Source organism: Squalius cephalus (genome assembly GCF_949319135.1).
Source record: "Squalius cephalus genome assembly, chromosome: 3".
Lineage (NCBI taxonomy): Eukaryota > Metazoa > Chordata > Actinopteri > Cypriniformes > Leuciscidae > Squalius > Squalius cephalus.
The window spans coordinates 10,634,934-10,707,022 of NC_137124.1; the positions used below are offsets into that span (position 1 = coordinate 10,634,934).

A 72,089-nucleotide genomic window follows, 5' to 3' on the forward strand; every position below is an offset into this window, starting at 1 on the left:
TTGGTTAAATCGTGGTCACGTTGAACTAATTGGTTCCCTCGTTTTAAATTAAGTAAAACAAAAAAATGAATTATTTCAACATGGCCATAATTTAGTAAAACAAGCTGATGTATTAGTAAATATAAAAAAAATGTCCCCACGTCATGTTCATAATAATAAACTAAAAAATACTAAAAAAATACTTTAAAAACAAAACAAACAAAACAACAACAACAACAAAAAACAGCTATTTGCCAAGGCAACATCTCTTGACGTAACTTGATGTCCTAAAATATCTGAAACTAAAACTAAAATAAAAATGAACTATATAGACATATTAAAAAAAACTATTGAAAACGACAAAATTACTAAAACTTTAACTAAAATTGAAAATATAAAAATAAATACAGATTCAAAACATTTAAAAAAAAAAAAACTATATTAGTATCTCAATGATACTAAAATAACATTGGCTGTAAGAAGGAAGAATAAGAGGAATCAGTCTGTGATTTATATAAAATGTTTTATTTCATTGCATTATATTTATTAGTACAGTCCCTAGTATTTTAGTTGGTAATGTGACATATTTGCGCTATAGCTGCTAACACAAACATGTCTGAAATCCACAGACCAGCCAAAGATAAATACTGGCAGGTGTTGCCAAACAGCAGCGATGGCATAGAAAGAAGTTTGACTTGTTAGCACATAGTTTGTATTTAATATACATCGCGTATTTTCCAAGCAATATTGTCCATAGTTTGTGACTGATACAGCAGCCTATATCACTAGATCATGAGTCTTGGTGACATCTGAGCTCAGTTCTCCAGCAAGGCAACTCTCTTGGCCTTTCCACTCACGCTCTTCGCTCTCTTCATTTGGTAGACCACATTGGCCGCCGCGTCTGAGATGCTCTGGAGGAGAAAACAATTCTTCTGAGTGACCGTTTGTGCATGCGTATACACATGTAACCATATGAGTGATGTTATCGAAGCATGTCTTCTTGTTCATTTTATGTATAACAGTTTCCACTTGCATCCAGCTTTAAATCATATTTTGAATATAAAAAGCGTGAGAGATCTTTACTCACTGCAGTGGAAGATGTTCGAGGTGCTGGTTGAGGGCCGGTTTCTGTTTTGTTCTGTTTAGAGTAAAAGTGTCATGTTTTAACACAAGGACTTTGTATCATTTAGTCACAATGATTCACTTATAATGCTGAAGTTGTGAGGGCCCTTTTGTGACTGAGCTAATTTCAGAACATAACGTTCAGACAGTACAATCACTGACACATATCTAGAAGCATGTGAGAGTGTGTCTACATGAGTGTGTGCCCTGACTTTCAGTAAACAATGACAATGCTAGATAATGACAATGAGGGGTGTAACGGTACATGTATTCGTTATAGTCAGAGGATGAATACAGTCAGTCACAGGCGATCCACACTCCAGTCCAGAAGGGGGCGTGTGTGGCAATGCAACGCTGTTTGCTAACCGCCATAACAGGAAAAAGAGCGGAAGAAGAAGAGATGATCTACGGGACAACCAGAGAATATCTAATAAGGAGAGAAGTTCCACTCTCAGTAAACTTCCGGCTTCTGAACTGGATGCAGTTCCACTCTGATTCCATATGAGGGCGCTCACAGGCCGAGTGCAGAATGAATGGCGGTCTATGGCGCTATAGACATCAAAATCCACTTTTCTCAGGATATAATTTTTTGTCTAGTAATTTGAATGTTGTATGCGAAAGGAGATGCAAAGAAATTACACATTGCTGGGTGTTAGCTTTTTTAGAGTCACTTATTTGCTTTAAAAAGTCTTTTAAAATGTCAATGACGTCATACACATCGTACGACCAGAGATACTGCTTTACGGCAATCCTTCAGTCACTTTCGTACTCTGTACTTTCTTTTCTCTCGAGCCATCGACAACACAGCTGACACCTGTAAATACACGTGCTAGGAGAGTTTTTGTTTTATTTGTTTCTGGTGCTGCTTCGGATGCCACGATGCCATCAAGCGGTATCTCTGGTCGTAATCAGTCCTTCACTGACCAATCAGCGTTCATTAGCAGAATGCTAGCGTGTTATGGGCAACAACAACTCAACCTGTAAGAAATCGAAAGGACATAAGTACTCGTTCATTCAACTTTCGACCTATAACCCATGTTGAACTTGCAAAACCCACAATCAAATCTGAGATTTCTCAATGGCAATCGGGTGAAAGAGACAAATTTAGCCGTCTAGCTCCATAGACTCCCATTCATTTTGCACTCCTGGGCGATCGCCCCCAGTGGAACTCTGGTGGAACTACAACCAAAATTCGGTACAATAGGACTTAATAGGGAGTGGGCAGGCTCTGCGTAGACGGGCTCTGGACTAACCCAAAACTAGAGTTCAGATGTCACGCAAGAGCTTGCTAGTAGCCTATACCCTGAGTTTCGATTCATTTTTGTGACGTGCTCCACAAACTTCACGGAAAGGAAACCGGGACGGCAGAAAGCAACATCCTGTTTGTTTGTTTTTTATTTTACAAAAGCCAAATGTTTTGCTTTTATTGTGAGTGTACACAAATAAAAATAGCCATCTTACTCTTATCTGTGTGACCATTAATAATGGAGTATTTTAAGTTATTTCCACTGTTATAATGAGACAAAATCATTTGGCATTGTGCTGATTTGGGTCACTACTACAGTCCAGTGATGAAATATGCATGAAAATGACAGCGTAGGCCACGCACAACACGTTACTCAAACAACATCATCCAGATGTGGCAATCACCGGAGCTAGGCAGAAACTAAATCTCTGCACAAGTCTTATTTTTCATTATTCTATTTATTCTGTACCTTTATAACACAAGTGATGCTTTTCAGTTTTGTAGCTGATTGTGACCAAATACATTTTTTTAATCAGCCCTACAAAAACAAAATGAGCTATGCAAGAGTGCTTTCTGTTAACTTCACTACAGGAGGCTGTACTGGACCAACTACCTCAGGGACTAAACGCCGCTAGTTGGAACAAGCTGTAATTTGCACAACTGTCTGTTCAAAATAAATGAAAAGAAACCTAGCATTGGGGACTTGTTGCCTTTTCCTGTTGTACCGAACTCGTATCGAACCGTGACCCCAAAGCCAAGGGACACCCAAAATAATGAACTAATTACTGATTGAGGGTGTATTCAGACCTGTTTGACAGTGTTGATGTCTTCACAGATCATACTCATGGTACTGATCCAGTTCCCATAGATGCTCTCTTCTTTAGGGCTTGGCTTCTGTTGACTGTGAGATGAACAGAGAAAGACACACATGTCATTTCCCACACGTATGATGCACCAGAGAGCGATCTGGAGAGGTTTGCTGTACCTGATGTCTTTGAGAAGGTCCTGCTGAGCTCGGAGTTGTCTCTGTGCTTCCTGGACTCGGCCCTCCATCGTCAGCCTGGCACACAGCTGGGCGCAGTGAACGCCCAACACTGACATATTTAAACTGCCCGCCCAAACCCAACTACACACACAGAAAAAGAGACAGAGGTGGAGAAAGGGAGGTTGAGATATATTTATATACACTACTATATACTCAAAAGTTTGGAATAATGAGACTTAGTTTTGTTTATAATAAGATGTTCATGTTTATAAAAGAAGTCTCTTCTGCTCACCAAGGCGGCATTTATCTGATAAAAATACAGTAATAATATTGTGAAATATTATTACAACTTAAACTTTTATTTTATTTTATAGATTTCTATTTTAATATAATCTAAAATTGAATCTTCCTTAAAATAGCCACAAACTTCACGGAAAGGAAACCGGGACGGCAGAAAGCAACATCCAGTTTGTTTGTTTTTTATTTTACAAAAGCACAATGTTTTACTTTTATTGTGTGTGTACACAAATAAAAATAGCCATCTTACTTTTATCTGTGTGACCATTAATAATGGAGTATTTTAAGTTGTTTCCACTGAAACCATTCAAATATTTTTCAGAAATCATTCTAATATGCTGATTTGCTGCTCAGTTATTATCAATTATTATTGGTGCTAAATTATTAATTATGTTTCTTATTATTATCAACGTTGAAAAGTTTTTGTGGATTCATTTTTTTTGGTTTTCAGGATTCTCTGATGAATATAATTTTGAAATAGAAATCTTTTGTAAAACTATAAATGTCTTTACTGAATTTAAAATCGTACTTACCCCGAAATCTTTGAATGGTAATGTATCATCGTTTCCACAAAAATATTAAGCAGCAAAAACTGTCTTCAACATTATATTAAAAAAAAACATATTTTTAAAATATTATTATAACAGAACAGTTATTTTAAATTGTAACAATATTTCACAATATTACTGTTTTTATTGTATTTTTCAACCAATAAACGCAACCTTGGCGAGCAGAAGAGACTTCTTTCAACTGTCTTTCTATGTCCAATGCAGATATTTTGCATGCGAAACAACTGATTAAAAATCCCCATGTAGTTTATGTCAAGACTATAAAGTGAGTGTGTCATGAGCTGTGGATCTGGAGTGTGTTTGCTGTTATTGTGCATTATTTTGAGTGCTTTACCTGCTGGTGGTGACCCGTTTCTGTTGAGTGATGACTCTCATCACTTTCTGCAATTCCCGAGTCTTGAAGCTCAGCTGCAGCTGAAAAGGGACCCGGTCCCGTTGCTGGAAAACTAAAAGACAAGAGATAGTTCACAATTTATTTACTTTTGTGTTTCACTGAAAAAATACCAGTAAACAGATCTGGAACGACATGTGGTTGAGTACAAAAGTAAAAAAAAAGAAAGAAGCTTTTCTTAAAAGTTTTCTTTTGATTGCACTGCATATTTTGTTCTTACTTTCAACTTTTTCCGGTCTGACCGCAAACTGGAAGGTGATCTCAACACCGTCTGTCACGTTGCCGATCTCTCTTACTAACCGATGATTATCCTCCTCATAGGGGAAGTACCTGCATCAATCAAAGGAGAAAAATAGAGACAGAGGTACAATGTATGTGTGTGTGTGTTTGCATGTGTTTGTGAGTGTGTGAAGATTACTACCGGATACTTACATGCCATCCGGTGCCAGCAGTGTTGCCATGACGCTAGTTGCTAGGACATTGTCAGCTATAGCGCTCTGAATCTCTGTGGCGACTGTACCAATATTTACAATATTAATCTGGGAAGTGGGTAAAAATAAACATAATGTCATTTTTCTGACTGATCTTTAATTGCTTGGTATGTCACATTGCAGATATTCTTTCAAAGAGACACAAAACTTTGAGGTGTGATTTAAAAAAAAAAAGTTTTTAATACAAGTCTCTTCTGCTCACCAATGCTGCGTTTATTTGATCAAAAACACAGTACAATCAGTAAAATTGTGAAATATTATTGCAATTTAAAATAACGGTTTTCTATATGAATATATTGTAAAATTTAATTGATTCCTGTGATATCAAAGCTGAATTTTCAGCAGCATTACTTCAGTCTTCAACGTCACATGATCCTTCAGAAATTATTCTAATAAGATGATTTGATGTGCCCAAGAATCATTTCTGATTATCATAATACGTATTATGTTGAAAATAGTCGTGCTGCTTAATTTGAAGAAATTTTGAGAAACTTATACATTCAATGAATACATTCATTGATGAATAGAAAGTTCTTCACTTTCACTTTTGATCAATTTACTGCATCCTTGCTGAAAAAAAATGACTGATCACAAACTTTTGAACATACGTATGTTTATTATTCAAACTAAGCACAAACTAATATTAAATGGTTGTGACCTTTAAGTAGTGCACAGTATAGAGATGGATGTCACTAAGGTGACTTCAATTTTGCAAATGTATGCACCAGTTTCCTATTAGCACAAAACTCATTTTCACATTTAAATAGAGCTGAAGGGGAAATACTGAGCCCAAAATCGTTCTCCTTTGCGCGTGTGGGCGTCTGGTGATAAGTATCAGTTTCTCTGAAAAAGGCTTTAAAAACAGGTGAAGCCTTTACAGAGGGGTTTTATAGACAAGGTTCAGGTAGTAACAGGTTTAGTGCTGTTAGCAGAAGATTTTGAGCGAAGGGGTCAAACAGACAAAATGAGTATTTCTCGCATAGTTTACAATGAGCAACAAGTATGTGAAATGTAACAAAATTTGTGAAAGACTTTCCCTGAGGGGAAATGAATTGTTGCTGGAATCCTTGTGTACCTCTAAGGTCCTGTTTACACCTGGTATTAAGATGTGTTTTGGTCGTTCGGATCACAATTGGATGAGAGACACATTCCCTTCTCTTTTGTCCACTTTCAACCACTTCTGTCCTGATTTCTTCAAGAGGAGGGTCTATGGGTGGGTAAATGTTTGGGCTTTTTCAGATCTTTCATTCCAGTGGACAAAATAAGCTCACTTTTTTACATATTAAATATTTACGCGACTGGAGGCGACGGAAAAACACACGGAGAGCATCAGCTTTTTGTTTCACGCCGAACGCAGCGAGTGAGTGTTAGAAATCAGGAATGATGAGAGAATATTGTGCTTGGTACGTTTTTCTTCTTCAGATCAAACTTGGGTCTCCAGCCGACAAAGTTTAAATCCCGTCTGGCCAGCACATCCTATAATGTTTACGCACTAGGCCAGTAGGCGGAGAGAAGACGGTCTTTTGTGGCTGTTCGAACACATTCGACCACATGAGCGTTTACACTATGAAAGCAATCCGGTGTAATATGTTTTCGACTACTTCTGGAAGTGGTCGAAAGTGGAAAAACTCAAAACTATGTAGACCCCGTTTACACCTATATTTAATGTCGTCCACTTGTGATCTGATCTTAATACCAGGTGTAAACTATGTTACTCCAAATCAGTCTTCTTTCTTTAGCATCTAATCTGATATCTGCAACATGACCCAGACTGCTCAACAGAATGAAGGTGGACTGCAGATGAGCAGCATCAGTAACTCACTCTGCCTCCTGTGTGGTCAGCCAGCCTCCCAACCTCTGCCAAGCGACAGTCCTCTCCTTCAAAGGTCATCACGGACACTATCACACTATAAATACCCACAACAACAGACATGCATGACTTAAAGGAGAACTCCGGTCAATTTTAACATTGAGCTCATTTTTTTGTAAACTTGGAGTGCTGTCAGTACAGAGAACAATGACAAAAATCGGTGTTGCCTACACCGTGTTATCCTCTTTTTTAAATTTGCACCCTGTTGGCTTCAATGGGTTCAGATTGTTCAATTCCTTCAGAGTGAACACGGGTGAATCTGACTGCAGTAGATGTGAAAGATATGAATAAAAATGATGTTATTTCAGCCAGCGCACATACCTGTATTTACATCCTGTTTTCGGTCGAAGTCCGTAGTAATCGATTGTCGAGTTCATGCGCGTGATCATAGGTAACTAAACCTATGCGTGTGAACTCGACAATCGATTACTACGGACTTCGACCGAAAACAGGAAGAAAATACAGGTATGTGCGCTGGCTGAAATAACATCATTTTTATTCATATCTTTCACATCTACTGCAGTCAGATTCACCCGTGTTCACTCTGAAGGAATCACTCACATGACCTGTGCACTTGTAATGACACATCAAGGATGTTAAGAGGCTAAAAGCAGGTTTAAAACTTGCCCCATTGAAGTCAACAGGGTGCAAATTTTAAAAAGAGGGTAACACGGTGTAGGCAACACCGATTTTTGTCGTTGTTCTCTGTATTGACAGCACTCCAAATTGAATTAAAATGAGCTCAATGTTAAAATTGACCGGAGTTCTCCTTTAATAGCCATCATAACACTTGACATGATGTTAGTTCTTTCATTGTGTATTTTCGTCTACAGTCATTATATGTAAAAACTAACATGATCTTCAGAAAGAGATTTGTGCTTTGGAGTCGCTCACCCCTTTTCAGCAGCATAATGGGCTAACTGGTTGTAGAAATAAGGTGAGGGGTCGGAGCAACGGGAAGACTCTTGTTCTAAGTGGCCTAGTCCTATGTTGGCCTGCCCGTCCGTGCAAATTATAACCTGAAAAAGAAATAGCACCTTATAAAACATATGTGAAACTACAAGAGAAGAGCAGTGTTGTTTTATGCTGTGTACAAAAGCACGTACGGTCCTAGTAGGGACGATTGAATTTGAATTGACTTCTCGAGTAAAGTAGAGTAAAGTACACTATTTATCAGTGGTATTTAAATGGCGGACCGTGGTCTGCTTGTTACATCCGGTTCAATACAGATTGAAGTGCAAGCGGTGAGGGTGGTTAACGGTGATGATCTTTCGGCGCAAACTCAATGAATAGTAGTTTTAGCATTACATATTTATCATAACAAAGCAGGTTGTCATAGCATGCAATTATGAATACAGACCTTTGATCCTGTGAACTGGGATGCCATTGCAACAGAGATGAGGGCAGCAGGTCCCAGTGCTGTGGCTCCATGTTCTCTGAGTCTGGGGAGAAGAAGAAGAAAGCTAAATGAATCAAACGCTGACAACTATTAGACAGTTATTTCATATTCATAACTGACCAGACAGTCTGTTTATAAAAGCGACCGCAAACCATATATGGGTCTCTCGATTTAATTAAAAATCCACATATTACATATTTAAAAATATACTACATAATTCACCAATGCCTGTTTGTACCAATCATGATATGGCACAAATCTCAAATCTCACTGGACAATGTGAAGTGGAGTGGTAATTTCCTGGTCTTATTCATGAATCAGTTGAAAACTATATTAGCCACTGTTTGTTTTCAGTTTTTTAACAAAGGTGAAAAAGCTAAAAGAATGAATGTCTGTGATGTCTTTTACCAGTATTGATTTTACAGTTTGAATGTGATACGCAGGGAAGGAGACCAGAGGCCGTTTTTTAATGGATGTCAATGGAGATGTTGCTTCACTACACTGAATAAACCGCTTTTGGGGGAAAACGGCTTATCATTAAAAAAAAATGTTTTTTTTGTGTTAAATATTGCTATTTAGGTTTGATTTGAAAATGGCTTATCATTCAATAAATCGACAGCCCATCGGCTAATCTTCAACATGTTTGCTCTTAAAAAGTAGTTTTGGATCCGAAAAAAATGCTGTTTTATAAGAGAAATCATTGACAATTGCACGACAGGCATGATTCAGTTTACAACACTTCTCATTCATTTCTATGGTATCCACAAACAGTTGACTGTCGCAAAACGAAATTAAATGACATGAAGGCTGTAATGTTATCGGTTGGCCTTTTCGGTTTCTCCAATGTTAGAGTCACGGACCCTTATATCTCCCAATAGTAAGACCATCTCTGGCATAAGGGACACAAAATGAGAAACACTTCAGGAGTTTAGAAGTCGTCATCTTATTGGTTGAATTCTACAGGATTTTCGGGAGTTGCGTTCTGTAATAAATATTGGAGAACAATTGATTATGAATTTTTCTGAAAAACCTTCTTCTGAAAACTCCCCAGAAATTGAATACATTAAAGACTGGTTGAATGCATTGATTGTAACGGATGAAGATGAAACAGAAAAAAGAAATGTTAATGTCACAGGCAAAGTTGAGATTTCTATGGACGATCTTATAGTTGAACACCTCCAGAGGGACCACGCAAAAAGAGCTTGCAAGACGGAGAAGAAAGAGATAAAGAAGGAGACGAACCGATTCATCGTGCACAGCAGTTAATAAAAACTATCAGACAAGTCGAACGATTAAATAAGAAGATAATACACATTGCAAACAGTTTTATGGTTGAAAATGAAATAAAATGTATAAATGAGGATGTGTTGAATTTACAGGGCAAGCTCAAATTTACTTAAAGCTTTGTGTCGAGTGGTTTTTTACTTTCACGTTGTGCATTAAAAATGATCCCTAACATTTAAAACATTTTTATAGTTATTTCATAAAACTGTGGAACTTTGTACAATTCCGTGGGTGTAAAATCATATCTGACAGAATGATCTGACAAGCACAAAACACAAAATCAGATAGACCAGCAGAAATACTGAAAGAAACTCTGTGACAAACATATTAAACAACCGCCCAAACACATACAGATACACAGAGGCTCCTTCTGCAGACAAGGTGGCGTGACCTTTGACAGACATACAAACAATAACATGCCGGAGAAGCCCTTACGAAAAAAAAGTATACTTCAAGTTCATTTTATGAAGTATACTTGAGTAATGTTCAAGTATATTTTTAATTATACTTTATGTAGTAAGTATACTAATGTCAATATGTACTAGTAGTAAACTTGTAAGTGTACTATTTTAATACCGCTTGGGACTAAATTGACCCACTTGAAGTATATAAAAGTATATGTTTAAGTGTACTATAAGTGTAACAGTAGTAAACTTTAAGTGCACAACTAGTTCATAATTATGTTTCTCATTTGTACTGCAAGTGAACTTATGGGTATACTAGTAGTTTACTATTTTAATACTTGTAGCAACTTTGAAGTATACTCTCAGTAAACTACTAGTTTAGTAGTTTTATACTACTAGTTTAGTAGTTTTATTCTACAAGTTTTCTTTAAGTGAACTTAACATTATACTTATAGTTTACTATTTCTATACAATTTTTTGCAGTTGCAGTAGGCCTACAGTATACTACTATGTTCAAATGTTATTTTTTATACTTGAAAAATACCTTTAACTCTACTTTAATTTTAAAAACATTTTATTAGCTTCATGCATCCTTTTTTATCAACACTCGAATGTCAGTAAGTTTCATAAAGAAAGGCAACATTTTGTTAAAATGTTGAGAAAATAGTTGAGAAAATCACATTTTTGTCAAAGACTACGCCTTGATCAGATCCAGAATGGTGATCAAAACACAGGTGGAGTAGATCGAGTCCAACACCCCCAAAGCTTCAGTCGTTTTCTCTTCATGGGTTAGGCCTATACGCTTAATTTCATTTGGAAACATTAAGCAGTTTTGATTTACAAGCTGTTTAATGTTTGATGATCACATTATTTTACATTTGAGTGAGCAATCTTCTATCACATGGTTCAGCTTCTTCTTCTCCTGTGTTTTGATCCAGAGATTCTGTACTAGAAGATGTGTCATAGCGCCCCCTAACATATACCAGTGAAAACATGGATAGCTGGAAAATTCAGTCAATGGTGGGGAAAAGTTTAAAGTAAATATGTACACTACCAGTGAACTAGCCTACACAAAAATTCAGATATGCAGAATTAGAAACATATCTGTTTTATATCAACATTTTAATCAATATTTTCAAACAAAGTTTCATAAGACTGTATATGAAAAACAATGTAAAAAAAAGTATATTTAATAGGCTACTCGATCAAAAGAGTTAACACAACTACAAGCCAAGTATACTTTGAATAATAAAATTTTTAAGTATATCTCGATCAAAAGATTAAGTACAAGTATAGGCCAAATATACTTGGACTTTTCTCTCAGTATAAGTCAAGTACACTTAAGTGTAATTAAGTATATTTTTGAGAAGTATATAAAATGTAGACTGAAAGTATGCTTTCTTCTTTTTAGTTAAAAAGAAGTATACTAATAGAACACTTGAATAAACTTATTTTCCATGTTTATTTTATTTACTCTATAAGCTATTCCACCCGAAAGTTTGTTACTATATAAAGCTGAACATGTTAGTTTATAAGACGGTATGTAATATTATGTTTTAAAAAAAGTATTTAATAAGCTACTCAATCAAAATATTAAACACAAGTACAAGCCAAGAATACTTAGAATACTTAATTATACTTTCAAGTATATCTCGATCAACAAGTATAGGCCAAATATACTTAGACGTTTCTGTCAGTATAAGTCAAGTATACTTAAGTGCAATTTGAAGTATATTTCTGAGAAGTACATGAAGTATATTTCTGAGAAGTACATAAAAAGTAGACTGAAAGTATACTTTCTTATTTTTAGTTTAAAAGAAGTATACTAATAGAACACTTGAATAAACTTCTTTTTCGTAAGGGACGTTCCACTCACTCTTTGATTTTCTGGGTGAGAGGCTGGATAGTCTCTGCAATGCAGTGAGGCGTGCTGTAGTTCTCTCCCTCCTTCTTCAGATAGTCATAGTCCACCAGCGCCCAGTCTCTCAGAGTGAGAGGAACCCCTGTCCCGTCACCATACACCGTTACCTGAAAACCACATGCACATCTGTTCACATGACAGTAAATAAAGCACAATGAGAGCTATTTCGGTACTATGCTTTCCAGCTAATTTTCTAAAAATGTCTTTTCAGTTTTAATATTAGTTGTTTCTCTTGCTTCTTAATGGTGAATTCTGGTGCCCACAACCAGAAGCCACAAGCTCGTCAAAACTAAAACAAGAAGAGGAAGTGCACAGTCATCACATCTTGGATGAATCTCAGTTGCTTTAAAGGCATGTTGAGTTTTGGCTTCAGAAGTAGAGTGTGTAGTTCTTCCTCATGTCTATGATTGTTACCCAGGGTGTTACATTCAGCCTGGTCAGCATGTGTTGCCAAAATTGTGTCTACTGGCATAAACTCTGGACCACACAGCTGCTTATTCTGACAAAGAATAGCCCACTTAGACAGGAAGATACCATGTGACGAACATGCAGAATAAACAAACACAGTTTTTTTGTGTGTTGTTTAGTCACAAACTCATCCTAAATACAATATATATAGGATTTTTTTTTTTTAATATAACTCAGATTGTATTCGTCTGAAAGAAGAATGTCATGTACACCTAGGATGAGTAAACCATGGGCTAATTTTTTATTTTTGGGTGAACTATCCCTTTAAAGAGTGCTAAAATGATATTTATTCTTTGCATTTCATAATAAAATGGACAGAATTTAAAATCTGAGACTTTGTTTCCTATCAAAAGTAAAATTGGACATGATATTGCAAAAAATTCAAATAATGATGTGGCGGTTTTTGTAAACGAGTGAACAGAAAAAATAAAGGTCAGGTCAGAACTTGGAATAATAATCTGTGAAAATGTAGTTTTAAAAAAGCCTTTCAAAGTTCTTGATGACATTAATCTGGAAAACCTGGCACATCTAATGACTAGTTCCTCCTCAAAAGCACTCGCACTTTAGTGACATGTCTCCTCTTATAAGTGTCTTTACCTCATTGTTAAAAGTCACCAGTGCCAGTCTTCGGTGAGGTGAGGTTTTCTGCAGGGTGGACAGCACCATCTGAAGAGCTTCTTGGACTCCCTGGACCCAAAAAATGGGAGTAACTTCACATGTTTTGTGCCTGTTTATGTAAGCAAATCTTCAGAAGTCATCTCTCACCTGCAGTCGTGAAATGTATGTGGGTGATCGCATGCTGTTACCTGGAGAGATCTAAGAGAAAAATACATTTAATGTAAGCATAATAATAATTAAAAAAAGGGTGTTAAGCCCTGGCCGTCTGTAATGAAAGAAGACAGGCACCTCAGAAGTGACACTCATACTTCCGGAAATGTCCACGCACAGCACAATGAGCATGTCGTCTAGATTCTCATACTCCACGTCCTCGTTGTCCTCCATGTAAAGTATATCCCTGCCTGGAGGAGAGCGCAAGGGAAACCGTCCCGCCTTTAGTGCCGCCAGCGAATAAACGTTCTCCTTCCCGCAAAACTCACAGCTCCACATCTAGAAAAAAAGACACAGGAATCACTTTTAACAAAAGAAAATGTTATTTCAACATTAATATCAGATGCTCAAATGGGTTTTGCACCCCTTGGTATAACTTACTATTGTTGTTTGGTGTGTCTCTGGGCTGCTTGCAGAGGACATGATGGAATTGCATTTCCCACAATGCAGTGGTTTCTGGCTGCTCTGTATAGCAGAAGCTACGGAGACAGAAAGTGAGCTGGTTTGAATTGAACATTTTGGATTTTTATACTTTCAAAAAAGAAGTTTAGCAGAGTAGCACACCTTTAGTAATGTCCACAAGGCTTCCTACTTTTAGTGACACTACGTTTACATTAGCTTTAAGTTGAGTCTCTTCATTATTCTCCAGACCTGAGAGAAAAGAGAGAGAGAGAGAGAGAGAGAAAGTGAGAGAGAGAGAGAGAGAGAGAGAGAGAGAGAGAGAGAGAGAGACAGAGAGAGAGAGAGAGAGAGAGAGAGGAAAACTCACTGACCCTGTTTATTTATACATAGCTGAACATTTTCTGTGCATGTTTGTGGAATAAAGGGAGTGTGAATGTGTTCTCACCTCTTGGTGGTAACGGTGGTGGAAGAGAGCTAGATAGACTCTTTCTCTGCTGCATGTTACGGGGCGGTACAGGAGGTGGAACCAACGATGGAGCTTAAAAAAAGTTTATTATAAAAAATAATATTGTTTCGTAGACAAATAAAAGCTGTTCAAATGTTTGGGTGTTTGTCAAAATGTCAAATTCAGTCATTAAATGACAGAACGTTTTTTTTTCAATTCATCAAAGACTTTTTTTTTAATCACAGAGCAGCACGACTGTTTTCAACATTGATAATAATCAGAAATGTTTCTTGAGCAGCAAATCATCATATTAGAATGATTTCTGAAGGATCATGTGACACTGAAGACTGGAGTAATGATGCTGAAAATTCAGCTTTGATCACAGGAATAAATTAATTAAGTTAATTTTGTAATTTTGTTCTGTTTTTACTGTATGTATGAATATATATATATATATATATATATATATATATATATATATATATATATATATATATATATATATATATATAACAGCAGGGATTTGTTTAGCACGCACTCATCAACATGTACTTGAGAATGTTCCTATCATCAGTTTTTAACACCCACAAAAAGGATGTGACGTTTTTTTTTTTCCAATGAACAATTTCTTTGCACGATAACTTTCACCTTCTTTTGAACTGAAAGAGTGGTGTCTATTAAGAGCTGCATTACAGTAGAATCGAATTCTGTTTGCATTATTGAATCATTATTTTCATGTTTAACACTGTAAAGCTGCTTTGAAACATTCTGCATTGTATAAAGCACTATATAAATAAAGGTGACTTGACTTAAAGTAAACCAAATAAAGTTAAATGAAAAAAAATAAGTAAATTCTGCTGTTCTTTATCAGAACTAGTAACATTAAAACATTAAGGGTAGGGTAGGCAATTTTTTTTTATCATTTTTTTTTATTATTATACTGGTTGAAACTCTTCACAGCCTGATAGCAATCATTAATATTAGTGGTCTAAATATTAAAACATGAACATGTATCTTCTGCAAAAGTCTAAGTACCAAAAAATGTTCGTCCATTCATTGCATTCGGTTCTCCCTGCCTGTCAACATATGCATTTCCATACCTTCGCGCAGACATCACACATCATCTGTGTGTTTCTATGCAGAATTGTAGACAGAGGGCCACAAACAAACAGTAGCTGCCTTTTACAGTTCCACCTGAACCAAAACAAAAAGCTTATGCTTATGTGGTAACTGAAATTAAGAGATAACAACCCGTGACGTTCTAGCCGGAGCTTTGTGCATTTCTATGTCAACACTATCAACGCCGAAATGAAACAACCGAAGTTGTTTAAGTTCATTATTATTATAATGTTGCATGCTTTGAGACATGAGGTAGTTTAACGGCGTCTCTCGTGGCGCTTTGCAGACTCTGCTGTGCGCGTTCATGTGTTTTGAAGGAGGCGTGGCTTCGGAGACGCTCTGAAGGGAGGGTGGGATCTCATACTTTCAAACCTAACTTGCTATTGCTAGCCTCTCCAAAATTGCTTACCCTACCTTTAAAAAAAAGAAAACTCATTCCTCATTTCAAGAAGGCTCACAAATACAGAGATAATACAAGCCTCTTCTTCACTCATTAGGAACAGTCTTCATAAAGCAATGCTAAAGTGAAAAACAATGTGTCATTTACTCACCTGGCTTCGGAATGAAGGTTACACGGTTGTCGTAAGGATGATCTGAGACAGAATGCGCTCTGGACAGACCACAGGGAAGAGTGGACGTAGACCCTACAAAACATGAGCAATCATGTGGGACAGATTACTGACTGACTATGTGTGCAATAAAATATAATAGTACCTCAATACACTAGCCTATATGGGGCAAGTTGTCACAATTGGACATGCCTATTATTAGACACTATTTAATGCTGCTTCAGTAAAACAATTATCAAGCACAAAACAACTGACAAAATATCAATATTTAAAAGTATTGCAACATGCAATAATATTAAACCAACAAATACATAAGCACATGTGACAACCTGCCCTAACCTGACATTGAATGCAACATAAAAAAACATAGCTTGAGAGAGCAAGACAACTCCCCCTTGATACATTTTTTCTTTCAGTAATTCTCTATATATGTCTCCTCAGATTATCTGAGCTCTAATAATAAATGTTTACATCACATACACAGCATACGACTAACCTTGATTTGAGATTTTAGCTTCATCTTCTGTTAAACTCTCAGACCTCCAGTTACACACAACATGACTGCAAGCGAACTCCATCTCTGTGGGTGACAGAAAAGGAATTGCCACCCAATTGCAATTGCTGCCAAGAAGAAATTATACTTACGTCAAGTTATATTCTTCACAGTCAAGTTAAAATAGAATCCATTACGCCAACACACCTTAAAACAACAACTTCAGCATTCCCTTGGTCATGTTGTGCACACAGAAAATGTCAGATAATGTGTTTCTATGTAGTTTAAAGGCAAGACTCTAGTTATTTTCGAAGACTTTCATTTCCTGCTAAAATGGTTCACTCTCAGTTGCTGAAGACAGTTACACCTGTGCTAAACACTGTGGCACAGTTTGCCTCCCTTGTAAAATGATCTAGAAAATGACACAATTTATCATTTAAAGGGATAGTTCACCCAAAAATGAAAATTCTGTCATCATTTACTCACCCTCAAGTTCTTCTAAAACTGTATGAATTTCTTTCTTCTTATGAACACAAAATAATATATTTTGAAGAATGTCGGTAACCAAACAGTTGATGGAGCCCATTGACTTCCATAGTAATTTTTTTCTCTCCATATATGGAAGTTAATTGGGTCCATGACATAATTTTTTTATTTTTGGATGAACTATCCCTTTAAGGAAAGCGAGTATGTGGTGATACTTTTATCTATCACAGTCTCCTTTCTTTTGTCTGTTCTTTCCTTGTCGTTTCTAGCAAGAGTTTACAGAAACCAACCCATGTCTCATATTATAGCCCTATAAGATGAACAAAAATGTCCAAAAGAGTGAGTTATTGAAAATAACAGGTCATATACTCTGACACTTACACCCATGGTAATATACAGCATGATAGATATAGCCTCATCATCTACTAATCGCGAGGGCTTCAATCTCAGATAAACTATACTAGGTACAGTGTTTAAAAAGTATCTACCTGGTTTCGGCAATTCAAAGTGAAGTGTCTGACTGTCATTCAGCTTGCATAGAAAGCCAGCAACATTACGGTCCTGCTCTTCACATACCTACTGTGTGTGCACGTTTGACTATGCGTGAAGATACAGGAAGACAGGAAACTGTGGGTTCAAGACTAGAAAAAAAATAAACGAAACGAAAGAAAGAAGACGCCCAACTAACCTCCTTCACCTAACATGGACTTTGGCTCGGATGTCAGACTTACATTAGGCTATAAAGAAAATTCAGTCATTAAACATTAACAGCAGTGCTGTGTGATTCTCTGCTTTCATAATTCACTCTGTTCATAGAACAACATCACACTTACGTCACACCATAAATATAGCCTGTCACTCAAGGCTCAATACAGGATTGTCAAGTTCCTTCCGTTGACGTGTATATTATTAACCTTTTTTTATTAGAGAAGAGAAAGAGTCATACAGATTTGAAATGACATGAGGGTGAATAAATGATGAAAGATTTTTTTTTTTTTTTTGTTGAGTAAACTACCTTTAACATCTGATTATTCAAAATGATGCAATCACAGATTAAAATACAGCTGTTTTTTTTATTCGTTAAATGAATTCATTTCACAAATTCACAATTAATACTGCATTTAAAATTACTTTGTTAAAACATTTGCTGTTAAATGAACCTTTAATAATGCTCATTTTGCATTAAAAGCTTAATCCCTTAAAAAAGATTATATATCTGCATTAAATTACCATAACTGTTTACAACAGTAAAAAAAAGAAAAAAAGGAAAAAAAGATCCACTACAAGCCCTCTCACTTTTACAATGTTTGGTCTTAGTCACTATTATTGTTTCATTAATGGTAGTGTATTGATGGATTAGTTATATTTCCACCATTTTCATTAAAGCAGAAGAGTGTAAATTCTGCCGAGTTAGTGGCACCAAACGGCAATACAAAAAAGAATGAACGTTTTAAACAGGTTTGTGTTAAACAATTATTGAGCCAATATTTCTATGTTGGTAAAAAAATAGTTGAATGTTGAAAATGCACCAGAGCCAGTTTTACACTCTTCAGTGGTGTCAACCTATATCACATTTAACTGGGATCAGAGAAAGTATTTCAAATCATTCACATCTTTGAAGATCTGCACAAATCAATGTTAGTAAAACTTTGGGTTTTTTTTTTTTTGACAACTGCGAATCCACTTTGATGCACTTCAAATGCATCACAACAAACAGGGCCGTCTGAACGAGCAGAGTAGACCAATCACAACAGACTGGGCCATCTGACCAATCAGAGCAGAGTAGGCTCGGTTTTAGAGAGACTGAATCTTAAATTCGAAGGAACCGGTTACAGACTCTTTGAAAAATTAGGAGATGTGAAATGTATATTATGTTCATTTTTTTTTCCATGCATGCATGTAAACCTATTGTAGGAGACCTCCAAAATGAAATTAGGAACCTTTAAAATGGCATAATAGGGGCACTTTAAGAATCTGCATATTGATGGTGAGCTTCTTTAACTATCCGCCTTCAAAGAATGGAGTATGGCCCTCAGGATGGCGGCTACCGCCACGGCACCAGGGTCAGGCTGGGTCAAATGTTCAGACGCAACGTAACTGGCACGTCCAGCCCTTGCAGTGAGACTGCGTGTAGATTCGGCTCCCAAATCTGCTTTCTGTAACAGATAGGCAAGAGGCCAAAATTATAGATGCAAGAAATTATGAGAAAACATCAAAATTGCTAAAGTGATTGTCCACACCTCCACTGCTGCTTGTAGTATAGCCATGTGACCATCAGGAGGTGCTGTGGAAAGTTTCATCAACTCCTCCACAGCGGGGCATAGGGCATCAAGCTAAAAGATAGCACAGAGGGTCAGTTTCATCAATGATTTGCAGGTATCAAAAGATTTGATTCAATAAAAGGTCCAAGGATAAGACTTGCAGGTTAATTATTTTAAAAACACTGCCCAATCAGATAAATCATTGATACATGGATATAAACGGTCAGTAGTGTTTGCCAATAGCCTACACACATTTATCCAAAATACTGATCATGTACATTCAGTAAACTATTCAGGCAAAAAGGGAACTACACTACTTTTCAAAAGTAAGATTATTTTTTGAAAGAAATTAATACTTTTATTCAGCAAGGATGTATTCAATTGGTCAAATGTAACAGTAAAGACATTTTTAATGTTGCAAAAGATTTCTATTCCGAATAACTATCAGTTTCCACAAACATATTATTATCAATGTTGGAAACAGTGTTGGACTTTTTTTCAAATGTAAAAAATCTTCAGAAAAAAAAAAAAGATTCTAAGTGTAATTCATGAGTGTAATTCATGCATATGTTAACTAATACGCTTTTACTATTTGCTAATTAAAGAATGGAGATTACCAATTTGTGTGCAACAATTACTAAAACTAGAATTTGACTCTTAATTCCTGTCTCAATCATACCATGGTCCGATCTCCTGGTTCAGCACCTCCATATCTGTCGGAAAAAATTAGAAATAAATTTGCAATAAAATGACACACATCTTTATGATTTGTGCCAAACTGTAAACTTGGCAACGTGTATATTCTAATATACTGAAAATACTAAAGTATGAAGGAAAACAACTGAGAATGAGTTCATTTAATACTGGTGTCCCTGACGTACAACATTTTCCTAAATCAACATCTTTGTTGATCCTGGAACATCATTCCAATCAACCGATCAGATTTAAGGGACAAGTTTACAGTTCATGTCACGTTTAGGGTTACAGCCAGTGTTAGGTGCTTCTACATCAGTGTTATTCACCATCATTTCCCTCTGATTTCAGGGATAACTTATGTGTAGGGTCAGGACTACATTTTCAGACAGAACCTGACTTGGCAAAAAAAAAAAAAAAAAAAAAAAAAAAAAAAAAAAATAATCACAATGACCCGCCACTGACCTTTTCATGGCCTCGGTCCCAGCATGCAATGCCTTGGCCCAAGCAGCACCATCACTGTTTTCTTTGAGATAAGGGGCAGCCGCACACAAAAACAAGCAATATAACTGGGGAGAAAAAGATAACGGATCATTTGATCATTTCATGAGAAAGACATAATTTCCCCCCAGATATTTAGGGTGTGTTCACACTTGGCATGTTTGGTCAGATTAAAACAAACCCTGGTGCGATTTCTCTGTTAGTGCAGTTCATTCGAAAAAATGGACCCTGGTGCCACCAAACAAGCGGACCGAGACGCTGAAAAAATGAAAATATGGGTCTCGGTCCACTTCAAATCAAACTCTGATGCGGTTTGATTGAAATATGAACGCAACACGGAACAAAAACATAAACGAACCAAAAACAGGACATGATGTCACAAGATGCGACCCTAAAAGAACAGAATGCTCGAGTATACCTGGTTCTTATCCGTTACAGTTCGGTGTATGTGTCGGAAATGCCGTCTCCTTGCAGTAGATCTTCATTTAATGCAATAGAAGAATTCCTGCTGTTAATTTTGACTCATTTACACATTTCACAAGCTCTTCGCGAGTTCTCAGCTGGTCAAAATACCATCATATTCAGGCTTCGCACATACAATGACCATGTTTAGCCCAGCGCACAGCTTTGTTTTGGATGTTTGGTAAGTTCAGTTGCAAAATATACGCCATAAAGTTTTGTATGTTTAGGTTCAGTGTTAACAATTTACAGTGTGAACGCTAAGTAAACCAGGACTAAATGTATACATTTTTTATTGGTACAGAGCAGACCAAACAAACCAAGAGAACCAAACTACAAGTGTAAACACACCCTCAAGCCCCGATCACACCAAGGACGATAACTATAATGATAAAGATATAGTTCTAAAATCATTCTAAATATAAAAATAATAGCAGAGTTCACACCACAACTATATTGATAACGGCATAAAGGAACGATATCATTGGAATCACTTTAATAAAAAAAAAGTCCAGCTGATGAACGATAAAAATATTGACAGCCAATCAGAATCCACCAGACTTGTAAGAGCTCGAGCATTTAAAGCAGCAGACGACTGCAGTGCGCTTAGAATAAACAGAACAATATCAACCACTGGTGTGGATGCTTATACAGTTTTTGTTCTTGGTGTGAACAGCCATTAGAGTAATTTATCAGCTCAAGCACTGGTTTAGCGCGTTGAGTGTCTGAACACATTCACATACCGCCCCTGATGATCCTCCCATCCTTTCCTGGACCAACAGACCCAGATCTGCTAGAAGCTGGCCAAGGTTTCCAGGGATTCGGCTGGTCTGGAGCCACTCCTGAATGGCTGAAGTAGACCATATTGTGAAGGCAAGTGAAACCTTTTAATAATTTTATATATGAACACAAAATTAAGCAATATGTTGGTTTAAATAATGTGTATTGTTTGAATGTTGAAAAAGTTTTACCATTAGCTAAAAGAGCATGTGTGCTCCCACAATCTCCATCCCCTGCTGCGCGGTCCAACGCATTGAGTTCCTCTTGGCGCTGCAGGAGGATCTTGCACACGGACTCCAAAACCAGGTGAATGACGGGAGAAAGCGAGCCTGTGAAGCAGCACCAATGTGTCGATGAAGTGCTTCAGGTATTTCAGTAAATATACAATACTGTTCAGTATACTTTAATACCAAAAGATACATTAAATTGACAGTAAAGACATTTATAATGTTACAAAAGATTTCCATTTCAATGCTGTTCCAAACTTTCTTTTCATCAGAGAATTCTGATTCATCTTTACCATCACAGGAATAAATTACATTTTAAAATATATTGAAATAGATAACAGCTACTTAATTTTTAATATTTCACAATATTACTGTTTTTACTGTATTTAAAATAAATAAATGCAGCCTTGGTGTAAATAAGAGACACCAAGGACAATAACGATAAAGATATAGTTATAAAATTGTTCTAAATATAAAAGAATAGCAGAGTCCACACCACAAGTTTAATGATAACGGCACAGAAGAATGATACTGTTGGAATCACTCTCAGAACTATTAAAAATATTGACAGCCAATCAGAATCCACCCCGCTTATAATAAACAGAACGATATCTTGCCCTGGTGTGGACGCTAATATAGGTATCGTCATAGTTTTATAGGTTTATAGGCCTTTATTCTCACCAAGACTTGCACTGGCCCCAAGCTTTTAAACAGTCGTGCATTTATATTATTTTATTATCAGTAAATGTTAATTATTAATTATGTTAATTATTTATTATAAATAATTTATGTATATTATTAGTTAAATAGTTTCTTTGTGTTCTTTTTAAAGGGGTGGTATAATGCCCTTTTCACAAGATGTAAAATATGTCTTTGATGTCCCCAGAGTGTGTGTGTGAAGTTTTAGCTCAAAATACCCCACAGATATTTTTATACAGCATGTTAAAGTTGTCACTTTTTGAGGGTGAGCAAAAAACGCACCGTTTTGTGTCTGTTCCTTTAAATGCAAATGAGTTGCTGCTCCCAGCACAGAGGGCGGAGCTACAACAGCTTGCACTCACACAGACATGCACTGAAAATCTGAAAACCTTTTAGCCTTTTATGTTCAAACCAGAGTCAGACAATGATGGAGAGACTCAAGAAGAAGTGACAACATGTAGAATGCAACAGGACGTTTCTGAATGGTTAGTTGATGAATTTATGTATCTTATGTGGTTATCTTCTAGTCATTGATTAGCATATTCTATCTTGATAATCTATAAATCGTGTACCGGGGGCGGGGTTTATGCTAATTTTAGGGTTGGTGATGTCACTAACCCTGGAGGAATGTCGTATAGTCACTAGCAGCCGTTTGTTGTAGTCCTTAAAAAGCAATTTCTTAAAAAGCAAATATCTTCCTTTGCTTTGAACTTTGAGCGTCGTAACATTGCAGATGTTGTTTATGCTCAGACAGCAACATTACACACTAACTGAAGTTAGAAAAGTGAAATCATTGAGGCACATATAACTATATTTTGAAAAATGTATATTTTGCACTCTTCTCTACCTTCATGATATTTATCTGAAGCAGCGGCAGGTTTTTCTGCAGGTTCCATGAACAGGTTCCTCCCACTCACAGAGGTCGTGCTGAGGTTAGGCCAGGCCGGGGCTGTGGTTTTAGCATCTGAGAAAGACAAATCAGTGATATATGTATTTATAGTGTATATATATCTATATTAGTTGCGAGCGGTGACTTTTTTTAACCGGGTATGCTGGGTGACACGTTATTTAAAAAATGCACCTGGTGCACGTTGGATGGATGTGCGTCCGTTTACCCGAAACTATCAGTGAGTGGCAGATTTGAAGAAAATTACCGTCGTTTGGCAAATAAATAAATGACTGAGAGTTACGTATGTATTACTAACATTTTATCATGCAAGCTTTATGATACACAACAAACAAGGGAATTTATAGTAATTTATAGTGTTAATACTAATCAGCGAGTCCATGAATGACTTGGGTATGCAGAGCATTCGCAGCTTAAATGGAGTGAATATACTGTATATACAATATACAAATCAGTGACACTTCACATACACAGTTTTACAGTATACTGTAAATTCACTACATATGCATTCACTTCAGAGTATACTGGCAAATTAACAATTTTATCATCTTAAAGATGCTGTGTGCAGTGAAATACGTTTAATATTCATTTTAGCTCTGTCATTATAACACTCATTTTCTGAGGACTAACTCATGATTCCAATGTCATCCAGTTAAGTGTGCATGTAGAATTGAATTTAAAGCGAACGCACCAAACAGTCTGAGCATCTCTTCATCAACCTTCATTAAAGAAAGAGACATTCCCGCCATCTCCAGTGATGTCATGAACGATCCCGACATCGCCCTGACAACCAGCACACCACGCTCCTCTGAAAAGGAGAATCAAATCAAACGCAGTCAACACCAGTTGAAGAACTCTAATGTCCAAACAGTATAATGAAATGCAAATATTAGGATATAACAAGATCATTTATTCAGTTCTATATATTTTGTCTAAAGTTGAATGTTTTAAATCTAGTGTTGTGCTACTCGAGTCTCACCTAGGCAGTGTACAGCTGCTTTGGAAACCACAGCTATTTCCAAACATGAAAGAGCACCAAGATTATTCACACACAGCACCACCTTGTCTCCTGTTAGAGAAATACATTTTTGAATACACATTCATGCAAACACACACCTTCTGAATCAACCCTGTGCTGGCCAGTTACACATCATACCTGACTTCAGGGACAGATGCGATTTGTTTGAGGAATCAGTCATGTGACTTAATATAGTTTTCACAACTTCATCGGCAGAGGCCACCTGAAAAAAAAAAAAAACCATCAATCTCAAAAGACCTTACATTACTCTTTATTGTAGGATTGGATGAACGGCATTTTGAAAAGACTCACTTTTGATCTCTTAATACCTGCTTCTCCATGGATCCCTATACAAATAAACATTGTGTACATTTTAATATATAAATATAGTATATAAACACTACTGTTCAAACGTTTGGAATCAGAAAGTTTTTTTTTTTTTAAAGGATTTGACATGCAAGGACACATGAAATTGATCAGCAAAAGACATTTATAATGTTTCAAAAGATTTCCTTTTTTAAATAAATTTCTTTTGCTGGTCTATTTATCAAGAGTCCTGAAAAAATGTATCACGTTAAGCAGCACATCTGTTTTCAACACTGATAATTATAATAAATGTTTATATTGAGCAGGAAGGATCATGTGACATTGAAGACTGGAGTAATGATGCTGAAAATTCAGCTTAGCATCATAGGAATAAATTACATTTTAAAATAATATATTCATATAGAAAAAATATTTTAAAGTCTATTAAAATTTCTCAATATTACTGTTTTTACTGAAATTTTGTTTAAATAAATGTGTATATATATCTGCTGTCAAATCAATTAATTGTGATTAAACATAAAAGCTATATACACGTACTTAATGATACATAAAATAATACATTTTTAATCTTTACTCTTTTTGTTATAGATCTCTCTTACCCAGTCCCAACTCCATCTCTCCTGGTGGAAGCTGGAAAGATGGAAGGCATCCGGGAACACTGCATGGAGACAGACTAACACCCAATGTGCCTGTTAAAACAACAATATATATAATGTCAGTGTGTATATATATAAATACAGTATATTGCATGGCACAGTGGTTGGACTTTCACAATTAAAAAAAATTATAATTTAGAACTGCAGCATTTAAGATATAACAACCCAAATGGTATTATGCTGGTCTTTCTCACCAATATTTTTTGTTGCTTTGTTCACCCATGCAACAATTTCATCCAAAGGACAGCCTTTCTCTGCTAGAGCTCCAGCTAGCTAAAAAGAAACAGGGCATTTATTTAAAAACAATCAAATTGATTAAGTGATGTGACATCTGTCGGAGCCAATGAGTATGCATAGAAAGTTCAAGTTCAAGGACTCTTTGGCCAGAAATAGGTTAAATGGAGTTATATATGGTTGAAGTAACATCAAAATGAGTCTATGAGAAAGCATAGCAAGTAATATAGCCATGTCAAGCCGATTCTGGTACCTTATGAATGAACACAGTTCCACACAAGCCTCTCCTGCCGGCCTTGCTGGGCTGAGCGAAGGCGCAGTCATCGGCCACAATCACCATGTCCACCTGGACGCCCTGCAATCTGGCCTGTTCGACAGCTATGCCAAAGTTTAGACGGTCACCCGTGTAGTTCTTCACGATGAGCAGGACTCCTGAGGCGCCTCCCTTCCACAGAGTCAGGATGGCAGCCAGGACACTTCCCGGAGGAGGGGACGCAAACACTGCTCCCGCCACAGCTCCGGACAGCATCCCCCTGCCAATGTAACCTGAGAGAGAGTGACAGTAGCTCAAGTACAGCAATGGGACTAGCAACACCAAGCCCATAGGTTCAATTCCCAGGGAATGCATAAACTGTTACGAACTGTTCATATGCAAGTCATGTTTGCTAAAAGCATCCATAAAAGTACACTAGATAAAATATTTTTTTATGTTTTTAAAGAAGTCTCTTATGCTCACCAAGACTGCATTTTTTGGATCAAAAATACAGTAAAACTTCTTACAAATTCATTAATATATTTTAAAATGCAATGTCAAGCTGTGATGCAAAGCTGAATTTTCAGCATCATTACTCCAGTCTTAAGTGTCACATGATCCTTCAGAAATCATTCTAATATGCTGATTTGATTGCTGCTCAAGAAATATTTCTTATTTTTATCAATGTTTAAAGCAGTTGTGCTGTGGAAACAACGATGCATTTTGTGAGGATTCTTTGATGATTAGAAAAATGTTATATTTTTTGACATTATAAAAGTCTTTACTGTCACTTCTGGTTAATTTAATGTGTCCTTGCTGAAATAAAAGTAGCAAATTTCCTAAACACATATTTTCCAAAATAAAAATTCTATAAAAAAAAGTTCTTACTGACCCCAAATATTTTAACAGTAGTGTAAATGTTATAAAAATGGACTATGGTAACCACAAACTTTACTTTAGTTATTGTTAATATTGTAAAATCACCTTCAAACTGCAAACAAAGCAGTTTAAGGACCAAACAGGAATGCATTTATGATATGAAAATGTATTAAAATGATACAGTATCATCATATTCCCTCTTGGTGTGCTACATAAAATAATACATTTTAAAATCTTTTTGTTATAGATCTCTCTTACCCAGTCCCAACTCTTTAATGTTTTAATCTTTAATGCTTTACTTTAATGTTTTGTCAGGTGACCTAAAAAGTGCATCATATAGCCGCTTTCCGACCAAGTAGTTATAGGAACTTAGTTCTAGGAACTGTCCACTTCTAAACAGTTCTAGGAACTACTCTCCCCCAAACTCGGTTTTGCTGTTTGCGTTCGCACTGGCCAAGTGGCCATAGGAACTGGTAGGAGGGGTAAGGGAGTGACACAAGCACAGTGACTTTTATTTTGACGGCGCGACGGACCTTTATTTTGGCGGTTAGTTAGCGATCTGTCTAACAGTACTGTTTAACATGTTATTAGATAGAACCAGAACTGTTATAGAAAGTAGACATTATATGAAAAAGGTTATTAGCCTATGCCGTGTGGTTGATGTCCAGTGTTGCTAGCTGAGCAGAAATACATAATCATGTTTGACTTGGTCCCCTCAAAGTTGCGTTGGATTTTCTCTTCAGCATAAAGGTTTAGAGACCCATCTATCACTGTTTTCCATGTTTGTATAGTTAGTTTCTGGAGTAAATATATAGGCTATAATCTGTGTGTTTACATTCTAGCTGTTTTAAAAATGGCGGGTGCTGGTGTTCCGCGTGCGTTCGGTCATCAGCGTACACTAACGTCACGAATAGTTCCTATAGAGCTGGTTTAGACCCTACTCTGAAGTAGGACCTAAATTAGTTCCTCCAAATGGAGTTCCTAGAACTAAAATCGTTCCTAGTTCCTGCAGTGCGAACACGCCGACATCCGGGTACTTTAGCCAATAGTTCTAGGAACTGTGAAAAGGTTCCTCCGGTCGGAAAGCGGCTATTTAATCTAAAAGAACCTGTTTTATTCAAGTCAAAAATATCATTTAAAATAGCTGGTTCCACCTGACTACATCAGATTACAGCAACTAATTTAATTTTAATAACCAAATCATATGTTCTTCTTCTTCTTATATTTTTTAAAATACAGTTACGAACATTGCACATTGAACAGAGGACGGAGGTGCTGCTGTTTCACGCATTACCTGCATGTGCGGGTTCATGGCCAGATCCTCCCCCGGACAGCAACGCTACCTTTCCCTTAATGTTCTCCAGATCGGCCCGCAGCACAACTCTGTGCCCCCGCAGCAGCGCCAGACCCCCGGTACTCCTGACGAGACCCTCCAAAGCCTCGTCCACACACTTCTCAACCGAGTTCAACAATTTACTCCGCACCTGCTCCAACCGTATAAAAAGAGTACATTTCAAACCTCAGCCAGTCTCTACTGAACAGCTGTTTCAAAACCATATGCTTTACAAAATCAACATGTAACAAGTTTGTTGCAATATTCCTGCAGCAGAAGACACCGTTACACACCTCCATCACGCTTGCAGTCAGTGCACATACACAACCTTCGTCCTTTGATCACTTCCGCAAACATGCATCTATGACGATGACGTCACGAAGCCCGCCCCAGAGCACGTGCGCTCATCTCCAATTTATATATTTTTAACTCTTTCCCCGTCATTGACGGAATTATCCAATACTGTTTATATATGTAAATAACAGCCTAAATTTGATCTGTTCATCATATATCGCGAACGAGTCTCTTCAGAAAATTTTGACTAAATTCATATGGATTGTTTTTACGATCTCTTTAATGAACTTTTAAAGCGGTAGTTGCATTGCTGTCAAAGGAGGGATAGAAATGGGTCAGATTTTATTAAAAAATATCTTCATTTGTGTTCTGAACTGAAGATGAACAAAATTCTTACGGGTTTGAGGGTGAGTCATTTTCAAACAGAATTTCATTTTTGGTGGAACTATCCCATTAATTCTGAGTTTTAATCTCCTATATAAATCCTGCTTTTATGACCAAAATGACCAATGAATGGCCAATTATTCTCTAGTGTATGTTTGTAGAAACAATAATAATAATCAAAATAATAATATAGGCTACTTAAATAGTAAAGTACTCATGTCCACTTTGTCCTCTCTTTATTATTAAATATGATTACAATTTACTACATCAGCAATATAACTAAGCACATATCTCATTTACACAACATTGATGTTCTTCATCATTCATATATATATATATATATAGGCTATATTATCATTGTTATTATTATTTATTTTATTTATTTTTTACCAGATCATTACGCTCAAAGTGTTTATTTAATGCAAGCAAATGAACAAAACTAACAAATACAAAGTTATATTTGAAGAAACTTTGCAAAGGACTACATTTGTATTAAACATAAAGGCCCCCGCGTTTTTATGGTTAATCTTTTCTAGTGAATGGCAATTTCTTTTGCTTGGACAGAAAGAGAATGGATTGCATTACACTGCTTGGTCGCATTATCCATAAATTGATGGCCGCTAGCAGGCAAAAAGTATAGTTTGACAAATGTCCATTCATAATGATCATAAAACATTCCAGGCCATATGGGACAGATATGCAAACTAGAATGCCAGTGATAATTACAAATGCCCTCTTTTTCTGGTGGTGCATCCCTTCCTTCTGTGTTTCACCAGGACTTGGTCTCAATAGGATCTTGAGCACTGCTAGACTACAAGTAGTGATCACCAACAGGCTGATTGCTAGAGAACAAGTGTAGACCTCAATTTTCCCGCGTGGATAGGTCCAAACAGAAAATCCTCCATAAACTACAATCAGCATCCAGACCAGTCCAGCACTGATATATCTGTGCTTCACAAATGCTGGGTTGCGGTACATCGCTGGATGAGCCACAGCCATGTAGCGCTCAACACAAATCAAGCTGTTCATAAGAGGTCGTCCAACCAGGTAGCTTCCAGAAAATAATACAACAATGGTCATTGTGTATTCATAGTTAAAGAGAAAGGCAACCACAGAAGCGCAGTAACGTACCATCACTAAAACCTCTAGTGCAGAAAGGTTCATTGTAAAGATTTCTGAGGCTGCCAGACGTCCCCTAATCCTAATACTGCTTGTGCCCAGCCAGAGGACCCACATTTGGACGGGCAGGAGGAAAATGAAATCTAGTGCTATTATAGAAAGTTGAAATGGGATGGAGATGGTGTCTATGCATCGGAACCCAAAAGAAGATGTTTGGTTCTTGAAGACAGTGCTGTTCATGTTTCTCTTCAAGTTAAATACGTTCCTAAAGGACATCGAGAACAACAAATAATGGAATAGTAGCAATGAAAATACATTCCAATGTAAAACAACAAGACCAAGAAATGTATTCAATATATTACACTGACCTGATGTTGGACAGATCAGCGTGAATTCAGTGTCGTTCCTGCAGTGTCGATTCTCTCACGTTGGTTTCATCACATATGTCACATCTGTTTGCATCTGTATCTCTATGTGTGCTTTATGAAAGGAAAACATGCAAATATGGAATGAAAAGCAGCATTTTAAAAACACATGTTCATTTGAGTATGTGTTCAGTTTTATATTGCATAATTTGACTGTAAATGTCATATTTACTGCTCTGATTTGTTAATGACAATAAGATTGATGTGTATTGTGTCCATGGACATTTGTTTTATCGATTTTGAGTAAAAACTGTGAATGTATTAGGGAAGTGCTTGACTTGTCACTTTTTTGCCTTTACATTGGCGGTAAAAAAAATGTTTTATTAAAGAAGTGTCTTATGCTCATCAAGGCTACATTTGATGAAAAATACAGTAATATTGTGATTTTTTTTATTATTATTATTTTAAAATGTAATTTATTCCTGTGATGGCACAGCATCATTACTCATACATGATCCTTCAGAAATCATTCTAATATCCTGATTTTCTGCAAGAAACATTTCTTATTATATCAATGTTGAAAACAGTTGTGCTGCTTTATATTGAAGAAACTGCGATACATTCCCGTTTAAATGTTTGGTGTAAGATAATTTAAAAATATAAATGAATACTTTTATTCAACAAGGATGCATTAAACTGATTCATTCTATTTCAAATGCCGTTCTTTTGAACTTTCTATTTATCAAAGAATCTTAAAGAAATATGGCAGTTTCCACAAAAATATTAAGCAAAAACTGTTTTCAACATTGATAATAATAAGAACCAACATTAATAATTGAGCACCATTAATAATTAATAATATATTAATCAGCATCTCTCTATAAATTACAGAAACGTCTGTCTGTCTGTGTGTCTGTGTGTGTGTCTGTTAACCACATATCTCTTGAACCGTTAGTCCGATGGATTTCAAACTTGACAGGTGTCTCGCTACGGTCACGAGTAAGTGCAGTGCCAAATTTGACGTTGTTTGGATGAGAAATGCTAAAGATATCATTAAATATATCATTTTTATAAGGTTGTGGTTTAAAAATAAACATTCTGACACTAGAGAGTTGTATCAGTCAAAGAAGCCCCAAGAAGGTTGTGGTTTAAAAATAAACATTCTGACAATCTGTCAGCTACACTGTTTACTTCTGAATATTATAGTTTGGTTCCAAAACGTGATAAATCCATTTTGATTAATTGGAGTAAAAATGTGTTTTCTTTACCAAGAAACCAACAATTACTAAAAACACACACAAAAACTGATTTTGCACGGGCACTTTGCACTGCTCCCTGAATCGACACGCTTATTCATTTGTGGATGTTGGATGTTAACTGAATCTATATGTCAGCTATGCTGTTTCTGAATATTATATTTCATTCTGGTGCGCTTAACGTTATTGCTACTGTGTAATAGTAGCCTATGCTATTCACCAACTAAACACATCCTATTCAATGCGTTCACATTCTCTTTCACGGGCATCATTTGTTGATTTCAAACTTGACAGGTGTCTCGCTACGGTCACGAAGTGCAGTGCCAAGTTTGACGTTGTTTGGATGAGAAATGCTAAAGATATCGTTAAATATATCATTTTTAAAAGGTTGAGGTTTAAAAACATTCTGACATTAGAGGGTTGTATCAGTCAAAGAAGCCCCAAGAAGGTTGTGGTTTAAAAATAAACATTCTGACAATCTGTCAGCTACATTGTTTACTTCTGAATATTATAGTTTGGATCCAAAATGTGATAAATCCATTTTGATTAATTTGAGTAAAAATGTGTTTTCTTTACCAAGAAACCAACAATTACTAAAAACACACACAAAAACTGATTTTGCACGGGCACTTTGCACTGCTCCCTGAATCGACACGCTTATTCATTTGTGGATGTTGGATGTTAACTGAATCTATATGTCAGCTATGCTGTTTCTGAATATTATATTTCATTCTGGTGCGCTTAACGTTATTGCTACTGTGTAATAGTAGCCTATGCTATTCACCAACTAAACATATCCTATTCAATGCGTTCACAGTCTCTTTCACAGGCATCATTTGTAGTAGCCTATTCACAAACTGTTTACTCAAGCGCAGCGTTTTCTCGGAGTTCACTGCGTGCTTTCTACCATGCACAAAAAAAAAATGTCACTGAACTTTTGCTGTGTAATTGTAACAATGAGCACTCAAACACACCAAACCAACAATTACTAAAAACACACACAAAAACTGATTTTGCACGGGCATTTTTTGCACTAGTATTGGAATAATTTCTGAAGGATCATGTGACACTGAAGACTTGTAATGATGATGAAAGTAATGATACTGAAAATTCAGCTTTCCATCACAAGAATAAATTATATTTTAATTTGTAATAATATTTGACAATATTATTGTTTATACTGTTTTTGATCAAATAAATTCATTCTTGAAAATCATAGGAGACTTCTTTCAAGAACATTAAAACATTTGAATTATTCCAGTGTAAGTAGTGTGGCAACAGGAACTAAAAGGAGAGGAGAGGAGAGAAGGGAAGGGGATCAGGAAAGGACCCCGACCCAGGACTCGAACTCAGGTCACCTGAAGCACTATTGTGTGATGACTGCTCAAAAGGTTATGGATCCAACAAAATTTGGCCCGAACCCAGAGTTGGGATAAGAATAATTATAAGTGAGGAGATGGGTTGGTGAGAAGTAAGTCTGCTGTCGTCTCGTTAATTGAGTTGATTAACTGAATGTGCTCCTCCTGTGTTAATTAGGTTAATTATCTGAACGTGCTCCTCCCAAACTTTGTTAATAAAACATCATTAATTTACGTGCTTGAAAAAGATTATGGTGTCCCCCTGTAGCCGATTTCTTTCATATTTCTCACAGACCTCTCGGTCCATGAGTCAAGCAGGCCTACCGAGTTTCGTTTCGATCGGCCTTAGGTGCTCAAACTTCATTGGCTTCATTGTTTCATTGTTTTTCATTTCATTTCAATTCATTGTTTTTTTAGATAAGCGAGTGCTCTCATAGACCATCATCTCACCTTGGACAAAGACACCGCATGCCCGTTTTCAAGTCAATCGGACTGACTGTTGTGTAGCGAAACTAGCTATAGTTTTTGTGCTTTTCCTTTACATTTTATAGTGCCACTTGGTCCTTTTTCATGTGATCACAGACTAAGCTTGTACATGCACTAGTGTACCAAGTTTGGTGAAGTTATCTCATTTCGTTCAGTTAGCCGTTTTAGTAAAAGTGGCAACGCCCACTTCGAACATTCTTGCGTCCCGTCGCGAACATTAATGGAAATTTCACTTTTTTTTCTATAATTATTGACAACCAGAATCCAGAGAATCTTCCTGAACTGGTTTGGTTCCGATCAGGGCGAAAAACCTATAGGACTCACAAAATTAAAATTTTCCAACAATGTAAGGTCCTGTTTACGGTATTAAGATGTGTTTTGGTCAATCGGATCACATGTGGAAAACGTTAAATACAGGTGTAAATGGGGTCTAAAACATTTTGAGCTTGTCCACTTTCGAACACTTCCAGAGGTAGTTCAAAACACATTTGACCGGATTGCTTTTGTGGTGTAAACACTCATATGATCGAATGTGTTCAAATGCTTAAAAACATGATGAGAAGCGCGCTAGCCAGACGTGATTTAAACTTTGGCTGCAGACCCAAGTTTGATTTGAAGACAAAACGAGTACCAAGCACTATGTTCTCTCATCAATCCTGATTTCTAACACTCACTCACAGTGTTCTGCGTGATCTTAATTGCGGCTGTCAGAGCAGAAATGAAATCTGCTGCTCTCCTTGCACTGCATGAGAAGAGGTGTATCCGGACCAGTATACTCCTGTATACACTGCTGAAATTCGGAAGAATCCAGGAGTATACTGGCCGGATAGCTCAAATTCCATGGGTCTGTATATATCCGTATACATCCGAAATTATACCAAATCGGATGTATGTTGTGGACGTATACTTCCGTGCTACAGCCATTTGTTGCCATGGCAAGTAATCCCATCAAAGGTTTTTTCAAGAGAACATTTTCACACCTTTGTGCACCTTTTGGCCTTCCCCCCTATTGGTCCTTTTCTTTTAAAACCACTCCCATTACCCAGACCACTATTGGAGGACAGGACACATTGAAAACCCAGGAAAGTGATTTGATTGGTTACTTTTAGAACATAGCCCACCCTAGGCCTTATCGCACAGTGATTTGATTGGTTATCGGCCAGCTATGCAGATATTGCTCAGTATACACTAAACCCCCCCCTTCCCCCAATTTTAATACATTCAAATATAATTTTAAAAACACACACAAAGAACAATGAGAAAGTCTGACATTTTTATTAAGGTAAATAAAATATTCCAAAAAGCATTATAAACAAGCATTAAAAAGGAATGGGGGAACAAAAATATTTGAGGGGATGAAAATGTAAAGGAACAAAAACAAATATAACATGAACATTCCAAAGAACATTATAAACATACATTAAAATGAATGGGGAAAAAGAAATGTGAACAAAGGTGTAAAGGAAAAAAATACAAAACGTGGAGATAAGCAACATGCACATCAAAAAGGAACAAATATACAAAGTATACAATATAAAACGAGATCAATAAATAAATATAGAAATTAAAGTGTATATAAAATATATGTAAATATTATTTTTTTCAAACTGCCATGATGCACTGGTGGTGTGACATGTAGCGTGGGTCAGCCTCTAGTCTGGTTTGTAGTGCCTGGCAGAGAGCAGATAACTCTGTGGTTCTGTTTGGTGGAGACCTCACCATCCACACTGGCCTTCCATCAGCAATAGCATCTTCATCAGACATCAGTTCTATTGTTGCAGTCTTCCACAGTTCCCTTTCTGTGTTGGTTTGTAGAACACTGGACCTGGGGCCTGTTTCAATAAGGAGGTTCAACCAACTCTGAGTTAAAACTTGAACTCTGAGTTGACTTACCCTGAGATGGGAAACTCTGAGTTTTCGGTTACAGAACAGCTGAAATGAGTTAGTTCAATCAACTCTGAGTTGACCTACTCTGAGTTAAGCGCGTGCACCACAACTATAAAAAGCCATTATCAATGGAGCGCAGATATTACGAGTCACCATGGCAACAGCGCCAAACAAAAAGAGGAATTACTGTTATACAGTGTTGGGTGTAATTAATTACCAAGTAATCTAAATATTGTGATTTAATTAAAGGGATAACTCTTAATTCTTCTGTAATTTAAAATAAAATCTGATGTAATTTCATTAAATAGGCTACTGCATAGACTATAGAGAACAATTCTGTATAAAACAATAGTGGATTTAACATACATTTTTAAAAGGTATATTTTTTATGTAACCTTCTCCCTCTACACACTTTGGTCAATTCAAGAATAATTCATGCAATTGTATATTGTTTATTTGAAAGCATTAAAGGAGAACTTGGTAACTTTTTTTAACTTAATAAAACTGTCTAGAAATCATTTGGATGGTTAAACAACCTGTTCTGGTGATATTGGTGACTTTCTGCGCTCCCCCCCAGCGTTCCCAGGCGGAAAACCAACCTTGCAACTTGTGGACTACCGTCCCGGAAAGATAGAAATTGGAAGTCTCGTGAGAAGGGAGAACGAGAACGAGCGCGAAACACGAATTGCTTTACGGCAATTCGACATAAACACACACGCATGTATGATGTATTACCAGATTACCCACCTCGGTAGACATAGCTCCACACGATACAGTTGGCTTGCTCCGATCAAAACAAACGCACACGAGCAGCGGTAGAGAGGGGGAGGAGGCCGCCGCAAGTGAGTTTTTTACGACCGTGTTGTGAAATATACGCCCCCCCCCCCCACAGCTGTAGGGGGAGCTCGTGGGGAAAACATGCGACAACAAAAGGGAAAATCAGCGAAGAAGTGACTAGAGTTTGCTAGAGTTGCCGAGTTCTCCTTTAAAAGTGCAGTTTCTTGTCTCTCCTTGTATTGTTCAAGTGGTTGAGGTTGATATGGGATTTAGTAATTAGTAATAAGTAGACCAATACTTTCTAAATATAGTAACTATTACATTAATCTAATTACACTGTTGAAGATAACATTGATAACTATTTTAGGGTAACTTACCCAACTGTTATAATATCAGAGGTGAAACTGGAAGAACAGTGTTATTCAACCTAATTTTAATTTTCATGTGGAGCAATCCTGTAGGCATTAAAAGAACATGGCAGCAGCTGAAAATTAAATATAAAAACAATTCAATCAGGTAAGGCTTGAGCATATCATGGGTGAAGGCTACCTGACTTTACAAACATTTGACATATTAAATAACTAAATAGCATCCAGTGTCTAGCAGTGCAGCAGCATTTTTGGCTGAGGGAATTCCTGGAGGGACTTCAGAGCCAGTCACTCCTGAAGATCCAAGGGCTTCATAAAATGTAAGAGGTTTACATATGTGTTATTTTTTAGATAGGCTATTTTTGATATTTCTATTTATTTTACTTTGAGGTTGGGTTTTTGTTGGTCCTAACAGATTCTGATGGTAATATCTGTCTTTTGGAGCCTCCTGTCCCAACAGAAGCACAGGCAGTTGTAAGTCGCCTACTCAATACACCAGAAATTAAATAGTGTTATAAAGTGTACTCGACCAAATGCTCATCTTCACAGGACGATGGGGATAAAGAGTTTCTGCTGCCACAGAGAGGCCTACAGAGGTAATGTTAATATTATGTGTCTACACATCAAACAGTCTACACATTCTGATTATTTCACATTTTTATGTGAAGTAGCCTATAGAATCAAAGTTTAATAAACAGGTATTCTTATCTCTCCCCGCGCCCCCAGAGTGTGGAAGAACAGCAGGAGGACGGTCCATCAACTTCTGTTGCACAGATGAACACATTTCAGTGATTTCCAGTAAATGCCACAGTTTAATTCTGTAGAATTTGTTTAGAACTACATTATGTAACTCTAATCTACTACTGTATTTTCAGTTGCCAGTAAAGGAGTTATATAGACTTCATCTTATTAAAAAAAAAAATAGAAAAAAACTGCAGTAAAAATAGCAATATTTTATTTAAAACGTTAAAATATTAATTTTATTAATAAAAATTTACTGAAAGAATGAATGAGGTGTTTAAACACCGCTTCCCCTTTAAAAAAGGGGAGGAGACCGATAGAAACTCTGGGTTTACTGAAGAAAACCTGCTCCCGACCAGGTTAGGTTCACAGAGTAAGTTACCATGGTAACTGACTCTGAGTGTAAGATACCTCTCTTTCTGAAACGGGCTTGACTTACTCTGCTTTCTCAGGTTTAACATACCTCCCATTCTAAAACAGAAAACTCAGAGTTTCCCTCATTTCAGGGTTAACATACTCAGAGTTTTCACTTAACCTCCTTTCTGAAACAGGCCCCTGGTCTCCAGCAACTGCAAAACATGACAGTAATTTAACCACTAAAACAGAGAGGAGGACAGTTACATTCTGAAGAAAAAAAAAACTGCTTAACCAGTTTCTTAACTTACTCTCTTTCTTTGACGGTTCTTTGCAATGTTCCTCATAGTGTTTCTTTTCTGGGCCTTTTCAGGCTGAGCCAAAGAATACTTCCTCCGCAAAGTCTCAAAATACGTCTTGCAACCTGTTAAATAAATCATAAATAAATGTAATGCCAATAAAACTAAGTAAAACAGAGGACATTAAAATGATTACAACATCTTTAAGATTACCTTTTGCACATTCAGGGTCAACGTCTGTAAAAGTAAGTGGTAAGTGGTAAGTGGTCACAGCCAGGTTATGTGATGAATTTATTCTGGGGGAAAAAGTTGCAGGCATCATTAATGAAATTCAGTTTTGGTATTTCAAATCCATATAGTATTAGATTAAACTAACATTTACAGTATACAATACGCAGTCTTACCCGGTTTGTGGATCGTATTTGTGTGGGTTGTTCTCTGAATTATGGAGGCACCTTACAGATTCCTGTAAAGTTTGAAATTAAAAAGCGTTTGGATTCACAATTGCCACAAAAACCACAAAATTGAATAAGTTGGCCATCACAGGAAACATAAGAGACAAAACATATCAGTTAATAAATCTTTAAGATGTCACGCAGCGCCTCTGATATCTTTCCGGTTCGTGCCGCCTTCTGCCTATACAAGGCCACCAGTGCAGGTGTATGTTGGTCAAGCACAGCATAGAACTGGTTCCGTATGTTGACGTTTGTGATGCATTGGAACTCAGCACAAAGCTACAAAAACAAACAGAAATAATTATATAAAAAGACTAATACTCGATTTGCAACAGAAAACACATTTGTGATGCAACATGTTCCATTAAAATACATTGTTGAGCAACATGGTCACATGCAAAGTGATAGTTCTTACACACAGTGAATAGTGGCATTTGCTGTTCCATTTGAATGTGATACATATTAAAAATTTGCCAGTGAAATATGTGTGAAGAGTGGCAGAAAATAGAAGGGAATCTGTTTTACCTGTGATTCAATCCAAAGAGCCGGCCATTTCCCCAAGAAGTCCTTCACCTGCACAGATAAAACAATCAATATGAAACCAGTCAAATTATGCAATCAACCTCTTTACAAATTAATGATACAAAATTTCAACTGAATGTAACTTATCGATAAAGTTGCTCTCTGGTGACAATGTAGGTCTGCACATGCACACAAAAACAGACAGCAAGAGATTTAATTTTTAAGAGACGTTTGATTGATGCTAATGAATTAGGCTCCAAATAAAAGAAATGGTGAAAAATAGTTACAGCCTAAATTAACATTTGGGTCACCTTGATTTTGGGGGATGCTCACTGCACTCCTTCCACTTAAACCTATAATGAAAAGACGTTTGTAAAGGTTTAATAAAAACTTGCATAGTTCATTCGGTAACTATTATGTCCATAACCTTAACTTTGTTTGAGTAAAAGTTAACATAACTGCTAACGTTAGCCACTAGCTCATTTGGGTGCATGTAGATAACATCACATTGAACTTGCCAGAGCAGGGCGCTTAACACAAACATCAGCAACACACTCAAAAACAGAAGGGCTATCTCTTGCTGAAAAGAGTTATTGACTAACGTTAACATTATTGCCCAGCCACGACATTAACAGTAACGTTACACAGGATATTCTGTTACTAGCAGGCGGACTGACGGCAATCGCGCCCGCGACACCGCGCTTGCAACTTAAAAATAGCCTCGTCTAACAGCCAAATATCACGTGTAATATGATATTCTTACAATATTACAACAAGCAAAGTAGTTTTGAAGTGTTTTGGTTTACTTACAAGCTGTTTCATTCTTGATACCACGTCGCTCGAGAGGGTAGCCATCTGCGTCAGCTGCACGTCATGACGTCATATCACGTGATTGACAGTACACTTTAAAATAGTGAGTAAACCAGCGGTGTTCACTCAGAAATGCTGAGGCACACAAACATAAAAATACATATTTGTTCATAGACATTAATAGTTTAAAGGTGGATTAACTCAGCAAGAGATTTTAACTGTAGTGACCTCGGTCTTCAATTCAGTGGAGTAGAAAAGCTCAGTCAGGTTCCTTCAACCTTTTTAATAAATATCAAGTCACCTTTATTTATACAGCACTTTTTACAATACAGATTGTTTCAAAGTAGTTTTACAGAGATAACAGGAAAATAATGCAAGAAAGTTTGTTTCCAGAAGAAAATAGCTTCACAGTCCAGCTTAAGTCAGTTCAGTGGTGATTCATTTTGTTGTATAAATAAATACATTTAAATGTGTATATATATAGCCACTTTGGAGAAAACCGTGATATCATCGTCCAGCTCAGTTCAGATCTCATATAATAGTGTCAACGCAGGCAGATCAATAATATTGTTGAATATTAAATATACCCCTGGTTTCACAGACAGGGCTTAAGACTAGTCCTAGACTAAAATGTAAGTCTGAGCTGTTTCCACTGAAATAAACTTGCACTGACTGATCTTAAAAATATATCAGTGCCTTTTTAGTTTTAAGATGCACATCGGTAATCTTTTTTTCTAAGCATGTTTATAAAAATTACTTAAATGTCCTAATTGATCTATGGTCTAATCCTGGCTTAGTCTAAGCCCTGTCTGTGAAACCGGGCCTAAATGTCCCCAACTAAGCAAGCTAAAAGCCAATTGTGAAAAAGGTGACAAATGTTGTTGTCTGCAATTTGTAAAACTTCACAATAAAATTTGAGATATTCTGAAATGTTTGGTTCATTTTTCTTTATTTGTTCCATTAAATTTATTGCTGGGAAAAAAATTAATCGCGATTAATCGCATCCAAAATAAAAGTTTATGTTTGCATAATATATGTGCGTGTACTGTGTATAATTATATTGTATATATAAATACACACATATGCATGTATATATTTAAGATTTTTTATTTATTTATATATAAATTATTTATATTTATATATATTAAAAATTATGTATAAATGTATATACAGTATATACATGCAAATATTTCTTAAATAAATACATGCATATGTGTGTATTTATACATACAAAATAATTATACACAGTACACGCACATATATTATGCAAACACAACCTTTTATTTTGGATGCGATTAATTTTTTCCCAGCACTAATTAAATTCCTTTGTTTATTTCATTAAATATTCAGATGTTTTTGTGAACGTATATGTTCAGACTGGGTGTTTATTTTGTCCTGTTTTTATAAAAAATATTTGATTAAGAGACTTTTTTTCATGCAGTGGTTTTAAGGCCCTGACACAGGCGACGTGAGCCAACCCTAGAGTCGGCTTTAGTCATTGCTAGTTCTTTGACGTCGGTTTTGTGTTTCAGGGCCTTAAGAATTTATTTATTTTTCTGTACAAAAAGCTTGTTTGCTGTAGCCTAACCTAGTAGTCTAGAGATAATTCAACCCTGAAGTCCTCCCTGGCCACCCCTCCCTCTGAGAACAGCCAGCACTGTGTTAGTGTCAGTCATTAACATATGAAAGGTCTTCACACCTAACAGTTGTCAGTCCTCTCACACCCAGCAGTGTTTCAGCTGTATATGTCCGTGAAATTTCACGGATTCCTGTATATGTCCGCATATGTGAGGTTTCCGGGTTTATCTGGAAATATACATGTTACTCTGATCCGCTTTTTCCCACATACATCCGGCAAACATCAAATTACACAGGAGTTTACCATGCCCGTATTTTGCCGGATTTGAGTCTTTTCATGCAGTGTTGTGTTTCTCTGTCATGTAAATATGTAAATTGCATGAGCTTATTTTGACCATTAGATTGAAAGATCTGAAAAAGCCCATACGTCTACCCGCTCATAGACTCTTCCCTCGAAGAAATCAGGAGAGAAGTGGCTGAAAGTGGACAAAAGAGACAGATTAAAACACCAGGTGTAAACGTAAATTGCCTCTCTTGTGTTGTGTTGGGGTCCCACGAGGGTCCATTTTGGGTCCCATCCTGTTCTCACTGTATATGCTCCCGTTGGGAATGATTTTTAAATATGGTATTCCTCACCATCGTATGCAGATGACACAGTTGGATTCCAACGCCATACTCCTTAGGTGTGTGGAGGAAGCAAAGCTGTGGATGGCTGAAAATCTCGTTCAATTAAATGAAAACAAAACGGAAATTATTATTTTTGGTCGCACAGCTGGTAGCCAGTTGGTAATCGATAACTCAGGCTGAATCAGGAAGTTAGTTTAATAGCACATATCTCATTTACACAACATTGATGTTCTTCATCATTTATATATATATATATATATATATATATATATATATATATATATATATATATATTATCATTGTTATTATTATTATTTTATTTATTTTTTACCAGATCATTACGCTCAAAGTGTTTATTTAATTCAAGCAAATGAACAAAACTAACAAATACAAAGTTATATTTGAAGAAACTTTGCAAAGGACTACATTTGTATTAAACATAAAGGCCCCCGCGTTTTTATGGTTAATCTTTTCTAGTGAATGGCAATTTCTTTTGCTTGGACAGAAAGAGAATGGATTGCATTACACTGCTTGGTCGCATTATCCATAAATTGATGCCCGCTAGCAGGCAAAAAGTATAGTCTGACAAATGTCCATTCATAATGATCATAAAACATTCCAGGCCATATGGAACAGATATGCAAACTAGAATGACAGTGATAATTACAAATGCCCTCTTTTTCTGGTGGTGCATCCCTTCCTTCTGTGTTTCACCAGGACTTGGTCTCAGCAGGATCTTGAGCACTGCTAGACTACAAGTAGTGATCACCAACAGGCTGATTGCTAGGTAAGAAGTGTAGACCTCAGTTTGCCCTCGTGGATAGGTCCAAACAGAAAGTCCTCCATAAACTACAATCAGCATCCAGACCAGTCCAGCACTGATATATCTGTGCTTCACAAAGGCTGGGTTGCGGTACATCGCAGGATGAGCCACAGCCATGTAGCGCTCAACACAAATCAAGCTGTTCATAAGAGGTCGTCCAACCAGGTAGCTTCCAGAAAATAATACAGCAATGGACATTGTGTATTCATAGTTAAAGAGAAAGGCAACCATAGTAACGCAATAAAGTACCATCACAAAAACCTCTAGTGCAGAAAGGTTCATTGTATATATTTCTGAGGCTGCCAGACGTCCCCTAATCCTAATATTACTTGTGCCCAGCCAGAGGACCCAGATTTGGACGGGCAGGAGGAAAATTAAGTCCAGTGCTATTATAGAAATTTGAAGTGAGTTGGAGATGGAGTCTTTGCATGTGACCCCAAAAGAAGATGTTTGGTTCTTGGAGACAGTGCTGTTCATGTTTCTCTTCAAGTTAAATACGCAAGAGTTCCTAAAGGACACAGAGAACAACAAATAATGGAATAGTAGCAATAAAAAAATACATTCCAATGTAAAACAACAAGACCAAGAAATGTATTCAGTATATTACACTGACCTGATGTTGGACAGATCAGCGTGAATTCAGTGTCGTTCCTGCAGTGTCGATTCTCTCACGTTGGTTTCATCACATATGTCACATTTGTTTGCATCTGTATCTCTATGTGTGCTTTATGAAAGGAAAACATGCAAATATGGAATGAAAAGCAGCATTTTAAAAACACGTGTTCATTTGAGTATGTGTTCACAGTTTTATATTGCAGAATTTGACTGTAAATGTCATATTTACTGCTCTGATTTGTTAATGACAATAAGATTGATGTGTATTGTGTCCATGGACATTTGTTTTATCGATTTTGAGTAAAAACTGTGAATGTATTAGGGAAGTGCTTGACTTGTCACTTTTTTGCCTTTACATTGCCGGTAAAAAAAAAGAATTTTATTAAAGAAGTGTCTTATGCTCACCAAGGCTACATTTGATGAAAAATACAGTAATATTGTAGAAACTGCAATACATTCCCATTTAAAGGTTTGGTGTAAGATAGATAATTTAAAAATATAAATTAATACTTTTATTCAACAATGATGCATTAAACTGATTCATTCTATTTCAAATGCTGTTCTTTTGAACTTTCTATTTATCAAAGAATCTTAAAGAAATATGGCAGTTTCCACAAAAATATTAAGCAAAAACTGTTTTCAACATTGATAATAATAAGAACCATCATTAATAATTGAGCACCATTAATAATTGATAATATATTAATCAGCATATTGGAATAATTTCTGAAGGATCATGTGACACTGAAGACTTGTAATGATGATGAAAGTAATGATACTGAAAATTCAGCTTTCCATCACAAGAATAAATTACATTTTAATTTGTAATAATATTTGACAATCTTGAAAAGCATAAAATACTTCTTTCAAAAACATTACATTTTTTAAATTATTCCAGTGTAAGTAGTGTGGCAACATGAACTAAAAGGAGAGGAGAGGAGAGAAGGGAAGGGGATCAGGAAAGGACCCAGACCCAGGACTCGAACTCAGGTCACCTGAAGCACTATTGTGTGACGACTGCTCAAAAGGTTATGGATCCAACAAAATTTGGCCCAAACTCAGAGAACTCCCCCCATCCCATGTTGGGATAGGAATAATTATAAGTGAGGAGATGGGTTGGTGAGAGGATGCTGTAAAACTTTCATAGAACAGAAGTAAGTCTGCTGTATATACCTCGTCTCGTTAATTGAGTTGATTAACTGAATGTGCTCCCCCTGTGTTAATTAGGTCAATTATCTGGACGTGCTCCTCCCAAACTTTGTTAATAAAACATCATTAATTTTCGTGCTTGAAAAAGATAATGGCGTCCCCCTGTAGCCGATTTCTTTCAAATTTCTCACAGACGTATCAGTCTATGAGTCAAGCAGGCCTACCGAGTTTCGTTTCGATCGGCCTTAGGTGCTCAAACTTCATTGGCCGACGGCGGCCGTGTTTTTTGAGATACGCGAGTGTTCTCATAGACCATCATCTCACCTTGGACAAAGACACTGCATGCCCGTTTTCAAGTCAATCGGACTGACTGTTGTGTAGCGAAACTAGCTATAGTTTTTGTGTTTTTCTTTTTCATTTTATAGTGCCACTTGGTCCTTTTTCATGTGATCACAGACTAAGCTTGTACATATGTTGCACACTTAAAACAGACTCCGTCTTCTCTTTCCATTTCTGTTGGAGTTCAGAAGCCAGTTAGCCAGTTCTGTTGGAATTATCTTTTTTACACGAAGCAACACAGCATTTTATACCATCAGCCATATAGTATACGTTCACTTCACGGCTCAGCCTACGTCTCTTTTTTTTTACTTTCGCACTGGCCTATGACATCATCGTAACTGAACTTTCGTCTCTCAGTAACATAAATCAGAATAATATCCAGAATATTTATCAAATTAAATTACAATGAAATTATAGTGATTTCCATTAGAGAATTTTAAACACATCCCTATTCTAGAAAATTATGAAATTATAAAATAATACTTCTAAATAATACTTCTAGGTCGCAACACCCTCCCCCACTAAAAAAAAATGTGTCCAAACATTTTCTTTCCTATCTTCACGGTATTAATCAACAATGTCTCCACAACGGAACACATGGTGGAAGGCAAGTAAACAGGCAAGTATTTTCACACACATCATACATTACAGGGTGGTTATAACATATTATCTCTCAGTATTCTTTTTTTTTTTTTTCTTTGGCAAGTGTCTCATGACAACAATACTAGACTAAGTGTCCATAGTCCATTAGTATAAAAGGGTGAATAATCCATTGAAGTATTGGTGGGCCCCCCAATCTTCACAAAGGGACAAGGAAAATACCACATACACCTAAACTTATGTGTCTACATATTCCAAAGCCATGCATGTAGTAATCTATACCGTAAGTGTACACACAACTACTGTTCATGTAACTACTGCTTGTATATTACACTACTGCTTTAATTTCAATATACTAGGATAATGACCTGTTTCTGTACTTATTACTTAAAAATAACTGTCCAGATTACCTATTCTGTATTATGTAGCTACTACCATGAACTGTAACTTGTAATGGATAAACATTAACCATAAACTAACGCATAAGATTATCTCTGTGAGTCTTTTATATCTATTCATGATAAAAAGGATACACAAATGATGATCTGGTAGAGAAGTCACAGGCAGTTCCTGCGGACGTCTTCACACCAACATGGCAGGTCTTCAGCTGTTGAAAGGTTGGCTGGCCTAGCTGGTCATAGGTGTAGATAAGCCTGGGCTGCCTAGCTCTCCTTAGCCTGTTTCTCCACATCTCGGTATCACTTTGCTCATCCTCTGATTCAATAGCCGGAACATCAATCTCCCTCTCCGAGCTATGTCTCTCCTCAATAGGCTCCTCTTCAGGCTGTAACTCCGGTACAAGCGCCCTCTCAGGCCTGTCTCAGAGTGTCTCTGTTCTCGGACAGAACTCTTCTGCTTCTGCATTCAGAAGTGTCACAGCATGTCCCACTGCTGTCCAGAGACGATACTCCTCCTCACTGGAACTGTCTGTATCTGTTCGGTAAGTATCATGTCTGGCTTTATGATCCCTTCTTGTTGTCCGTTTAGCTTTTCTTCTGTTATTTTTCTCTTCAAGGTTGGGTTCATGACCTTCTGGCTCTTCAACCAAATAAGGGCATGGTAGAAGTAGGTTACGATGTAACACCCGTCTTCTCCCTGTTCCTTGCAATGGTTCAATCACGTATACTGGACTATCAGAGCCTTTTCTTCCCTTGACAACATGAATCATGTCCTCCCAGTGGCTACGCAGCTTTCCAGTACCGCCTCTGGGCGTGAGGTTTCTCACCAGGACATGATCACCTGGTTCCAGAACAGAACTCCACGTGTGCTGATTGTAGTTTTTCTGTCCTCTCCTTGCACTTTTCTTCATGTTTTGCATCGCAGTAGCATAGGTTTCTTGCATGACTTCTCTCCATTTCTCTGCATAGTCAGTCTGTGAATGGTTCCTCTCTCCTCCTTTCTTGGGGAACATTAGATTGACTGGTAAAGTTGGCTCACGACCAAAGAGAAGGAAGAATGGGGAGAATCCCGTCGCTTCATGCACAGTTGAGTTATAGGCATGGACCACTTTGTTTAGGTGTTCTTTCCACCTTGACTTCTGAGACTCTTCAAGCGTGCGCAACATACCCAGCAGCGTTCTGTTGAAGCGCTCTGCAGGATTAGCTTGAGGGTGGTATGGGAAGGTGCGTGAATGGCGAATATCGCAGTAGTCTTGTAGCCTGCGAAAGAGAGTATTTTCAAACTCTTTTCCCTGATCATGATGTATCTTGGATGGAAAACCAAAACGCATAATAAAGTCATCAAAGAGTTTTCTGGCCGCGGTCTTCCCAGACTTGTCTTTCATTGCGTAGGCCTGTGCGTATTTGATAAAATGATCCACCACTACAAGTATATACTCCTCACCCCCTTTACACTTATCTAAGTGTAGGTAGTCGATGGATATCATCTCAAACGGTGCAGAGGTCTCAATGCTCTGGATAGGAGTCTTGAATATTCTGTTAGGTTTTTTCCTTTTTATGCAGCGACACATCTGGGTAACATAGTGTTCCATTTCCTGTCTTATCTTTGGCCAGAAGAACCGTTCTCTTGTGAGAGCCAACATTCGTTCGGCACCTAAGTGTCCCATTTCCCTGTGGAGATGCTTGTACACAATAGGCTTCAGGGACTCAGGAACAACTAACTGCTTTCTCGTTGCAGTCTCTCTTCTGAGGATGCCATCTCCATCAATCTTTAGACGGGGCCACTCTCGGAGAAGTTGTCTCACTACTCCACTTTCTGCCAGCTTGTCTTTATGTTTCAAGAGTGAATGTGTTTTTTTCAAAGCCAGAGCTCTGCTAATGGCTAAGTCTGCACTCTGGGCAACTCTGATGTCTTCCACTGCTAGAGGTTGGATTGGCTCTGAGATGTTACACCCCTCTGGCAGTGCATCGATGTTACATGTGACAGCAGAGATCCAATCAACATCTTGGGTTTTATCTCTTTCCAGAGCTTTTCCGATGCATTCTATAGCTTCCTGAGGGCATTCCTCTGTATACTCTCGCATGATCTCTTCAATGGGCTTTTGTCTTCGTGACAGGAAATCCGCATCTTTGTTTGCTGTTCCGGGTCTGTACTTCAATGCAAATCTATAATCCGCCAGCTCTGCCACCCAGCGGTGTCCCGCTGCATTGAGATTTGCTGACCTCGTGACATAGGTCAAGGGATTATTGTCACTATATACCACAAAGTCAGGTGCATGGAACAGGTGGTCACGAAAACGTTCTGTGATGGCCCATTTTAGTGCCAAGAATTCTAATTTGCCAGAATGTAGCTTGTAATTCTTTTCTGCCGGTGACAATGTCCGTGAGCCATAGGCAATGACCCTAAGAACACCCTCTTGACGCTGGTACAAAACTGCACCTAAGCCCTCTTCTGAGGCATCCACGTGAAGTACAAAGGGTTTCTCCAAGTCCGGATATGCCATCACTGGCGGATTTGTCAGCTGATCTACCATCCTGGTCAGTATTTCCTGGTGAATCATTGTCCACTGGACAGGATGGGACGGTGGCAACTGAGCAGACTTACGGCTTACATTGTTTCTCTTTTGGCTTTGCGTCTGTTCAGACTTAAACTTTGCTAACAGTTCGTAGGGAGGTTTGGCTATCCTGGAGAAGTCTGGTATATAGGATCTATAGTAACTGAGGAAACCCATCAGCTTCCTCACCTCTCGCACAGTGGTTGGTGTCTCATGCTTCAGTGCTTGAACTGCTTCCCCCTCTTTGGGATTCATCTTGTATCCCTCTGCAGAGATTACTCGACCCACATAACAGAACTCACTTTTGAAAAAGTCACATTTTTTTGGCCTCAGTTTTATACCACATTCTCTTTGCCGTTGCAGTACCCGTCTCACGTTTTGGATATGTTGTTCAAAGCTGGAGGTAAACACTAACACATCATCTAAATATGGGACACACACCTCATCTCTCAGATCTCCCAGGCATCCCTCCATGTAGCGCTGAAAAGCTGCAGGCGCATTAGTAAGCCCAAACGGGATCCTCACCCATTCATACAGTCCCTATGGTGTTATGAATGCGGTGCAGGGTCTACTTTTCTCACTCATTAAGCCCTGGTGGTAAGCCTTGCCCTGGTCCAACACCGTGAACCAGGAGTTGCCCCCCAGGTTTTCCAGGATCTCCTGTATTCTCGGGTTTGGATGACGATCCGGCTGTGTTTTCCCGTTCAGCAGTCTGTAGTCTATGCACAAGCGTAGACCTCCATCTTTCTTCCTGACACATACCACAGGTGAAGAATATGACGAACAAGACTTCTGGATCCAGCCTCGACTGAGTAAGTCCTGTATGTGAGTTTTCACTTCTTGGTAGAGGTGTCTAGGAATTGCATTATATGTTCTTTGCACAGGCACATTGTCTTTTAACTGTATGTCCATTTGCAAATCTTTGATACAACCCGTGTCCCAATCATCCTTTGCAAAAACATCACATTCCTCTCTGAGCATTTGTTGTACCTGTTGCTATTGGTCATCTGACAGATGGCTCAGGTCCACAGGTGGGTCCCAGGGTTCAGCTTGTGGCATCCGGCTGGATTGCGGTGCAAGTGAGGTGACACTGCTGCTGTCTCGCACCTCAGGTCTCTGATCAAACATAGACTTTGTCTGCGACGGGTAGATGGCATCAACACTGTGCAACCATCCAAGTGTCGTGCAACTACATAGCATGATGTCATTGTCAGTCAGGTTTTCAACAGTAACCTCTATTTTACTGTTATCTTCTGAAGGGAGCTGAATTAACTGCTCTCTGATGACTAAGCCTGTTGGCCATGGTGTCTCATGGTTCGGCTCCAACACTACATGTGGCGAACTCAACACTCTCTTATTTAGCCGGCCGCATGGCACTGCTACCACTTTGTTTTTCGGGATGGTCACTGGTTGTCTGCCTACTCTGGCTATGTGTGGTTGGTTCTCAAGCTTTCGTTTCTTTAAAACAGACAAGACAGCTCTCGCCGTTTTGCGGCCTACCTCCAGTGCTGAGCACAGCTTTTCCACCATGTGACCAGAAGGAGTATAGTCTCCACAGGTGTCATTCGTCAATGCTAGTTCTTCAGTCACATTAAAGCCAATGATGGGGCGTTCAATGTCACTGCTGGCGACCAGGATTGGGACCACAACAGGTTTGTCACTCATCCCAGCCACAGCATTCTTAGACAAGGTGAATTTGATTTCCATCCATCCATCATATGGAATGTCTGTTCCGTTTGCAGCTGAGAGCTCCAGTGCTCCCTCCTCAAGCAGCTCCTCCACTGGTCTCACCTTAACATCTGGCAGGTATTTTCTTTTCCAGTTCGTTCCCACTATTGATACCTGTGAACCGGTGTCCCACAGTATTGAAGTGTCAACTCCCTCTAGGGAGGCTCGAACTAGGCATCTCCTCCCTACTAGCTTGGCTGTTTGTCGTTGTTTACCAGTGAGTGGTGCTCTTAAGCTGAACAGATCCGGGTTGTCTGTATTTTCAACAGGATGAATCAGAATTTCAATTTTGTTTGTACTGGCTGAGGTATTTCTCACTCTACAACCTGATGCCCAGTGTTCTGCGCTGCCACACTTATAACAGTGACTACACCTTCCATCCAGATTGGAAAATTGGCACTGCTGACACTGTTTCCTATTTACAGTCTTTGGCTGTGGTCGATATTTTCGGATCGGCTGTTCACTCACTCTCATTGGTTGGGGCTTAGAGGTCTGGTGGAGACTAGCAATTTGAGTGGTGAGATCCTGAATAGCTTCACATATAGCTTTATTACCTTGGTCAACCTTTTCCATCAGTGTATCACGTTTGTTCATCTCACAGTGTTTACTCTTATTGTTTGGTTTGTGCACGTAGCTTTCCTTTCCACATTCCCCACTTTCCTCACTAACCACTGCAATTTTGATCATCTTTGCTTTTGATGTAGTTGACAACTTATTCTTTCTTTCCATTTCCAGGGTGTATGCAGCTGTCACTTTCTCCAAAAGGACTTCATCTTCAACTTTCGGATTCTGTAAGTATGGCTTTATGTCTGCACGGATGGCGTCATCATGGAGGCCAGTGAGTACTGTTTGGAGGAATTGATTTTGGATTAGCTCTGCGCTGTACAAACCAGATTTAACTCTTTCTGAAGCAAAAACAATTTGTTGTCTCAGATCCATAGCTCGCACTAAAAACTGAATGGGTGTTTCTTTAAAATCTTGAACAGCGCGTGTGAGGGAGTGGTACAAGTCTGTAGCATCCTTCTCAATGTAATGAGTCCGTAATATCTGTCTGAGAGCTTGCAATGACAGATCAACTCTACTTTCAAGATAACTCTTCAGTTTTGTTCCTGGAGCTATAGCTTGAATGACAGCTTCGACGACTTCTCCCTCATCATATCCTTTTTTCAGTGCTCTTTGGATTTGTCTTTCCAAACTAGTGTACGCTAATTTATCCTTTTGGTTTGGTTCTCCAATTTGTCCAATTATTTTTAACTCTCTTCTGTACAGTGGATGGACAAATGAAACATTTTGGGAAGCTGCTCCTGTTGCATTCGGGACAGAAACATTTTCTCCTTGTTCATTTGGATTACTGGGCGCGATGTCATTTTCAACCACCTTGTGGCGCTCTTGCGCTATTTGTTGGAGCTGAGCTACGCCATTATCGTCAATTTTCCCTTTGATTTCCTCAATTTTGTCATTTAATTGCAGCAATAGTATGGAGTGAAAACAGTCTCAAAACCTTCCACAAATGCAAGCGAGAGATCCACATGTGCGCGCAGCAATCCACAAATGCACGCGAGAGATCCACATGTGCGCGCAGCAATCCACAAATGCACGCGAGAGATCCACACACGCAAATCAATCCACAAATGCTCGAGAGATCCACACACGCAAATCTATTTTGGGTCCCATCCTGTTCTCACTGTATATGCTCCCGTTGGGAATGATTTTTAAATATGGTATTTCTCACCATCGTATGCAGATGACACAGTTGGATTCCAACGCCATACTCCTTAGGTGTCTGGAGGAAGTAAAGCTGTGGATGGCTGAAAATCTCGTTCAATTAAATGAAAACAAAACGGAAATTATTATTTTTGGTCGCACAGCTGGTAGTCAGTTGGTAATCGATAACTCAGGCTGAATCAGGAAGTTAGTTTAATAGCACATATCTCATTTACAACATTGATGTTCTTCATCATTCATATGTATATATATATTATATATATATATACAGTGAGGAAAATAAGTATTTGAACACCCTGCTATTTTGCAAGTTCTCCCACTTAGAAATCATGGAGGGGTCTGAAATTGTCATCGTAGGTGCATGTCCACTGTGAGAGACATAATCTAAAAAAAAAAAATCCAGAAATCACAATGTATGATTTTTTAACTTTATTTGTATGATACAGCTGCAAATAAGTATTTGAACACCTGAGAAAATCAATGTTAATATTTGGTACAGTAGCCTTTGTTTGCAATTACAGAGGTCAAACGTTTCCTGTAGTTTTTCACCAGGTTTGCACACACTGCAGGAGGGATTTTGGCCCACTCCTCCACACAGATCTTCTCTAGATCAGTCAGGTTTCTGGGCTGTCGCTGAGAAACATGGAGTTTGAGCTCCCTCCAAAGATTCTCTATTTGAGGGAGATTGACAGTCATGTTTAGCTTCTTCCATTTTCTAATGATTGCTCCAACAGTGGACCTTTTTTCACCAAGCTGCTTGGCAATTTCCCCATAGCCCTTTCCAGCCTTGTGGAGGTGTACAATTTTGTCTCTAGTGTCTTTGGACAGCTCTTTGGTCTTGGCCATGTTAGTAGTTGGATTCTTACTGATTGTATGGGGTGGACAGGTGTCTTTATGCAGCTAACGACCTCAAACAGGTGCATCTAATTTAGGATAATAAATGGAGTGGAGGTGGACATTTTAAAGGCAGACTAACAGGTCTTTGAGGGTCAGAATTCTAGCTGATAGACAGGTGTTCAAATACTTATTTGCAGCTGTATCATACACTGTTATCCCTGAAATTGTTTTAATTTAAACTACTTAGGTACAATAAACATAAACTCCAAAATGTTTGCACAATTACTCCATGTTTTTAGTTTGTTGTACAATTTGCATCATACTTTTCATTCTATTGAATTGTTTAAATTGAATGTACTTAACTTAGCTTATTTTAGTCTGTTGTCAATGCAACGCAATACAAGGAAGATGTTGATTGGCTCTTTGAACTGACGTCAGACATGGATGCAGCGCGCATTTTCATCTGTTCATCTGGACTTTCATCATGCACGTTTGCTGGTGAGTAGGACTTTACATTTTGGTCTGAAACAGCGAATACATTATAAAACATCGATAAATGAGATGTATAACATTTAGCCAGTAAAACTAAATGTAAGTTTAGGCTGTGTTTACATGTTAACGTTCGCCATGGTGTTGTATCGATCAGTCGCAACCGACAATTTTAAATAGTTCTATGTTACGACATGCTCTTTGGGATCGTCACATTTAAAATCTAATGCTTAACCTTTTTTGATCAATAATTCTCATTAAACAAATGAACGAAAATGTCGTCTGTTGTGTAAAACGATATCTTTTTTAGATGGTGTTTTTGCATCTTGGCGGTTTGCCATATTAGAAATGTTCAACATGGCTTAAATTCTTTTATATAAAGCGCAACTTTATCATTAACCTTTTAGAAGTTTTTACATTTCTTTGTGAGTGAAGTATTAAACAACATAGATTAAATTGAACTTCGACTGCCCGCAAGAAATACTAGCCCATGTGTCTTAAAGAAATGCAACCTCGTGCTCATCAGTGTGGTGTTAGCTAGTAGGCCTACATTTCAGTTAATGCTGGTCTAGTATCATGACATGCTAAATAAATAAATAGATAGCTAGATAGTACTTTATTTTGGATATAAATTTGTTGATAACAGATCAAAAGATATAATTTTTTTCTTGTTGTCATGAAAAAATCAATCTAATGTTTTGTTACTCTGCAGATTCAAGTTCAAAGCAAGGCTAATCAAGATGATCTGGAAATGTAAGTATTGCATAGGCTATTTGCTTGTGACAAAAGGGGATACTTGTTAAAACATTACAGACTTAAACATGGGAGATATGAAAGAAGCCAGGCTTTTCCATGCCTATATCAAGAATGTTTATGTAGTTTTAAGTCTTTCAATAGCCTTAAAGGAGTCATAACCTAGTATTACCTTGGATACCTACTGCTGTATTATAGTCTTTCAGGCCCTTCTAAAAAAGAAAAGTGGAAAAAAAATAAACACAGAGCTCCTCAGACCCTTATTTCTGAAGGCATTATTGTCTCGCGAGATCTGATGCGATATTTTGGCTGTCGTGGACGGTCATTTTAATAATGCAAATGAGGGGCGCGTTGATTGGTGGCAGGAAGGAGGGGGATTGACACCGAAGGTAACGCTTTAGCTGCATATCATTCCAAAATGACATCATGGCGCAAGTTATGAATTTACCCGACCTGGCCGCGACCGGCTTCCCGGCCAGTGTATAAGTATGAGGCGCCGTTTAGGGCTTAAATCAAACTTAATTCACGCACACATATATGAAACACGCTTGCATACATACTAAGTAGTCACACATACATGTATATGAACTCTCCACGCACATACTCATATGAGACGCGAGCACACAAACTCGCGCACATAACGTTACTCATATAAGACGCGAGCACACACACACACAAACTAGACGGCGCCTCATATATAAGCGCTAGGCAATCAATATACAATAGCCAAATTCACAGTAGGGGTTCAATCTTCAGCTGGCTGGCAGGAGCCGCCACTGGCATGTCACGTGACCTGTCAGTGGCAGACTGGCAGCTGCCAGTCTGATTCTGGCATTTCACGTGACCCGTCAGTGGCTGGTTGACATACAGTCTGATTCGGGCATGTCACGTGACCTGTCAGTGGCTGGTTGGCGTCTGCCAGTCTGATTCTGGAATTTCACGTGACCTGTCAGTGGCTGGTTGGCGTCTGCCAGTCTGATTCTGGCATTTCACGTGACCCGTCAGTGGCTGGTTGACATACAGTCTGATTCGGGCATGTCACGTGACCTGTCAGTGGCTGGTTGGCGTCTGCCAGTCTGATTCTGGCATTTCACGTGACCTGTCAGTGGCTGGTTGGTGTCTGCCAGTCTGATTCTGGCATTTCACGTGACCCGTCAGTGGCTGGTTGACATACAGTCTGATTCGGGCATGTCACGTGACCTGTCAGTGGCTGGTTGGCGTCTGCCAGTCTGATTCTGGCATTTCACGTGACCTGTCAGTGGCTGGTTGGCGTCTGCCAGTCTGATTCTGGCATTTCACGTGACCTGTCAGTGGCTGGTTGACATACAGTCTGATTCTGGCATTTCACGTGACCTGTCAGTGGCTGGTTGGCGTCTGCCAGTCTGATTCGGGCATTTCACGTGACCTGTCAGTGGCTGGTTGGCGTCTGCCAGTCTGATTCTGGCATTACACGTGACCTGTCAGTGGCTGGTTGGCGTCTGCCAGTCTGATTCTGGCATTTCACGTGACCTGTCAGTGGCTGGTTGGCGTCTGCCAGTCTGATTCTGGCATTTCATGTGACCTGTCAGTGGCTGGTTGGCATACAGTCTGATTCTGGCATTACACGTGACCTGTGAAAATGGTCTTTGCAGCTGCACCCTGTCTGTGTGTGGAATAATACTTAATGTGCTACAAGCAATGGCCTAGTTTCTTGTATTTGTATTTCTAAATAGATTTTGTGTCTTTGTTTTTATTTGTAAATAGTTTTTGCTTCTTGGGTTAAATTTGTAAATAGTCTTTGTAAATTTGAAAAATATTGATACAGTCTGTGCTGTGTGATTTTACAGTTTAAATTGGCTTTCTTTTATTTAATTATTAAAAAGCTTTATTTTATTGAATTAATAAAAAGCATTGCAGTAGCCTATGTTGTCACAGAAAATGCTCAAAGCAATGACAAAGATGCATGTTATTGGGATTAATTCACGTTTTAATAGGCTACTCTGCATCTACATTATTGCACAACTTTTTACACAACGATTAAAATCGTCACAACTCTGCAGTATCCATACAAATCAGATTAATTTCCTTGAGAGGCAGGCAACAGTAACGAGAGTAGCAACCAGTCTGATCACGTCCATTTTAACTGGTTTAATTGGGATAAAATTCTCTAAAACATCACTAATACTAAATTATAGATGCATGAGATTCCATTCATAAAAACAAAACAATGTATTTCCTTACAGCGACAGTGTCAGACAACGCGTTATACACGCAGTTCAGCGGCTGACTGGATTGAACATCCGGTAAAGCGTCAGTAAGCAACCAGTCTGATCACGTCCATTTTAACTGGTTTAATTAGGATAACATTCTCTAAAACATCACTAATACTAAATTATAGATGCATGAGATTCCATTCATAAAAACAAAACAATGTATTTCCTTACAGCGACAGTGTCAGACAACGCGTTATACACGCAGTTCAGCCGCGGCTGACTGGATTGAGCGCCCAGCAAAGCGTCAGTAAGCAACCAGTCTGATCACGTCCATTTTAACTGGTTTAATTGGGATAAAATTCTCTAAAACATAACTAATACTAAATTATAGATGCACGAGATTCCATTCATAAAAACAAAACAATGTATTTCCTTACAGCGACAGTGTCAGACAACGCGTTATACACGCAGTTCAGCCGCGGCTGACTGGATTGAGCGCCCAGCAAAGCGTCAGTAAGCAACCAGTCTGATCACGTCCATTTTAACTGGTTTAATTGGGATAAAATTCTCTAAAACATAACTAATGCTAAATTATAGATGCACGAGATTCCATTCATAAAAACAAAACAATGTATTTCCTTACAGCGAGAGTGTCAGACAACGCGTTATACACGCAGTTCAGCCGCGGCTGACTGGATTGAGCATCCGGTAAAGCGTCAGTAAGAAACCAGTCTGATCACGTCCATTTTAACTGGTTTAATTGGGATAAAATTCTCTAAAACATCACTAATTCTAAATTATAGATGCACGAGATTCCATTCATAAAAAGAAAACAATGTATTTCCTTACAGCGAGAGTGTCAGACAACGCGTTATACACGCAGTTCAGCTGACTGGACTGAGCGTCAGTAAGCAACCAGTCTGAATTCTCTAAAATGCCAATCATGCAAAAGAACATAATCATATAAACAGATGCATAATAAACGAGCTAGAGAGGGAGGAACACAAAACAGATAAACTGGCAAAAATCAATGGTTTCTGAAAAGGCAGACTGCCAGACAATAGCCAACCACTGGCAGGTCACGTGATATATCAGAATCAGACTGGCAGGTGCCAGTCTGCCACTGACGGTCACGTGACATGCCAGTGGCGGCTCCTGCCAGCCAGCTGAAGATTGAACCCCCACTCCGAATTCATGATGATCTCAGTCATTTGTTGTTTGCAAAGTAACGTTAGCAGCCATTCCCCATGTTTACCTCGAAGCTAATACTCCCGCTAGCATACAATAGCCGCATTAGCAGTAGCTGCTGTTTGTTACACACAGAAGAGCAATAAAAACTCAGTCTTACCGTTTCAATTTCAGGCAAGTCTCTGATGGTTGGAATTGCACCTTTTTCCAAACAGAGCTTCGAGGCCAACTTCGCCTGATATTGCCCCAAATTTGTGTATGATTCCTGTGTGAACTGTTTAGCGCAGACTCCTAACGATAAGCCAGTTGAAAGGGTTGTTGGGACAGCGTCATTAAAAATGAATTTCATCCACTGGTCCCTGATAGTTTGGTCCGTTTTTGGTAGAGAAAACACATTTACATGTTGTTTGTGGCAGTCAACCACAGAGCAACTCAGGTGTGTACTCGTTTCTCCATCTTTCTCGACTGAACTGAATATGAGGGGGAGGGGGAGGGGGAGAGGGGCGGGCTTCCCGCGGCATAGGTTTGCGGTGTCCATATATGGGATATCCTGCCCCGTCTTGACGTCAAGAGGGGGCTGAAATCAAAATCTCGTATTTGAGTGCGCGTGCACGCGCGCTGGTTTATTTACCCCGAGGTAAACAAACGCTTCACTTTTAAATATCGGCTTCCCGGCCAGTGTATAATCGTTAGGCAATCATAACATACATTGATTCTCGTGGAAAAGTGAAAATTGCAGGTTATGACTCCTTTAAAATACTTATCCCGTTTTCATACAGCAACTGAAAAACAACAGTCGAAGGGAAAATTTGAAGCTAAGTTTCGCTGTCAACTTTGTGATTTTCTTCAAAAGTCAATAGTCAAAAGTATGATTAATAGAAATTGCCTTCCTTTCATGTTGACAAATGATACAATGTTTTATTTTTCTCTGCAACCACCACACCTCAGACCTCTGATCTCGTTGACATGCGATGCATTGCCATAAGAGGGCTTCCAGTACTTCTTGGTGATGACCCAACTGAGTTCTTCAAAGCATGCTTTGTAAGTATTATTAATGCATGTCATAGGTTTATTATAATATTTTCAGCTGGAAATATGTAAACCGTACTGTGCATTTATGCTAGTAAGAACAATAAAAAAAAACCCACTAAAAACAAAGTTATATTTTACATAAATGTTGAATGAAATGAGTGAGGAGGAAGTTTTAATTTTAAATCATTCAGGAGAAATTTAAATTCATGTCATGACACCTTTGAAACACTAAAATACAATCAAGGTTAATCTCATAACGTTTTATTTTAATCAGTAATTCATGTCATATGCAAAGACTTGTATACAAAAGAAAAACATACTTAATGTTTAAATATAACTGAACTCCTGGATGCACTTGTGTATATAATTCACAAAAAATTATGCTTGCATTCAACTTAACAAAAAAATGTCCAATAAAATTAATATCTAGAAAAAAACTGTACACTGCTAAAATGTATTTTAGTAATCTCCAATCTCTTGTCCAGGCTTCTGATGATGGAGACTCGTACCAACATGTGCCAGTTGGAATCCTCAGCTTAGAAAATGAAGATGTGGCTCTGCAACCCCTGTCCATCCATCTCCACCCATCCTCGGTGGGAATCATCTTAGAGGGGAATGTTGTAATGGACAATTTAGACAACATACCCCAGGCCATGTGTCTTCTTTTTGGTTTAACTTGCGTAAGTTAAACCAAAAAGAAGACACATGGCCTGGGGTATGTTGTCTAAATTGTAGACAACAGACTACCTAGCACCTAGCACTACCTGGTCTAGCACCTAGACTACCCAAAGTGCATGGGCAACACCTTTCTTTTCATTCAGCAAGTTTTGCTAGGTTTAGGAAAGAAGGAGTTTAAGGGCAAGATTCTGGCTGTTACAAACCAGCTTACCATGTAAACAGGTACAGTAAATGCATTTTTCTTCTGGTTCTCTTTCAGAATCGTTAGATAAAAAAACTTTCCCTTTCATTGAACTATGCCTTAGGATTGGACAAATATTCATGTTCCTTATTAATACAGTATAACAACACTGTGCTTGTTAAATATTTGAAAAAGTTTTAAAATAATGTTTTAAAGATTTAAAATTGGGTAATTGGTACTTAATATATTACATTGTTTTTGTCAGTCTTTGAAAACTGATTTTGATAAGTGAATTCAAATAAATTGAGAGTTCAAATAAATGATTGTTATCCTTTGTCCTTATTTGTTATGCAGGTGTATCTTTATTAAATCATTTACAGTAAATAGCTATATTTAAATTAAAGTTTTGGGTTCTGTCTACTCACAACATTCATCCAGATTGTAGGTTTCACATATGTTTTCTGTGCATAACTGTAAGCCTTTACAGGTTGATTGAACTTAAAAAATTTATGGAAACTCGTTGCCCTAAAAAAGTTAATTTTGTATTGTTGAAAAAACAGCACATTTTAAGTTTAATGTACCTAAAATTTAAATTGCACTGCATTAAAAACTGTTAGTTAAATGAACTAAAAGTTTTCAATTAAATGCATTTGAAATCTTAAGTACATTAAACTTAAAATATGCTGTTTTTTCAACAATACAAAATTAACTTTTTTAGGGCAACGAGTTTCCATAAATTTTTTAAGTTCAATCAACCTGTAAGGGCTTACAGTGTACAAATAAATAGTTAAAAAATCATATATTGTGATTTCTGGATTTTTGTTTTTTAGATTATGTCTCTCACAGTGGACATGCACCTACGATGACAATTTCAGACCCCTCCATGATTTCCAAGTGGGAGAACTTGCAAAATAGCAGGGTGTTCAAATACTTATTTTCCTCACTGTATATATATATATATATATATATATATATATATGTATATTATAATTGTTATTATTATTATTTTATTTATTTTTTACCAGATCATTAAGCTCAAAGCGTTTATTTAATGCAAGCAAATGAACAAAACTAACAAATACAAAGTTATATTTAAAGAAACTTTGCAAAGGACTATATTTGTATTAAACATAAAGGCCCCCACATTTTTATGGTTAATATTTTCTAGTGAATGGCAATTTCTTTTGCTTGGACAGAAAGAGAATGGATTGCATTACACTGCTTGGTCGCATTATCCATAAATTGATGCCCGCTAGCAGGCAAAAAGTATAGTCTGACAAATGTCCATTCATAATGAACAGGTAACATTCCAGGCTATATGGAACAGATATGCAAACTAGAATGACAGTGATAATTATAAATGCCCTCTTTTTCTGGTGGTGCATCCCTTCCTTCTTTGTTTCACCAGGACTTGGTCTCAACAGGATCTTGAGCACTGCTAGACTACAAGTAGTGATCACCAACAGGCTGATTGCTAGGTAACAAGTGTAGACCTCAGTTTGCCCTCGTGGATAGGTCCAAACAGAAAGTCCTCCATAAACTACAATCAGCATCCAGACCAGTCCAGCACTGATATATCTGTGCTTCACAAAGGCTGGGTTGCGGTACATCGCTGGATGAGCCACAGCTATGTAGCGCTCAACACAAATCAAGCTGTTCATAAGGGGTCGTCCAACCAGGTAGCTTCCATTAAATAATACAGCAATGGACATTGTGCATTCATAGTTAAAGAGAATGGCAACCATAGTAACGCAATAAAGTACCATCACAAAAACCTCTAGTGCAGAAAGGTTCATTGTATATATTTCTGAGGCTGCCAGACGTCCCCTAATCCTAATATTACTTGTGCCCAACCAGAGGACCCACATTTGGATGGGCAGGAGGAAAATTAAGTCCAGTGCTATTACAGAAAGTTGAAGTGAGTTGGAGATGGAGTCTGTGCATGTGACCCCAAAAGAAGATGTTTGGTTCTTGGAGACAGTGCTGTTCATGTTTCTCTTCAAGTTAAATACGCAAGAGTTCCTAAAGGACATCGAGAACAACAAATAATGGAATAGTAGCAATGAAAATACATTCCAATGTAAAACAACAAGACCAAGAAATGTATTCAGTATATTACACTGACCTGATGTTGGACAGATCAGCGTGATTTTGGCGTCGTTCCTGCAGTGTCGATTCTCTCACGTTGGTTTCATCACATATGTCACATTTGTTTGCATCTGTATCTCTATGTGTGCTTTATGAAAGGAAAATATGCAAATATGGAATGAAAAGCAGCATTTTAAAAACACGTGTTCATTTGAGTATGTGTTCACAGTTTTATATTGCAGAATTTGACTGTAAATGTCATATGTACTGCTCTGATTTGTTAATGACAATAAGATTGATGTGTATTGTGTCCATGGACATTTGTTTTATCGATTTTGAGTAAAAACTGTGAATGTATTAGGAAAGTGCTTGACTTGTCACTTTTTTGCCTTTACATTGGCGGTAAAAAAAAAGTTTTATTAAAGAAGTGTCTTATGCTCACCAAGGCTACATTTGATGAAAAATACAGTAATATTGTGATTTTTTTATTATTATTATTTTAAAATGTAATTTATTCCTGTGATGGCACAGCATCATTACTCATACATGATCCTTCAGAAATCATTCTAATATCCTGATTTTCTGCAAGAAACATTTCTTATTATATCAATGTTGAAAACAGTTGTGCTGCTTTATATTGTAGAAACTGCGATACATTCCCATTTAAAGGTTTGGTGTAAGATAATTTAAAAATATAAATTAATACTTTTATTCAACAAGGATGCATTAAACTGATTCATTCTATTTCAAATGCCGTTCTTTTGAACTTTCTATTTATCAAAGAATCTTAAAGAAATAATAGCAGTTTCCACAAAAATATTAAGCAAAAACTGTTTTCAACATTGATAATAATAAGAACCATCATTAATAATTGAGCACCATTAATAATTGATAATATATTAATCAGCATATTGGAATGATTTCTGAAGGATCATGTGACACTGAAGACTTGTAATGATGATGAAAGTAATAATACTGAAAATTCAGCTTTCCATCACAAGAATAAATTACATTTTAATTTGTAATAATATTTGACAATATTATTGTTTATACTGTTTTTGATCAAATAAATTCATTCTTGAAAATCATAGGAGACTTCTTTCAAGAACATTAAAACATTTGAATTATTCCAGTGTAAGTAGTGTGGCAACAGGAACTAAAAGGAGAGGATCAGGAAAGGACCCAGACCCAGGACTCGAACTCAGGTCACCTGAAGCACTATTGTGTGATGACTGCTCAAAAGGTTATGGATCCAACAAAATTTGGCCCGAACCCAGAGAACTCCCCCCATCCCTTGGGATAAGAATAATTATAAGTGAGGAGATGGGTTGGTGAGAAGTAAGTCTGCTGTCGTCTCGTTAATTGAGTTGATTAACTGAATGTGCTCCTCCTGTGTTAATTAGGTTAATTATCTGAACGTGCTCCTCCCGAACTTTGTTAATAAAACATCATTAATTTACGTGCTTGAAAAAGATAATGGTGTCCCCCTGTAGCCGATTTCTTTCATATTTCTCACAGACCTCTCGGTCCATGAGTCAAGCAGGCCTACCGAGTTTCGTTTCGATCGGCCTTAGGTACTCAAACTTCATTGGCCGACGGTGGCTGTGTTTTTTGAGAAAAGCGAGTGCTCTCATAGACCATCAACTCACCTTGGACAAAGACACTGCATGCCCGTTTTCAAGACAATCGGACTGACTGTTGTGTAGCTAAACTAGCTATAGCTATTTTTGTGTTTTTCTTTTTCATTTTATAGTGCCACTTGGTCCTTTTTCATGTGATCACAGACTAAGCTTGTACATACACAAGTGTACCAAGTTTGGTGAAGTTATCTCATTTCGTTCAGTTATAGCCGTTTTAGTAAAAGTGGCAACGCCCACTTCGAACATTCTTGCGTCCCGTCGCAAACATTAATGGAAATTTCCCTTTTTTTCTATAATTATTGACAACCAGACTCCAGAGAATCTTCCTGAACTGGTTTGGTTCCGATCAGGGCGAAGAACCTATAGGACTCACAAAAGTAAAATTTTCCAACAATATAAGGTCCTGTTTACACCTGGGGCCTGTACCATGAAGGTAGCTGAACAAACTCGGGGTTACAGGATTAGTTTTGAGTTGACAAAACCAAACCGATGCAATCAGGCTTTATTGGTACCATGATGCAGCTCATCAACTTTCTCTGTCAACTCAGGCTTTGATCCTCAAGCTATGATTACTCCACGCGCGCGTGCACATAAAAGAGTGACGTCGACACTGAACAACCAATCGCGGGTAGAGCGAGAGCAAGTTAGGCCTATTTTTCCGCGGAGGAGCAAGAGATAATCATTCAGAATTACGATGAATTTAAATATGTATTTCAACCTCGAAACAATACGTTCTCTGCGGCCAAAGCAAGAGAAGACTGTTGGAGAAAGATTGCTGATTGTTAATGTGTAAGTTAAACAAATACATTCTATATTTATGTAAAATTATGTATGTACTGTATGTATGTATATGTATGTGTAGCCTATGTGTAATATAACCTATAGCCTTTTACTTCTATACATTTTATCACAAACACTTGTTTGCAGCAAACAGAAATAAAGAGTTAAATTCAGAAAACCAGAATACACTGTGGCAGAATAGTTGGCTCTGAGTAGCAATAAGGGACGGCCGATTATGGATGGGATTACAGGTGCTCTACAATCTGACCCTGGTGCTGGCTCCTATAAGCAAGTAACACTGGGTACGTGTGCAATACATTACTACTTTTTTAAGTTTTAAATATAGTTGACTATGTTCTGCAGTAGAGGGAAATACAGTGTCCTTGTTGAAGCCAGCACACAGTCTCCCACACAGAGGTCAGTGTGCAGCAGACAGAACACCAAACATAACCTGCTTTACAACAGTTATGCTTTACATTGGCCTATTTTTATTTATTAGGGTGGAGGAAATGAAGACACTCTGTCTGTGTGTTCTCAGACAGTTGCTGATGTGAATGCACTGGGCTTTTTATTATGGCAAACATTTGAATGTGTGGCATAAAAAAGGGACTGGCCCTTACACATCTCTATTATTGTAGGATTTTTCACAACCTGCCCCAGAAACTGAGGCCTCTACCTCAATGGCCTTCAGAAGAAATGTGTAAGGATTTAAAACCCTTGACATAAATTACAGTCAGTCCTGTGTTTGTAGGAAGTCAAGGAACTTTTTGTGATTTTGATGAGCCTCCAGAAAACTTGTAATGATCATGTTTGTGGTGGAATTATGTTTCAGGTGGAAACAGACTCATATCAGACTATATATATATATATATATATATATATATATATATATATATATATATATATATATATATATATATATATATATATAGTATAACTTATTTAACCAAGTAACACTTTAGTATGAATATTTATTAATATAATGCAACTTTCTCTTGCTCTCTTTCTCCCTCCCATCCCACAAAACCAATAAAACAGTTTGAGGCCTATCTGCAGTTTCAGTGTGCTTTTATTAAGTGTAATATTGTATGGTTATTGCATCTACATCTGCACCAGCTGGGTGGTCAAGTGTGATCGGGTCAGTTTCATCGGGGTGAAGCTGGTTTTGTGGTGGTTCTCGCTCCATTCTAATGGTGGCTATATTGTGCAGAATGGCACATGCAGCCACTATCTGTGATGCCCGCTCTGGTGACTCTTAAGCGCCGAACACCGTTGAAATGTGCCTTTAGGATGCCAAAGGTCATCTCTATCTTCACTCTGGTTTTACTGAGGGCCACATTGAAGTGGTGCTGTGGCCCTGTCTGAGGGTCATGATAGGGGGTTATTGTGTAGGTTTTTCTATCTCAGTTCAAATTAACAGTGTTTTGTACTGTACCAAATTTATCTCGCTTTCCTCAAAGTGCTGACACAACACAGACTCATGGAAAATTTGTGAGACAAGCACTGGAGCCAGGCCATTTGGCATCCTAACTTGTGATCATACGTTCATGACCACAAGTCGTCTGCAGATGAAGTGTTTAGTAGATCATTGTTATATCTGTTAAAGTTACTATTAATTTAAAGATTCATCTCACAGAAAATAATCATCTAACATATCTCTACCTGAACATTATGGCTGTGATAGGACTTCCTATTAACATAATCTGCCTCATGTTCCCCTAGAGCAGTGGAGATTGGAGCAATAGACTGCACACATGTTGCAATGACTTGGGAATCCTATCATAAGATTAACAGAATAATAATAAAAAAGATTCAAAATAATTCTTAACATGTATTATATATAGTACATTTGTGAAATTTGCTTTTTGAAAAAAAAAAACAAGTGTTCATGTGATGTCACTATACGAGCGTATGGGACGCTCAAAGGGTTCGTTAAGCACTAGTAGAAATGGTGGTGGGAGTTTCCGGTTAGAGAAACTGGAGCAAGAGAGAGAGTGTCCCAGCAGAAGGGGTTTATTTTGATTATTTCAGCATGTATGAAGTATTACAGGCATTTGCCCATAGGTATATGTGTGGTCTACAATGAACAGAGAAAACAAAATACAATATAAGTTTGCTAGTATAAACAGTATTACCGATAGCATAAAGAATAGTCACTATACAAAACAGAAGTAATAGTAAATCAGGTTATCATTACTCTGGTAAAGTGTATTCAGTTATTTAGAATCTAAATATATAGCATAAATGATTTGCTTACATATCTGAATTATACTGCAGAACATAAACCACTGAATAGTATCAAACTAGTTTCAATATGACTTTACATGAATTTAGATAGTATGCAATTCACACAGAAATATAATTATAGTTGAACTAGTACATTGTGCAGATGACAGTAACTGAATATACAGAATATTAAAGTTCGAACAGCATAGAATGTAAATCAGATAACTTACTTCTTAATCAATCACTCACGGGAACAACAAACATGCGAAAGTCCGCTTTGTGTAAGAAAGCAAGTCAATCTCTCCACCTCTGTATATAGACTGCCCTCTGACTAGTTCAGACATGCCCAGATTTGTCCATGCCGTGCAAGCACCAACAAAGTAACTTACATAAAGATACCTCCAGGGGGCATTGTTGGGCTTTCGTACAGTCACCCTATCAATATATCTTACTGGCAATTTTATAAAAGCCCTCTTTTATGGACATGGTCGGTAAATGTCCGGGGAACACTATTAATGAAACTATACATGTACTCCTGCAGAGCGAGGACCACCTTGCGAATGGTTCGACAAACATATGTTTTCCCATAGTTTCTGTGCGTCACTGTGCAAGTATGTACCACTTGCAAAAAAAATAAAAAAAAAATAAAATAAACGCAACGCAATACAATTTGCGGTACAGTAAGTGCATGAATTCGACGTGTTAAATTCTTTATGTGCGGCTCAAGAAGTTCGCAAAGATAAGACATTCCTTCCGCGGAAAATCTGTATCTTTCATACAAGTAACTATCAGTTAAGGCAAGGGGATTTTGTCAGGCTATAAACTCTTTCTCTACGAAGTGCTCGTCTAACAATTTGCGCTGAAATGTCCACCGGATTTGGAAGAAAGGGTGAAGTCATTGCAACAGACACTTGGAATAAGTTACGTCACCTATATGTTTCTTTGCTCTCAGCTGATTGGTCAAACTTCAGTCTGAGATCTTGAATCCAGAACATAACCTGCCCCGGAGCAGGTTAGCCGTGCAGCGTAAGATACCATGGCAACGAACACCGATTAAAGCCGAGCTACTTTCATAGTACCTAAAACCCTGGGTTGGCGGAAACTAAGCTGAAACATAGCTGGCTAGCCACCTAAACCGGTTTCATGGTACAGGCCCCTGGTATTAAGATGTGTTTTGGTCAATCGGATCACGTGTGGAATACGTTAAATACAGGTGTAAATGGGGTCTAAAACATTTTGAGCTTGTCCACTTTCGAACACTTCCAGAAGTAGTTCAAAACACATTCGACCGGATTGCTTTTGTAGTGTAAACGCTCATATGATCGAATGTGTTCAGACAGACGTGATTTAAACTTTGGCTGGAGACCCAAGTTTGATTTAAAGACAAAACGCGTACCAAGCACAAAGTTCTCTCATCATTCCTGATTTCTAACACTCACTCGCAGTGTTCTGCGTGATCTTAATTGCGGCTGTCGGAGCAGAAATGAAATCTGTTGCTCTCCTTGTGTTTCTCTGTCATCTCTAGTCATGTAAATATGTAAATTGCATGAGCTTATTTTGACCATTAGATTGAAAGATTTGAAAAAGCCCATACGTCTACCCGCTCATCGACCCTCCCCTCGAAGAAATCAGGAGAGAAGTGGCAGAAAGTGGACAAAAGAGACGGATTAAAACACCAGGTGTAAACGTAAATTGCCTCTCTCGTCTACTTGTGATCTGATCGACCAAAACTGTGGGGTCCCACAAGGGTCCATTTTGGGTCCCATCCTGTTCTCACTGTTGTAACGAATACGACTCTGGGTAAATTTGAATTAGCTCAAGAATATGGGGAATTTTGGGAATATTAATTTTTATGACTCATGGTCATAATTCATAAGTCGCATGTACATTTATTTTATCAATTATCGAGACTATCTTGTTCTGTGACTGGTCTGACCGACATTTAATTCGTCCAGCGAAATAAATGTAAAATCATTACAGTCAAGAAGAGATATTCACAAACTTCAAGAGAGTTTCATGTCCTGGCCACGGACATCAACTTCCTGAGTTTATTAATTAAAACTACTCAAGTAGTCTATATTTCGAGCTTGTAGCTTAAGATCTTTTGTTTCATTGACTTTAGAATGGTGGATTTTCAAACACGGAGACAGTGAAAAGTATTTATGAATTTTAATAAATGTGACTAAAGATTATATGAGCTACGAATATAAAAGTACGTAAAAATGCAAACAATAAACAAACAAACAGATAACCAAACAATAACATAAGTGATCGGAATGAAATGAAAGAAAGAAAGAAAGAGAAGAGAAGAGGAAGAAGGGTAACTTAATTCACAGACCTAAGAGATAGACACCCGGAAAACAGCTTTTATCAACTCAATATACTTGCAGAATTCTGTGCTCTTTCTGGTGAGGCTGTAAAAGAGGCGCGCGTGTCCGGCTGGTTTGCGTCTGGCTTCGTCTTCTGGGTCGTTTCGCAAGACGATGTAAAGGCTTACTTGAATTTAAGTTACCGCGAAAGTTAGGTTCGTCTCCCGGGACGGGAGAGGTTTCAGATCTTGGTTGCAGAGACGGCAGGCTTTTTCATGGTGCGGGCCATGTGTCCCAGAGGCCAAGGCAAAGCCCGTTCATCTGGAGCAGCGCTGCACGTGGAGGAGGAGGAGGAGGTCAGCGGGATCGATGAGAGAAGAGAGTGAGCGAAGAAGGAAGAGAGTGTGATGAGGGGGTTTCTGCCTTTTAACAAACATCTGTTTACGCCTTCTCTTGGAACGACAGCGAATCAGATTGTCTTTTCTGAAGCGGGAAAATTCTCTTTGTGTGAAGAAGAAAACGCCTACTTTCACCATATGTCTTATGAGAGAAAGAATTCATATTTCTTCTTAAGATTGTACACCTGGAACAATACATCTTACTGTAATTTACTATGTGTGACGGGTTGAATTAAAACAGGACGGTCAGACAGATACTAATTATGACAGATAAAGGTCGGGGAAACATGATGTTACATCTATATGCATAATTACACACACATAAAGTTTGATTAAACACACAATAAAATTGTCAGCGTTTCCGTTATGGCAAGTGAAGGCACCTGGGAAATAAAGGAATATGTATCAAACATTTGAAGAGTTTTCTCTGAAGAGTTCCATGAAAAGTAAATGTGTTGGAATGTTGGTTTGCCAAGGAACTGGATGAGCTGCAGCTTTGGGACCATAAAGGTTTATGACCAGGTCGAGGTCGTATTACAAGACACTATTGAGTGATTTTCTTTCAATGAACCTTCAGAATTACAGATTTTACTCTAGCAAGTCACACCTCTATTATAAATTTGTAATGAATGGTAAAATGACATTTTACTATGTGGAAGTCCATATATGGAAATGTGCTTCAGTTGCATCTCCTGGTGGGTTTCTGGTTGAAAGTCCACGAGTGTGTGTGTGTGTGTGTGTGTGTGTGTGTGTGTGTGTGTCTTCTGGAATGTCCTGAGGCTGTAAAATCACAGGAAGTCCATGCTGAACTAGGGGGTTTTTTACAAAGGGGTTCTTAAAAACAGGGTCCTCTTTATGGCTCAAATGTCCCTCTGGGGAAATTATTAACCAGATTGCAATTTTGACATGTCCAAGTAGACTTGGCGACACCGTGGACAGACCCGTTGTCTAAAAAGACAACGAAGGACGTGTTTGGAGACAAGGAATTACTAATTGGAACAGCATGTGACCGCATGTCAGGCATTGTCGCTACACTGTATATGCTCCCGTTGGGAATGATTTTTAAATATGGTATTTCTCACCATCGTATGCAGATGACACAGTTGGATTCCAACGCCATACTCCTTAGGTGTCTGGAGGAAGTAAAGCTGTGGATGGCTGAAAATCTTGTTCAATTAAATGAAAACAAAACGGAAATTAACGCACAGCTGGTAGCCAGTTGGTAATCGATAACTTAGGCCCATGGAAGGGGTACCTGCAGAATCAAGTAGAGAACTGGGGAGTCATTTTTGACTCCTCTCTCATTTTTGATCGACAGATAAAGACGGTGGTTCGTAATTGCTTCTTCTATTTAAGAGCAATTGCCAAACTGAAACCAATTCTCTCAGCCAGTGACCTGGAAAACGTTGTCCACACGGTATTTTTTCCCGTCTAGATTATTGAAGTGCACTTTATGTTGGTACCTTTCAAATATACGTTGCCTGCTTGCAGCAAGTACAAAATGCTGCTGCAAGGTTGTTAATGAATGCTGGGAAAATGGATCATGTTATTCACTCGTTATCTTTTTTAGGTTGGCTACCAAGGATTAGGGTACAGGTTACGGTATTTTAGGATACAGTATAAGATTCTGATCAGTGATGCGCGGGTCAATGTATAAACAACCCGCACCCGACCGACGTTTTCAACTAACCCGCCCGCAACTCGGACCGCAAAAAAAAAAAAGTAGAAAATATTGTAGCCTACCCGACCCGCTTCCTGACCCGGACGGAGTGTTAAAAGGACGGAGAGTCGCCCTATTTCCCGCTCCAATTTCGCTCAGCGCACACCACGATTCTGAAGCATGCTCAGTCAAGCCTGACTCAGTCTACTGTTGATGACTGCAAGATGAATTCTATTTTCAGTCAAAACTCAGCTCAATAATGGAGTTCAAAAAGTAGGCTACTTCAAAAAGGAAAATAAGAAGTCACAGGTGTAGGCTATAATGTGGTAGAAGAAAACGAATGTGGAGACATCATTCCAGTCAGTAAAGATTCATTTTGGAATCTAAAAAGACACATCTCTCGTAAACATGCAGTGTGATGTGAACACGCTGGGAAGAAAGCAAAAGGTTAGCAAATTGAATACGATAACCTGTTACAAAGTGTAAATTAAATATAGCGTAATATTCAAACAATTGATACAAGCCCATTTAAATTTTAATCCTGCGCGCTGCGCAAAAGTTCAGTTAAAAGAATGTTGGCCTAATAGTTAGGCTAATTTAGCCTACTTTTAAAACGTTTATGTATATTTTTTTTATATTTTTGTTTATATAAATTTTATTTAGCCTATATTATTAGGCCCATTTATTCGTTTTATTTTACAGCAGTTTGTAGGCTACAATGGATATACGCCCATTTAAATTTTAATCGTGCGCTTTGCGCAAAAGTTCACTTATCAAAATTCTGGCCTAATAAATTTACTTTTAAATTTTGTATGTAGGCTATATTTTTGTTTATATAATTGTTATTTATATTATTAGGCCCATTTATTCGTTTAATTTTACAGGACTTTGTGTACGTAGGCTATATTCCTTCTTTCATAGGTCTAATTTGAAATAAAACATTTCTATTTGAAAAATGTTGTTGTTTCTCATTAGTTCTTTAGGAGGAAAGGCTGTGGTCTAAGCTAAAAGTTATATACATGTAGATTTCTCCTTTTTTGGAGCGAGCGGGGGGCGATTTGAGTGGAGCGCGGAGCAAACTGCGTTGAGCGCTGAGCGCTGATGAGCGGAGCGGCCTGCATGTAGCTTTGAGCGGGGGAGCGAACATTTCCGTGAGCGATGATGAGCGGAGATTCTCACTGCTCCACTCCGCTCATATGCTCTCTAGTACTATATAAATTACAAAGGTTTAATTGGCATCTTTATTTCAAACGACCCGACCGACCGCGACCCGAATATCATTAAAAATATTTTTGGATGACTCATAACCGCGGGTGACCGCAGGCACCCGCTCATTTCGGATCAACCCGCGCATCACTGATTCTGATATATATTTTTAAAGCACTTTACGGAATGGCGCCAGAATACTTAGGCTAGCTGAGCTTATTAAGCCCAGTGTTGGGTGTTGTCAGGGATCACAGAGGATGCAGACAAAATGGTAAAGTTAATGCTTTATTGCTGATAGTGTGGAGATTCAGACAGAAGGTGAGTAACAGCAACACAGAATAACAGTGGATGCTTAGCTGGTTGGAAATGTCTTTCTCTTTCTTTCTCTTTGCAGATGATTTCGAGCTGAAGGCAGAACAGGATGGCAGGCAGGACGAAACGGAGAGGATGAATGGCAGGTAGGTAGGTATCCAGGTAAGTGTTCGGGAGTCTGTGGGTCATGTAGTGACGGGTATAGACAAGACCAGACAAAGAGAGAGTGACAAAGTGCTGCATATAAAGGTGAGCTGGTGATGGAATCCAGGTGACGGTGATTACTGATTACAGGAGAGAGGAGAGTGATTGCGTGAGTGAGTGCAGGTGTGCGCCACGGAGGATTCTGGGGAATGAAGTGCACACACAGATGAAGGCAGAAGAACGTGACCGTGACAGGTGTAACTAATTACTAAGTAATTAGTTACTGTAATTTAATTACTTTTCCCTCAAAAAAGTAAAGTAAGGGATTAACTGTTTGGGAGTTATGAGCGATTTTGTACTTAATCGCTC

General features: G+C 37.9%; 2 protein-coding genes and 1 long non-coding RNA gene across 6 annotated transcripts; 1 reads left to right on the top strand and 2 right to left on the bottom strand.

Annotated features, from left to right (window-relative positions):
• Positions 1-482: 482 nt before the first annotated feature.
• On the bottom strand, positions 483-17,611 carry LOC307156405 (circularly permutated Ras protein 1). 4 transcript variants are annotated; one of them, XM_079867730.1, is made up of 20 exons: positions 17,457-17,611; positions 16,286-16,369; positions 15,772-15,864; positions 14,102-14,194; positions 13,819-13,905; positions 13,636-13,733; positions 13,333-13,533; positions 13,192-13,242; positions 13,024-13,113; positions 11,914-12,065; positions 8,311-8,392; positions 7,845-7,969; positions 6,903-6,987; positions 5,022-5,128; positions 4,810-4,919; positions 4,533-4,644; positions 3,333-3,473; positions 3,155-3,248; positions 1,067-1,117; positions 483-890 (listed from the first exon to the last, which is right to left on the bottom strand). In XM_079867730.1, exons 1-20 carry the CDS (start codon positions 17,470-17,472, stop codon positions 795-797), a joined length of 1,968 nt encoding a protein of 655 aa, XP_079723856.1. In that variant the 5' UTR covers positions 17,473-17,611; the 3' UTR covers positions 483-794. The 4 variants fall into 4 exon arrangements, with proteins under 4 accessions (XP_079723856.1, XP_079723859.1, XP_079723857.1 ...); XM_079867733.1 differs by having other exon boundaries at positions 484-890; positions 16,286-16,410; positions 17,457-17,604; XM_079867731.1 differs by having other exon boundaries at positions 484-890; positions 16,286-16,410; positions 17,257-17,604.
• Positions 17,612-18,037: 426 nt separating this feature from the next.
• On the bottom strand, positions 18,038-28,368 carry tkfc (triokinase/FMN cyclase). Its single transcript, XM_079867734.1, has 16 exons — positions 28,289-28,368; positions 27,957-28,146; positions 25,784-26,076; positions 25,491-25,569; positions 25,240-25,329; positions 24,626-24,660; positions 24,452-24,536; positions 24,275-24,364; positions 23,987-24,103; positions 23,236-23,352; positions 21,654-21,791; positions 21,426-21,532; positions 20,188-20,291; positions 19,709-19,742; positions 19,009-19,101; positions 18,038-18,924 (listed from the first exon to the last, which is right to left on the bottom strand). The coding sequence occupies exons 1-16, from the start codon at positions 28,292-28,294 to the stop codon at positions 18,766-18,768; spliced, it is 1,737 nt and encodes a 578-aa protein (XP_079723860.1). The 5' UTR covers positions 28,295-28,368; the 3' UTR covers positions 18,038-18,765.
• A 24,498-nt stretch (positions 28,369-52,866) lies between these two features.
• LOC307155903 lies at positions 52,867-58,992 on the top strand. Its single transcript, XR_013820611.1, has 4 exons — positions 52,867-52,942; positions 53,646-53,686; positions 58,015-58,107; positions 58,584-58,992. It is a non-coding gene; the product is annotated as an uncharacterized lncRNA (long non-coding RNA).
• Positions 58,993-72,089: the final 13,097 nt, after the last annotated feature.

What these genes read in the sequence shown, in the direction of transcription:
- LOC307156405 (XM_079867730.1), bottom strand. An exon ending in AACCTTCATTCCGAAGCCAG is followed by an intron (nt 14,195 to 15,771) that starts GTGAGTAAATGA and finishes ACTTTTTTTAAG; the next exon opens with CTCCATCGTTGGTTCCACCT. An exon ending in CTGCTGGCACCGGATGGCAT is followed by an intron (nt 4,920 to 5,021) that starts GTAAGTATCCGG and finishes TGATTGATGCAG; the next exon opens with GTACTTCCCCTATGAGGAGG.
- tkfc (XM_079867734.1), bottom strand. An exon ending in CCATGAACCCGCACATGCAG is followed by an intron (nt 26,077 to 27,956) that starts GTAATGCGTGAA and finishes ACTCTCTCTCAG; the next exon opens with GTTACATTGGCAGGGGGATG. An exon ending in TTCAGATAAATATCATGAAG is followed by an intron (nt 21,792 to 23,235) that starts GTAGAGAAGAGT and finishes GCTGCTTCACAG; the next exon opens with GCTCGCTTTCTCCCGTCATT.